Source organism: Squalius cephalus (genome assembly GCF_949319135.1).
Source record: "Squalius cephalus genome assembly, chromosome: 20".
NCBI lineage: Eukaryota > Metazoa > Chordata > Actinopteri > Cypriniformes > Leuciscidae > Squalius > Squalius cephalus.
Window position 1 is genome coordinate 29,755,073 of NC_137141.1, and position 71,639 is coordinate 29,826,711.

At 38.3% G+C, this 71,639-nt stretch overlaps 5 protein-coding genes across 5 annotated transcripts in view; 3 read left to right on the top strand and 2 right to left on the bottom strand.

Annotated features, from left to right (window-relative positions):
• The first annotated feature begins 1,516 nt into the window (after positions 1 to 1,516).
• On the top strand, positions 1,517 to 9,334 carry entpd5a (ectonucleoside triphosphate diphosphohydrolase 5a). Its single transcript, XM_079852457.1, has 13 exons — positions 1,517 to 2,032; positions 2,819 to 2,898; positions 3,417 to 3,560; positions 4,026 to 4,101; positions 4,688 to 4,723; positions 4,816 to 4,904; positions 4,990 to 5,069; positions 5,175 to 5,236; positions 5,328 to 5,429; positions 6,177 to 6,320; positions 6,427 to 6,483; positions 7,723 to 7,838; positions 8,035 to 9,334. The coding sequence occupies exons 1-13, from the start codon at positions 1,750 to 1,752 to the stop codon at positions 8,116 to 8,118; spliced, it is 1,353 nt and encodes a 450-aa protein (XP_079708583.1). The 5' UTR covers positions 1,517 to 1,749; the 3' UTR covers positions 8,119 to 9,334.
• A 1,363-nt stretch (positions 9,335 to 10,697) lies between these two features.
• coq6 (coenzyme Q6 monooxygenase) lies at positions 10,698 to 21,856 on the bottom strand. Its single transcript, XM_079852456.1, has 12 exons — positions 21,328 to 21,856; positions 20,766 to 20,900; positions 18,987 to 19,045; positions 17,098 to 17,224; positions 15,714 to 15,844; positions 15,501 to 15,608; positions 15,316 to 15,378; positions 15,064 to 15,171; positions 13,186 to 13,388; positions 12,461 to 12,576; positions 11,590 to 11,756; positions 10,698 to 10,823 (listed from the first exon to the last, which is right to left on the bottom strand). Exons 1-12 carry the CDS (start codon positions 21,521 to 21,523, stop codon positions 10,794 to 10,796), a joined length of 1,443 nt encoding a protein of 480 aa, XP_079708582.1. The 5' UTR covers positions 21,524 to 21,856; the 3' UTR covers positions 10,698 to 10,793.
• Positions 21,857 to 21,900: 44 nt separating this feature from the next.
• Positions 21,901 to 31,154, top strand: fam161b (FAM161 centrosomal protein B). The gene is made up of 9 exons (XM_079853763.1): positions 21,901 to 22,227; positions 23,905 to 24,209; positions 25,082 to 25,497; positions 26,272 to 26,603; positions 26,697 to 26,818; positions 28,624 to 28,791; positions 28,886 to 28,985; positions 29,074 to 29,240; positions 29,555 to 31,154. Exons 1-9 carry the CDS (start codon positions 22,210 to 22,212, stop codon positions 29,634 to 29,636), a joined length of 1,710 nt encoding a protein of 569 aa, XP_079709889.1. The 5' UTR covers positions 21,901 to 22,209; the 3' UTR covers positions 29,637 to 31,154.
• Positions 31,155 to 38,149: 6,995 nt separating this feature from the next.
• On the top strand, positions 38,150 to 44,170 carry ngb (neuroglobin). Its single transcript, XM_079853082.1, has 5 exons — positions 38,150 to 38,402; positions 38,645 to 38,880; positions 39,841 to 39,949; positions 41,669 to 41,788; positions 41,964 to 44,170. The coding sequence occupies exons 2-5, from the start codon at positions 38,783 to 38,785 to the stop codon at positions 42,114 to 42,116; spliced, it is 480 nt and encodes a 159-aa protein (XP_079709208.1). The 5' UTR covers positions 38,150 to 38,402; positions 38,645 to 38,782; the 3' UTR covers positions 42,117 to 44,170.
• A 14,732-nt stretch (positions 44,171 to 58,902) lies between these two features.
• Positions 58,903 to 71,639, bottom strand: part of tmem63c (transmembrane protein 63C) — a 50,259-nt gene continuing 37,522 nt past the window's right edge. Inside the window, exons 16-23 of the mRNA XM_079852897.1 lie at positions 68,638 to 68,724; positions 67,534 to 67,599; positions 67,277 to 67,439; positions 65,229 to 65,334; positions 64,379 to 64,546; positions 63,079 to 63,194; positions 60,438 to 60,512; positions 58,903 to 60,215 (exon numbers count right to left, since the gene is read on the bottom strand). Of these exons, the coding sequence (XP_079709023.1) occupies positions 59,991 to 60,215; positions 60,438 to 60,512; positions 63,079 to 63,194; positions 64,379 to 64,546; positions 65,229 to 65,334; positions 67,277 to 67,439; positions 67,534 to 67,599; positions 68,638 to 68,724 (1,006 nt within the window). The 3' untranslated portion in view covers positions 58,903 to 59,990. The remainder of the gene's footprint in view (positions 60,216 to 60,437; positions 60,513 to 63,078; positions 63,195 to 64,378; positions 64,547 to 65,228; positions 65,335 to 67,276; positions 67,440 to 67,533; positions 67,600 to 68,637; positions 68,725 to 71,639) is intronic.

Consider the following 71,639-nt stretch of genomic DNA (forward strand, 5'->3'; position numbering starts at 1 on the left):
ACTGCCAAACTCCACCCAGGTCCCCTCCCTCCTTCCCTCTGCCCTCTCTGTGCTTCTCATGTACCCTCGAGGCACTAAAATCGCAGACCTGGCTCCACCGCCCCTTATTTCTCCTTTTCCCTGTCCCTCAGCTGGGTCTCACCGGCAGTGGCAATGAAAGCCATTCTTAACTCGACGTGCGGTGAACCACTTTCATTAGTTGCAAGTGAAAGAGAAAAAGACATGTCATCGTAATGCAACCCTTCCATCGGGCCTGAATTTTTTAGGATTGCACAACAATTCATTAAAGCAACCCTCCTCGATGTGAGACCAAGGTTCACAGAGTCGAGAAAAGCCCTCTATAACCCTTCTGTTCAGTTCATTTGAGGTTTTCAATGGTGTCTGCTCCTGCACACAGGATTTGATCCCTACATGCTTTTTTTTCTGTCAAAACCAATAAAGAAGAAATAAAGAAGCTTTGCAAAACTTCCACCAAAGAAAATGCAATCACTCATACGCTTTCTCTCTGTATAATCCTAAAATATCTTCTTGCCTAGCTACAAGTCTTTGAAAGTAAATTGAAAAGAAAATAATTTAGCCAATTTAGTCATTTACCTCTGAAACTGTAAAGTGTTTTGTGTCTAAAATGTGACCCTACGTGTCCTGAGTACAGGATCTTCCACTACTCTGTGGGCACTGAAAGTACACAGACACTGAAGTTTACCATCTGCCGTGCCAAAATACCTGGCAACTGATGTGAAAACAACACAAGAATCATTTGTCTACCCTATGCTTGAGCTCTGAAGTTTAATGATAATAATGCCATTTTATATCCTTGCCACAAACTCCTTCAATAAATTAGATAATGTCTACATCTCTTTACACCTCTTTTAAAGCGAGCAACGGAGGGAAAAGCCCTATTTTAGAAATTACGAGACAAATAACTCAAATTAACTACATGTAACAAAGAATCTCAAGATCCCAGTTAAACGGTGGTTTAAGATTCTTTAGAAGCCAGTTCATGATATAACTACTATTCTTGGAAAGGAAACTGGCTTGCAGCAATTGGAAGCTTGCATGAGTAGGTTTTAATGCTTGTTAGGAGAAAGAAAAAGTGGTGAAGTAACAAGACTGGCCGTAAGTAGAAAGTAAAGCTGTAAGTTTTAATTAAGTACACCCATAAAATGTATTTTTAAACCAATGCATTTACTCCTAGCAATCCAACTGGTTTGAAGTCTTAATATATACTCTCTTTTGTTCTTCTGGAGACATTTTAGCAGCATCTAAGCCACTTCAGATGATGGGGGAGGGTATTGCCAATTTGAACGCCTTGCACGTAATTGACGAGAAAGAAACAACACACTTTAGCAGGTATTCCATGTCCATTTTTTATAAGTAAGGGGAGGGGATGGTGGAGGATGGATTTCAGAGGGCTTGCTATGAAGAGGCTCAGGATTGGTGGATGCCGTTGTTTGGCATGGCCCCCTGCCAAGAACTTATGTCTTTATATACTGTAAACAGATGACCGACCAGTCCCGAGTGTGTCTCTGTGTTCACCCTCTCTTTCTGGGCTCTCTCCATCTTCTCTTTCTTCCCTTCTTCATCTTTTCTGTAGACTTTCGCTGCATCTGCACACCCTTCAAGACTTTCAACAAGACCGGGCAAAAACAGCAAACACATCCTCCTCCATAAAAACTCTTGAGTCACTTTTCGACAAACCGCCAGTCAAGCCTTCAGCTGTTTGTAGTGTCGGCGTGGGAGAAAGAAACCATGTCTCAGCAGATGTTGCTCTTGACGGTGGTGTCCATGTGGCTTTTTGCCGGGTACTTTCTGGCAGAGGCAACATATTCCAACCACCATATGCACAACCGCTATCGTGCGTTCAATTACCATACCAACATGGACAATCAGCTTCCTCCAGAGGTACCTGTGGTGAAGGAAGCAATGGCCCCTCGTCCGGTCAACTTCAGTCGCACCTTTTATGGGATCATGTTTGATGCTGGCAGCACCGGCACCCGTATCCACATTTACAGGTTCATTCAAAAAGACCCAGGTAAGTCTCTCCATGTCCTTTCGCCATATCCCCTTTTTACGCACTAAATGAGCTCTGCAGATCCCCAGGTTACCTACTTGCTCCTCTTGTAGCTAGAGTTTCAATATTTTCCTCTCCAGATGTGTTGCTCTGATTGTCTTGACTCACATCCATGCTTCGGTGTAGCTTAGACCATGAACTCAGAATGATCTTGAAGAGTCCCGCCTTGCACACTCTGTGAACGGCTGCCCTCTTCATTTCTCTCTCTCTCTCTCTCTCTCTCTCTCTCTCTTGATTTCTTTCTTACTGCATCCCTCTCAGGAGCCTGGGGCTCATAGCACGTCTGCTTACTGTGTCTGTGTTTGCCGTGGTTCATTCACTGCATGGTGTGAAGGCAAACAGAAACACAGGGGTGGGAAGAGGAAAGAGGGATGGAGAACGATGGGTAATAAGCAGCTGCAGTTTCATTTAATAAATTGCAACCCTGAGCAATATGTTAAAGATTATGGGTTTGAGCTGATAATGCAGTAATCGGTTCCCTAAAATACCCATCAAATGGAGACATGGCATCACTCCTGATGAGGTAAACTCTGAGCCTTGAGAAACTCTTAATTTGCCTGTCTGGAAAAATCTTGGTGGTCGCCATTTGTGGTAAACATACAATAACCAAATGTCTCTGCTCATGCACAATAACCTTTTAAGAGATGGAGTCAAGTTGCCCACAGTCCATCGCTAATGTGCACCTTCTAATAGCATACGTCTTCAATTGTCCCCTCTGACATTTCTGTCTGTCTCTGTGTCCCACAGCGATGCTTCCAGTGCTTGACAATGAGATGTACCATGCCGTGAAGCCTGGATTGTCAGCGTATGCAGATATGCCTGAAGTGGTAAGTCACTAACTTTCTTATAACATCAGGGAACGTTATTTCTATTACATTCTAATGTCTTTGACTTTTTCCAGTCTTGTCTGTGCAGTGCAGATGGAGAAAGCATATATATATAATTTAAAAAATAATAATTATTTATATATTTCCACTGAAGATAACTCAGCACTATGGAATTATAGACTGTGCAATGATTCTTTACTTTAGTTTGTGACCACACAGTAATTTCTCTTTTTGCAGATGTACTTTTTGCAGATGTTATAATAAAAAAAACTGCTTTATGCCAGTATTCTACTGATGGGTTTTTCTCCCCATGCTCAACTATGAGCCAAGGACATTGAAATGGTTAATTATTCTGCTCTCCATTGAAAGACCTTGTTGCTGGTAGACAAACAAGATGCCAGTTCAACTGTTTATAGATCATATTATGTTACAGGACAGGGCTAGGATGGTTCCTTTGAGTTCTCTTTGAGGAACTGTGGTTTATTTGCAATAATACGTACATATTTTCCATTTGCTAGGGGGGAGAAACCCTTAGGCAACTGCTGAAGGTGGCAAAGAAGACGATTCCCAAAGAGGAATGGATACAAACACCTGTGGTTCTGAAAGCCACTGCTGGCTTGCGCCTGCTGCCTCAAGAAAAAGCCAAAGCCCTGTTGGATGAGGTAAGGCTTCCTCTCTTTCTCAGACAATTTGGTAGAGACCAACCATCCCAAAGGGATGCAAACCACGTTGTGTGCAAGACAGAGAGAGAAAGAAAGACAGGAAACGTAAGAGAGAAGAGAAACCAATACTGTGCAAAAGCAGCTGTTCTGAGGCTGTCTGGAGTTAAAGGAACCCAAATGCCTTTTGAATTATCGTATTCAATGCCACCACACCAGCCGCACTTGTGGTTTCTAGCTTGCCCAGTTTCAGACAATTTTGCCCAAGATTGATTCAGTGCACTTCCCGTTGACTCCAGATAAAAAGAGCCGGCTTGAATATTTATGTTGTAACAACCAAATGTTTTTTTTTTTATGGTGTACACTACAGAGGAACACATGAGTCATGAACTCTTAGATTTCATTACATTGTAGAGTTGTAATTGTACACTATGGTAAATACATGTAAGTTCTGGTTTGTGTCCTTAGGTCAAAGAAGTTTTTGACGACTCTCCTTTCTTTGTGCCAAACAACAGTATCACCATAATGAATGGCACTAATGAAGGTACTATAACTTTTCTCTCTTTAACATATCCAAGATAATGAAGCACAAATGTAAATTAAACCCATGATGCAATGCACAGACTTTGAAACATCCCTTTTACCCCAGCTTTCCTGTGTCTGTTATTGTGATAGCGACCTGAGTATTTAATATAGCTGTCTGGATTAAACCTTGTCTGGAAGCCTCCCACGCGCAATATAAAATAATCCTCCACATTTTTTAATTTAAGTTGACATTCGTTTCACGCAAACCCAGACATTCGCATACTTGTCCGGTGGTTTTATGAGGTGTGACTAATTTCACATCTCAGACATGTTTAATTACCTGGGCTGTTCTTTGATGGCCCCAACATAAGATGTATACTTTCTATGAAGACATTAGTAACAAAAACCTTAATAATAAACATGCAGTACTGTATTTACCGAATATGTCTATAAAAAAAACACTTGCAGGTGTCAGATATCAAACTGTTTCAAATGTTAAATAATGTCTGACTGGTGACTGGTGTTTACCATATTATTTAGAGTTAAAACTTGATTTTTAGTATTCAAATTATGCATCTCAGTAACATGGATTCTCTATTTTACAGGGGTATTGGCATGGGTTACAGTAAACTTCCTCACAGGTAAAGTATTGCTAAAAATATGTTTTTCATGGATTTGGATGACTGATATTAAAGTTAATTTTACACAAGTTTATTATACTTTTGTATTGCAGGTCATTTGTATGCTAAAACAAAGAGAACTGTTGGGATCCTGGATTTGGGTGGAGGTTCAACTCAGATTACGTTCCTTCCTAAATTAAAGGTATAAAGATAAGACAAAAGTTGGCATACTGGCTAATATGTTTCAGTATTACACTGCCTTACATTGACACTATTTTCTTTCACAGAAAACTGTGCTGTCTGCTCCTCCAGACTACATTGCCAAAATCAATATGTTCAACAAGACTTATGAGCTGTATACTCACAGGTCAGATAACTCAATGAAACAATAGTTATTTTGTCCCTTTTCAGACAAAGACAAACAATATGCAACAATTTGCCATCATCATTTTTACTCTTTTCCCATTTGCAGTTACCTTGGAAATGGATTAATGGCTGGCAGACTGGCAACTCTTGGTGCTCTTGGTGCTGATGGTAAATATTAATGTTTTTTTTTTGTTTGTTTGTTTACTTTATGTTTTATAATTGATAATTCATATATTTTCTCACAATGTTCAACCCTCAGGACTTGACTGGAAAGTTTTCAGAAGTTCTTGTTTGCCAAAAAAATTCAGAGAAGACTGGAGCTTTGGTGACAACACCTACAAAGTCAGTGGAACCCCAGATGGTGAGTGACCTCAGATTAAGAATTGAATAAAGTTAAAATGAATCAATGTACTTTTTTTGCATACTACAAGTATTATTGTGGTCAATTCATTGTCATACTCCAAAGTTGAACACTGCTTTTCACAATTCAATACATTTTCAATAGATAAAGTCTTACAATACATATCTAGTCCTTTTTTTATTTTCTATATCCTGTTACACAAAAATGTCACACTCACATTGAATTCAAGCTTCCATTTATGAGTCAGAATATAACAGAATTTAAAATCAATTTGATTTTACCCTAGTTAACTTCTCTGGGTTTTTTTCTATATATTTACTATAATTTCTGGCTCCACAGAAATACTAAAATTAACATTGTATCTAAGCAGAGAGAAAATAGTTCACTCAACACTCTTGATTCAACACTGTCATAGGAATATAAAAATTAAACTAGTTCAGTTACGGGCTTGACATTTAGCCTGCCCCTTTCTCCCTTCAGCAATGTTGTAGTGCAGATTTACCAGTTATGATGGGTCTTGTTAAGCAGTCCATATGGTTTCCAACTGGTAGAAATGACCAACCAGTTAGCTCCAGGTCATATGAAAGCTGCCTATTTGGAGCTTCCTGTGAGGAAATCTTTCCCTGGAGAATTTGAGAGAAAGGACAAAGTTAGGTTTACGATAAAAGGCAGTGAGGTAAACCTGCAACTGCAATTTACGAGATCTCAATAACAGGAGTATAAAAACATTTGGTCCTTTATTTCCAGGTTATGCAGGGTACAAGTTGTGCTACCAAGAGGTGACGCGAGTGGTGAAAGGAATTGTGCACCAGCCCTTTGAGGTCAAGGGAAGCAGCGTCTTCTATGCCTTTTCCCATTACTATGACAGAGCTGTGGATACCGGTCTCATTGGTGAGTAGGATTGCATTAGGGATAAGGGTCAATGTTACGGAATGTCTACACGTGCATCATCTTTAAAAATTATGCTGAACAAACATGTATTGTCTCAATCCTTTAGACGGATCTCGTGGTGGTACTGTGGAAGTCAGGGATTTCAAAAAAAAAGCCAAAGAAGGTAAGACCTTGGACATTCTCCCAATCTCCAATGAACACTCGGGTCAAAGTCCTGCCGCACACATTGCACAAACATAAACCCTTGGTGCTTATTTGCATTTGAGGTTCTCGACAATCACACTGGCTTCACAAAATGATAGCTCTGCCACCACATAAACATAGGTTGCGCCTCTCCCACACAAATACTTCTACCTTCTTTTGTAACTCTCCAACCCGCTATCTCAGCTTTTCCATGCCCTTTGCGTAGAAGATTATGTTATGAGTTCTTGTACAGAATGTGACGCATACGTCAGTTTGAGGCCTGAAACTGATTCATAGAATATGGCTCACGTGGTAGATTGTGTCAAACAGTAAATGTCCACAGAGAAGATTTATCACTAGGGGGAATGAGTTGGCGCCTTATGTAAGGCATTTATTTGTACACTGACACTGTCGCATGGTCCCGATGAACCACATTTGGCACGTTGGTTATCCCAATGGCAGCAGCCCTGTGGGTACTCCCTCCTCCTTGACCGTGAGACAACACCTAATGCCCAATATCTAACTGGAGGCAGGCAGGACTTAATGTCTCACTCTGTGTGGGAACACTTGCTTGGCATGTCTCATGGTTTGGAGCACGATCAGCACACGTGTATAAAGTTATTCTTTTGTACTTTTCTCCGGTTCTTCCCCTCTTCCCAAACTTTCACAAGTCACCTTGTCAGCTGGAGGAAAAACAAAACATTGGGAAGACCTGTTTCACAAAGATGTGCTAGACGGTTGTAGCAAACACAGTGCTGGTGCCTCAATGTCTTACGTAATTTTCCCCAGACTCTGACACACAGTAGCCTGACAATCAACAGTCTGTCCTCACTAGATAGTGTATACACTATGCTTATCTCATGTGGGAGTCTTTTAGTCTTTTAATCCTGTCTTTATGTATTTTTATTGCCCAATTCTACACTCACAGAGTTACAAAATGTTTACATTGTCTGTGCAAAACTCATTGTCATGTGGTTGCAAAGGTTTTCAAAGTAGTTCTTAGTACTAGGGTGTTCTGGGTACTGGGTAGTACCTTTTACTCAATAAGCCACCCAATTTGAGGAATAACTCATACAAACCGTGTGGGAGGATAAATGCGTCAAGGTTTAATACCAAGGCTTAAGCGTTTTTTCTTAAAATCCTTAACTGTATGAGCAATCGTTGCAGTTTCCCATAGCAAGCACAGCTAATTATAGTTCTTTTCTTTTTCTTAATCAAGTGTGCAACAAGATGACTAAATACCGCCCAATCAGCCCCTTTTTGTGCATGGACATGACCTACATCACATGCCTACTGAAAGAGGGATTCGGCTTCAAGGATAGCACTGTTCTGCAGGTGAGGCTGAAATATTAAAACAATTTAAAAATGGGAAACTCCTGTGAAGCTTGAACAAATTTACAGGAAATACACTATGCAGGAGATCTCAAACCTGTTTTCTGTACATTTTTGATAGTGCTTAATTAAAGTGCCAAGAGCATTCCTTGGCGGCACAATTTTAGTCATAGATTAATTATCTTCTTTTTCTTCACAGCTTACCAAAAAAGTGAATAACGTGGAGACAAGCTGGGCACTCGGCGCCATCTTTGATCATTTCCACAATCTCAACATTCATTAAATCCTGCAGTCTTGTGGATCCCAGCATGAAGGGGAGCACAGGGGGCAAGCAGGGTCAAAATCTCACCTGGTCAAGAAGTCTCCCCCCTTCCTCCTCCCCTAAAACTCTTAAGTGGGTTTCAGATCTGTCCTGCACTGCAGCCCTGTATCTCAACACTCTCCTTCCTCACCAACTAAACACCCAAAGAACTGTTCACAAAGAAATCACTATATTTTTGTAAAGATGGCCAGGCCAGTCTGCTATTTCTACTGTATGTTTACATTTTTTTTCAGCTGTCGTCTTAGACCAATTCAAAGCTCTTGATTCATGCTGTTTGTGCAGGGTATTGTGCAGTGTGATGCATGTAAAACTATTGCGTTGAGTAGTGTAGCTTCTGTAGCTTCTTCTACAGTTATCTGTTATTAGTAGTGCTTGCACAGTAGTGTAGTGCTGTTTTAGGTTATGGTGAATTATATTGAGATTTCCATGTAGTGGCACGTAACACTTTAACGTAGCTGTAGGAGTTACAGCCATCGGTCAATGTTTTAGTTTGGGATCTAAACTTAAACTGGGGATGATTGGACAGGTGCGGATCAGAACAAATCAAATATAGTCACTTTACATGGGCACATGAATGCTGTTTTACATATTAATGAATAATGCATGTATTTACACGTATCTGTTTGAATGGTAAAGAGGTTTCCATAGCTGAGTTGTAGAGTTGAGGTGGAAGCTTTTCAGATAGATATCACTTTTGGTGAAATTCTATAGGTGCTTTTTTTTAACCAAGGTCTAACCAACCATGGTTTTTAACACTGAATGGCATGCAGTTTAATACACTTGCACTGCAGCCATCATCAAATTCAAAAGGCATACAAATGCTTACATGGCTAAGTCCTAGTATAAATGGTCTACTAAAATATAACTCAAATGACTACAGGTCAGAGGTTATTAAAGTAGATATTATTCATTACTGTATTTAAACAGTTATTTTTACAACATGCAAACCGTTTAGAGAACCTTCAACCTCTTTTATGTCTTTAAACTTGGGTTAGTTAGTGTGGATGGTTTTAGGTAGTTTTAAGGGGTCATAATGTGGAACAATGTTAAAAAGTTGCTGCTGTGTGTATGCACAGATGCTCAGTTGTAATTGGGCAAAATTAGGTCAGATTTTGTTAAACGTGACAGGTGCATACTGCTGACAGATTTAGGACCAGTGTCAGAAAGTAAGTCTTTGCTCACTTGGCAGTATCATGTTAAGTGCGTTTTGTGAATTATTGTACAAATATTTATTACATGGATACTTGCTGAATATGCTGTGTGGCGTTGTTGCATTTCTTAATCCATCAGCTTCAGTATACCTTTATATGTCGGTTTTCTACGACTGTATATATCAGTAATTTACTTTTTTTTTTTTTTTTTTACCAATTGTGTGTCATAGTTCAACATATGACATGAGATTATCATGTATGCTTCACCATTATAAGTGGTATTCTCTACAGCAAATGCTATAAATATGCTTTCCAAATCAGTGTTGTGTATATTGTACATGTATGAATAAAACATGAATAAAACTCTTTTGTTGAATACATTTAACCAACAAACTTGATCTTTTGGATCATCAAGTAACTTATATAAATTCAACTTGAGGTATTCTTGAACTACTGATATTTCTCTTTATTATTCTCTCAGTGTATAATGATAATGAATGTAATGAAAATAAAAACTTGATGTTCGTGTGTATCAGAAACTAAACACGAATCATCTCATAGACGATTATTGTTGCTTACCTACTACTAGTGAGTTGAATGGGTCTCCTTGTTTAATAAAATTCAAAGTTCCCATAATTTAAACTTCCAAAAACAGTTCAGTAGTGTAGGCGATTCAAATTCGCGCCATTTCTGAAAATACCCCCGTGTGTGACAATCATCGCGAGTGTTCGTGAATTGTCGCGAGTTAAAGGGTTAACTTAGTTAAATAAACGGTTGCTGATACGATCTGAAATGCGAACATTTATTCGTCGATATTACTTTATAACTTAGGACATTAGAACCCCAGTCAAATCAAAAGGTAAGTTTATGATGAGATACATTTTTCATCAGCTTGTAAATAGCCTACTTCCCACCAGAGTTCTGTTGTACAAGAAAAGAGGCCTTACAAATACATCGTTTTGTGCGTGTGTGAAAATCTTTTAATATGTCATGGCTCTAAAATCTATTAACAACCAAGAAGAGTGACATTGTATATAGAAAATATTTATCGAAAATTGATGTTCCTGTTCCTAATCATAAATTAGCATTTTGGCATTTTCTTTTAAGTTTTTGACAAGCCTAAACATTCTTAGGGATGACATATGTTTCCTATACAAGGAAAGCATGATTTTCCTTGAAATTACATAATTATTTTAAAAACATGCCTTTATTTATCCTTCACAACTTTCAATGGGCCATTTTTATAGTATGAAAGTAACAGTCTGATAAATTTGGTAGAACATGTTTACATGTTCTATTAGCAAAGAAGGCAGAGCAGTAGAGTTATATCTTATATAACATTTTCATATGGGTAATTGGAAACAATGGCATAGAAATGTTTCCCACATAGACAGAGGAATAAAATATAATTTATTAATTTACACTTATGAACAGAATCTTCATAATAACAGAGATCCAGCAAATATCCAGTGTGCACCGAGTGCTTTACTTGCTGGCGTAAGCCATGATCTGCTCCTGTGGGTACAAGAAAAAAATATAATACAGGTAAGTGACATTCAGGAAAGCAATATTTATAAGCAACAAGTGATGTTTCATCGTCTAAATGAGGGAAATGCAGATCTTCCCGTTTTTGAACATGAAGGGTGACACACAAGTCCTCCTTACATTATGAGCCACACACACACTAGGCTGTAACGTTTATAATAGAATCACAGAATGTGGGAGATATCCCTCAAGGCTTAAGACAAGTTCCAACCTCTGGTTGGAATCGCTTAGTAAAGGAATGAAGCCATTTCATAAGAGTGGCCTGTAATAAAAGGAGTGTGAAAACACAAGCCAACACCACCATGCACAGCCCTGCAACCCCACCCACACACTTTGGGTAACAGTAAATTTAGGGCTAAACATAGCCATAGTAGTAGCTCCTGACCATGTAAATTACAGGCACGGATAAGAGTAGAAAGGCATGTAATCAGAGGACAAGTTGGGGGGAGGGGGGAGGTGGGGTTAGAAAGGGGAAGAAGTCAGAGGAAGAGTGAAAGAGGGAGCAAAAGTTGGAGAGGTGAAAAAAGGCTGGAAGTACAACAAAGCGAAGAGAGAGGCACGGATGACAGAAAGGAACGAGAACACGAGAGGAACGCCACAGAGCTGAAGAAAAGAACAAGATCCTAAGTAAAGGAATACGATGGAGGAAGGGAACAAATTGTACAATAATTTCAGAGCAAGAAATAAAAATAACATTTTGAAGAATTTGTGGGAAGAAAAAGAGATGTGATCATACTTTAAGTGGTGGCAGTGCATTGGTAGCCTGAAGGCCGAAGGTTCTCAGTAGAACCATTGGGGCAGCATTAGAGGAATACATCCTCTTCATGAGGTCAATGGCTGCCATCATGGGAAGATTGTGTCGCTGACGTTCAGTCTCATACTCCAACAGATGCTGCATGGCTCCTAGAGGTCAAGGATCAGCGGTTAAACCATTTGCATTTGAAGTACAACTTTTAGTTTTTCTGAAGAAGTTGACCTTTCTGTGATCAACTTGGTACTTGTTGCCATTCTGGAGATTTTCCTGATTAAAATCCAATGTTTACCATTTGGATGAATATAGAAAATATCAGTTACTGCTCTTTTTACATATTTGATTTTCTGAGAAACTGATGTCAACAATTCCTCATAAGATTTCCATTTGTGGCTACAAAGACATTTATTAGCAGTTCTTGGCAGGAGTGACTAGCAAAACACTGTACACTGCTCCAGGACAACCAGTTTTTTTTTTTTACTAAAGACCACCCCCAATACAAGGAAATGGAAAAGAGCTTATGGAAACCCACAGATAGCTCCACTGGGCTCTTCTGAACCAAAAGTATGATACTTCAGGTATGAAATAAGACCTAAATATACATAGAGCAGAATTCCAAACCAACAAAAGGTCTTCATGTTTCTTTGTCACGTTTCCTCAACGTGAGTTAGTTCTTCACAATATAGCTGATATAATTTATGAGTTTTTGATTATGCTTTTCGAAAAAGCACATTAGATGATTTTATCTAATCCTTATTAGATGAAAATATTTGATGTGTATATTTGAAAATTGTCACACAAGTGCAAATCCGGTGTGCACATACATTCAACTTGCTTCTGATGTTGGAACACTTACCAAGGTCTTTTCCATTATACGCTGCTTGGCTAAGTATTTGTGTGAGATAGGCCACATCGCCAAAGCCTAGATTGGCACCTTGGCCTGCTAATGGATGGACTCTATGTGCAGCATCTCTGAAATTAGAAAGATCAGGAAATATAGAGAAGAAACCTCAAGAGTCAGTAGCCATATTTAACAGGACTGGCCAAAGCTGCTGAAATTTCCTCCATGTGGCCTCTACATTACCTTAGATCCAATGGAATACCTCCAATAAAAGCAAACCTAAATACATCATCACATAGGTTTAACGTCTCAGACAACCACATAAAGATTATGGCTAAACTATAAACCTAACATATGGAACGCATTTACATGCACTTTCTTAACCCGATTATGCTTAATAAGGCGACAATGCATGTGGTAATGCAAATGTGTTAATCCAGTTTCCTTTATCGTAGTAAGGTCAGAGTAGAATAGTCAGATACACGAATTAGTACATTTTGTTGCCACTAGTGGGGAATAAGCTGATTATTTAATAAAGTCTTCTAAATGTGGCTGGGTTATTAGTTTGTATGTATTTCAATGAACTGATTTTTGAAGGCTATCAGCGTATTGGTATACATGTAAACATGCTCATTGAGAGATATCTCCTTTACCTATAAATAGGACTGCACTTACGGATAAATCCAAAGACAAATACTCAAAACCTAAAGTCAGTTAATGCACTAACTTTGCAAACATACCCAATGAGTGCCACTCGGTGGCGGATGTATTCTGTGGCATGACCCATGCCTAGCGGGAACATAACCCGGCTCTTTGGGCCAATGCCTGCAACGCTAGGTGGAAGCTGACGTGCAGAGCCGCTGTCAGGCATCAGGACAGATAGAGCCGTCCGGAACACAGAGCCGGCAGTCTCCACCAGCTCAGAATGGTTCTCATTACTCCACTGAACAGAGTGAAACAGAGAACAGAACCGCAGTCAATGGCAACAGAGGAAAGATATGTGCAAGAATCTCTATTCATAATATATTTGTTAAGCTCAAACTTAATGGAAAGATGAGCCAAAGTACAAAGTGAAGAGTGAAGAGAAGTGGGGAGGCCAATTAAAGGAAAATAGAAAATCATTGACTTTTGCTAATGTCATTTAAAATCCAAATCATGACTTTGTTTCTTCTATCTAACATGTAAAAGGATGGATTTTGAAGCATTTCTGAATGCTGGAAGTGGAACTTCTCAAAAAAGGACTAAAGATAGCACCATAAAAGTAGTCCATACGAGTCATGTGCTCTAATCCAAGCAGGTTTGAGAAATTATTCAGAGTCCTATATTATAAAAAACGCAGCCAATTGATTTGCAGTTAATTTTTTATTTATTTTTACTGTCCCACTGAAATCTGAAGTTATCTCATCTCATTATTTGACAGGCTGCAGTAAATGACAGTAGGAATTGTTTTCCAAAAATCTGCCCAAATTCTGCCTTAAAATGAACATTTGTTAATAAAACTGTAAAAGAACCAGAAATGAATTTGGAATCAGAATATTTACATTCCATACGATTTACATCAAAATTCGTATGAGCGCCACAGAAGGGGAAGATTTTCACATAAAAAAGCAGAAAAATTCTTAAAACGCTTTAGAGCAGTATTTTGTAACTAGGGAGCTGAAAACTGTAATCACTCAATTAATTGTTAATTACTATATCAACACTCCCAGTTTCACACTCCTGTCATAATTACAGCAAAAATAGTGATAGAAATATCTTACCCTATATTAGGAGGTCTTTGAATATGACTTTGGACAATGGGAGGCCTTCGGGTCAAAAAGGTTGAGAACTACTGCTTTAGAGGACTTGGAATAGAGTACATGATTTGTATGGACTACATTTCTTGACACTTTTATAGTCTGTTTTTTTCTTGGATCCTGACAGACCCTGGTCACTGTTGCTTTTTATTGTATGGGAAAGAGCTGTGTAAAGATCCTTCAGTGGAACACCGCAATTTTGAAAATAGTCATTGGGTTTAGAATAACATGAAGGCAAGTAAATTATGACATAATTTTCATTTAACGCTATCTTCATCTTGACATCTAGAGGTAAACTATACCTTCTTCCTTTTGTGCATTCAAAGCAGTCTTAAAAGACAAGGTATTTTAACAGAGATGCAAAAAGCATGCCTAATTAAAGTAAAATGCCAACCAGGCCACAAATTTGAGTTTGGTCTGCAGAAAAAACATTCTGTGGAGTAATGACCAACACTGGCAAACCTTGGGCTTAATTAGCAAACCAGTTCTGATGGCAAGCGTGACTCAGATGCAAAGGCCTGTGACCAGTAAGGCCAGTAAAAATAGCCAGCTTGGGAAAAGAGGAGTTTCTTTGATGGAAACACAAACAAAAAGAAAAAAAAAAGGGTGTGAGGGTCAATTTGAGGGCATTCAGCCGAAATGAAGAGAATGCAGAGCAATGATATGACATGACATTTCAATCAAAAACCACTGCTTTATTACGTTATCCTACATACGGAAATGAACTTTTGTCGAGAAATCTTGCAATAGCACAGCACTCGTAAGCTGTTCGGTTTAAGGAGGTGAACCGCAAGTGTGACAACAGGGTTAATGTTTACTTACAAATGCAGAGTTAATGGCATCCACGAAGCTCTCCTCATCCAGCTGTAGAAGTTCTTCAGCATGCTGATGACTGGTGGACCAGACCAGCGAGCTCTCACTGTCTGACAACTGCACAGCAGACACATATACACCACGTCTGGGCATGAAATGCATTTTCCATTTGACCACTAAGCGATATCATGACGAGCCAATAAAACAAATCAAGCATAACTGACATCATTTACAAGTAAAATAAACACAAGTTTAGCTCACAGGAAGCATCGCAATGGGGCCAGTTGGGAGGAACCTCTGCCAGGCCACGTTATTTTCTGTAGGCTGAAAAACAACAATGCAAATACATTTTTCTTCCGTAATGTGGCATGTGAATTCAAATATTCACAATAAGTACACAATAAGACGCAATATGATTTGAACTTCAAACTGGAGGATCATCATACTTCAGACAAATGCAGAACAGCGACGACTGCTGACTGATCGTAATTCCATTTGACCGTGGGGATGCCCGCCTCTCTCCGCACCATTGAATTCGGCCCGTCGGCACCAATCTGAAAGAGCCAATCACACCTACCTTCAGAAATTCTGAGGTTTTGCTTATGTAGCTGTGCACTGGTTTCTTATACCAAATGAAACACCAGACATATTCTACATACCAACAGTTTGGTGTGGATGGTCTTTCCATTCGCTAGAGTCACCTGAACCCAAGGGATGGACTCAGAGACTTGGTACGGACGGGGCCAGGTGTATTTCACCACTTTTGTTCGGTACTGCACTTCAACATGGTCTAAAAAAAGCCAAAACATCATAACACATTAACAAAAGGAGCATTAGTCCAAATCTTGTTCAGTTCCACTTGAGAAATGGGAAAAAATCCAAATATACATGGTTTGGCTGTGACAAAGTCAAAAATGAAGGCTCGTCAAGCCTCCTCATAAAAAACAAAGTTGTTTTCCTTCCTCTGGCTGAGGCTTGCTAACATTGACAATTTTCTTGATGGCTTTGGCTAGTCACTCACAGCTTACTAATGGTGTTTATCTACAAGCAGGCCATGCAATACATCAGCTGCCAATATCCTGCACACAACATCGAACAAAAGTAAAGGAAGCAGAAAATCCACTTTACTTACAATCACTGGCGGTCTAGCACATGAAAAGATCCAGAATTACGCCTACGTTTCGGACTTGGAGTCCCTTTCTGTCCACAAAATTGAACACTAGTTCTTGCACACAACACGGGTGAGAAATATTGGCTTCTTGCTGATTTGAAAGCAGAGTAACGGGAGAAAACAGTTGGCTAATGCATGTACTTTTCATCTAGTACTTCAGCAGAAATAGAAGACCGTTAAAAAACACTAACTTGACAAACACGTGAACACGCACGTGCTACCGCACATCTGTTAAACGTAAGATGCGTTTTAAAAAAGGCCTGTTTTTAAAAATATGCAGTTTTACAGAGCATGGCATGGAAAAGCCAAATGCGGAGCCTTGGAACAGTTTAGTTAATTACAACAAAACGTTACAGTAAAACGCTGTCCGTGCTCGGGCACCCCGAGCGAGCGAGATGCTACGGCTGGAAAGGAATGTGGTTTCTTTAAATGGGTCAATAGACCACTGCACGTGTCCGAACAGGGTGGCAATTCTCGTGGAGCTTCTAACTCCCATTAAAAAAAAATGTGCTGGATGATCGAAATAGCAGGAAAAACACGCATATGTCCAAAGAAGTGGAATCTTTAGGAAAAAAACAAGAGAAGAAAGATGTTCAAAAGGAGTACAAATAAACATTTTGCCAAGACAGGAAGGAATGGCTTGTGGTGACATCATTTGCCAAGCCATCCCTAAAACTAATTAACGGGGAGCCCACTCAGAGCTCGACAGTGCAAGCCACTTCTGGGAGAAACATGGGAGGAGCACAGCAAAAGCAACGATCAAGGATATATCATCATGTAATGATCAAAGTTCAGTGAGCAAAGCAATGATTATAAAAACAAACACATAAATAAATGGATCCATATATCAAACATCGAAATGTGTCTGTCACCAGAGAGAGTGTGCAGCTGTTTGGTGAGGGCGGCCACAATGATGTCGTTCTCAACGATGTACGCCATCTCGTCCTGCAGATTCTCCTTATCAAATGTAATCAGGGCATCTGAACAAGCATCCCAAACCTAAAGCAAAGAGACAAATTATTTCTGTGGTTTACAACTCTATCCTTAAGTGACCACTCGGGCTCTATTTATGGATTTCCAGAAAGCACGTGCTTCACTGAACTTGAACACATCAAAGCTGTTCGACTGAGCCAAGAGTTTTGCCAGATACTCTAACCAAACATCAAACTAGATTCAACAAAAGCCACCAACGGCCCTTGAGGTTGCACGCCTGACTTTGTAAACGCACTGGGGTGAGGAAGAAATGTAAAATGCCATTCTTTGTGGCGATTTATGCTTGTATTTATAGTTAAGCCAATAATAAATAACAAATATGCTAACATTACTGTCGAGCTAAGTTTGTTTCATCCAAGTTGCCTTGCAACTTTGTTAATAAAACATGCAGCTGGTTTTAAATGCAAAAAAGTCTTGGTGATTGACGCAGCTATTTTTTAAAAACCTAAAATGACTTGTAACTAAGGTGACTAGCAAACAATTAAATACATGTGTAACATGGATTCAGAAGGACTGTTCTATCCTTGTTATACAGCCATGCTAAAACCACTAATAGTAGTGGTTTTGCAATTTTTGATACATGGTTACGTGGAAGATTTAAAACGTGACCAACCCACAATTATGAGGATTTTACACATTGGAAAAACACAGCTGTTGATAAGTTTTGGAGTTGCTATGCACTTCAGGTCATTGCCAAATTAAAGCACCCCTTGCCAAAATAACCCATTTAACAAGATCATTTCTGCAACAAAGATACCAGAAAAGGTTCAGACCACTATGGAGGAAAGAAAGTCTAGCTGATAACACTTTAGGGAACCTCCACACTCCACAAAAAAACACCTTTTTCTAGTACATGGCACTTCCCAAACCCGCTTTAGTTGCTTTCCTCTAACCGCTTGAGTTTAATTGGAGAGCAAGAGGGAACCTAGCTCATTTCCCTCGCAATTTCATCCTTGCTTGGCACTCACAAACAAACAAACAAAAAAAAATCTTACAGGAGAGGTATAATGGGTGAGGTATATCACTATAAAGCGCACTCTGATGACATCCCTTAGTTTGCCCAGAAACCACAGGATTTCATTCTGGCAGTGAAAAATCCACATCTTACAGTTGAAACCCCACCACAGCATAGAAAACGAAGGGTCCTTTTACTTGTGATCTCCACACTCTCCGCAGATTTGAATCCTATCCCTGCATCGCACATGAATCTTCGTAATTAGTAGATGCACACAGGGCTAGATTTATGTAATCTCGCTAAATAAGACTCTAATAGATAAACTGTGGCCGCAAGCAAAACCGAGCTTAACTGTCACGTTGCGATGTGGAGTTTGAGGTTCTGCATCTCTAATGTATGTTTTGTATTCGAAGGCTGTGGTTCTGTAGCATTAATTTATGGGTGGCTGCTTACAGTGTGATGATAGGCAAACAACGATGAGCAAAGCACGATACAGCTGTTTTTAATGGAGTGGCTTCCTGCCCTCAGGAAAATAAGCAGGTAAGGTCATAGTAAATGACTGTGTTGGTTACTCAATGTTTTGCTTAAGTGTTTACTTGTTTTTAAATGATGCACGTTTCATTTAGTGTGATATCTAATTACTTCATTTATATATTTACTTATAAAAAGTATTAAAAAGGTGTTTTGGTTGACATTCTATGAAGTAGCAGGTAATACTGTGGTGCGTGAATATGATGATCATTTAGTAGCATATCATTGCATATTGGTACACCACTAGTAATCATTGTGTTACAACATACTGGTTTTACTGACCTGCATTTTATTATATGGCTTGCATCTCATATTTACAATATGGTCCCAAGCACCAAGACCTGAAACACAATAGGATACAATTACAAAGGCACCACATTTGTTCCTACTCATTCAATGCCAAAGATAAATGAATATAGCAATGGAAAAAAGTACACCGCACGTCAGAGAGAGCTACCTACTGACCTACTTCCTGGTGAATCTTTCATATACAAACATTATACTGTAAATAGGTATAATGACAGGAGTGCAGATTCAGAGCTTTGAATGGAACAGATGTACTTATCCTCGCCACAGGCCTTTTGATTGGATTGTGCCCCCACATTACCCAAAGTACTGGTTCTAAATGATGCCCAACATTGCCCATTATGCAAACATGCATTCTGTGGACACAATCAAAAGCATATGTTTCATCCAACATAACACACTGTGTAGCCAGGCAACCGAGGGCAGTTCAATGTCCTCAGCATCACATCTACTGTGCCACTAAAATCTATTGTTTTCTTGTCAACCGCATTCTGTAAGTGTTTATTTCAGACTCTGAGATAAAGAACTATATTAACTATATTAAAGGTAAGAGATTTGATAGGCAGTTAATGTTTAAGGTAAATGCTAAACAATTATGAAAGGGTAAAATCACTAAGGGCAAAAGTGATATATATAAACTTTATTTTCCTAAATTTTCTCCAGGGAATAAATAAAGTGCTACCTTATCACATCCTAAATGTCAGTCCTCACTAGTGTTATTTTAGTATCATTTCTTATTACAGTAGTGAATCTTTTATTATATTTTCATTTTTGTTTTTAATTTAATATTAGTTTAAGTTTTAGTACTTTTGTCGTTTTTTTATATTTCTATTTAGCTTTATTTTATTTATTTTAGTTTTAGTAATATAATTCTTCAACTTATTTAATTCAGTTAATTGCAAGGACAACATTTCTCATTTTCATTGACGTGCCATGTATTATTTATATTCTATTTTATTTCAGCTAAATTTCAATGAACTATTCAAATGGTTAACAATAACAACACTGTTCATCACACAAAGATATGGTTTCAGTAGACTCTGAATCAGTGTCGGGTGTAATGCATTACTAAGAAATTAATTACTGTAATTTAATTATTTTTCCCATAAAAAGTTAAATAAGGAATTACTCTTACTACAGAAAAAGTTTAGGTAACACAATAATGGATTTAACATCAAAATGTAACGACTAATGTTAAAATGTCTCCCTTTAAATACTTTGGTCTATTCAAGAATATTTTACATTATTTATTTGAAAGAATTTAGAGAGCAGTTTCATGTCTATCCTTGCATTGTTCAACTGGTCAAGGTTGATGGGATTTAGAAAGTAATATAATTACACTGCTAAGGATGTAAATAGCTCTAGTAATTAATTACTTCTTACAGTAACTTACCCAACACTGCTCTGAATATAGTGCGGCAGCTGTATGGACTACTTCTATGATGTAGGCTATTTAATGATGCTCTTTGTTCATTTTTGGAAGACAGAATAAATGAAGACAGAATATCATTTTTGGAAGACAGAATAAATGAAGACAGAATATCATTTTTGGAAGACAGAATAAATGAAGACAGAATATCATATTTGGATGAACTATCCCTTCAAAGCCACACTAAATGGAAGTTGTGAAAGTCTTCTTCCCTACTGTGACGTATATCAAAGTGATTTAGAGATCTCTGATAGGTGTTCCTCTATAGATTCATATTAATGTTATATGAATCACACTCTATGAAAAAAACATAAAAAGGTCCATACCACTAAGAAGTGTTGCTGAGCCTGGACTGATGGAGCTGACCCTTGTACTGAAGGTCTCAGGAACCTTGTCCATCTCTTTTCTGTGACCAGCTTCCAGCAGAAGAATCTTCTTCCCTGTTAAATTAGGATCTAAACCTGAAAGAAGAACAGGGATAAAAATACAGGATGATTTATTTGCTTTGCAATATCACCGTGGGGTTGATTCTCGCATTTTGCATGATTTTCCCAACACATTTGCATATGAACTCGTTCAAGTTCATCTAAAATCTGTGCGTTGATTGCACACTGCTTACTTTAGCATCCTACGGCATGAGAACGTCACATTGCAGTGCCACCGCAATTGCACCCTTCACCTCCAGCTAAAACACTTTCATCACACAAAATAACAACTTCTCCTTTGCGTGAAAAAAAAAACAAGGGGTGAAGGAAAGCAGCGGGAGACTTTATTACAGCTGGGAAGTTTGCAAACACTGTGCTTATGATGAAGCGTGGGAGAGTGCAGAGTGAAGCTGAGGGGCAAAAGCGGGTGCACCGTGCATGCATGTCTCTCTCTCTCACTCACCCAACGAACATGCCATAGCGGTGCCCACCATTCCCCCGCCAGATATTATAATGTCAAAGAGCTCGTTTTCAGATGTGCTGGATTTCTCATCGCACGCGGAGGACGCGAAGCCTCTGCGCGCCGCTCGCGCTCCATTGAGTGCCCTCACTGAAACACACCGCCGTCCTATCCCGAACACACCGAGTCTAGTCAACATTCTAGCGGAAAAACAGACGTGAAACAACTTGTTGCAACTAACAAGCCTGAAAAGAAATATCTAACAGCCCCCGTTAAACCTGTCCTGTTATTGACAATAAGGGCGAACTCTTATCTGTCATCCAGCCATGTTGTTGTAACCCGTTCTGTTTGCTACAGTTCTTCCGGGTGCTAAAAGCCACTGAAATAATGCAAATGGAGCATGGGCATTCACAAAACATTTTAATTTTGACTCCTGTCCACAAGTGAGATGTATGTCAAATAGCACTAGCACTAAAGTGTAACACATGTGTCTTTTTAAATACTTTCACTTCTTTCTCAGAATCGTTTGAGAACGTACTGTAGCATGATGGAAACATGTTCCCTTTAGCGCCATCTGCCGTCGTGGAGGAAAAACAAGCGCGTTCGGTTTATTTAAATAATGTACTACTGTCTAACAGTCAACATGTATGCGTGTTTTGTTGCTGCATAAAATATTTGCTGTGAAAAGATGGTATTTTGTATCTAACATTCCTGAAGGACATGCTGTTTAGGATTCTGTGTGCGTGTTCAGCCGCTGGTGGGTGGAGATTGTCATCGGCGCATAGATCATATATTTGCCGATTCCAAGGAAATGGAGTGTCTTGATCTTTAACAGTAAATGGATGAGTGTTTGAATGATTTCCTCATAGCGGGCCTGATCACACCATGGATCAGATGACGATGGTGAGAATAAAGCAATGATGTCGGAAGAGGTTATAATACGATACCAGAGTGTGCGTTGAAACGAGAATCAAGTGTCTGATATATTTCCAGTGCATTTATAGATTTAACAGTGATTAATCCGCTTGTTTTATTATTGTGTACGTTAGTTATTTTGAATCGCTTCTAACCGCGGCGAACAACAATAACAGAGCGTAACTATGAGTGTTTGGGGTTGCCATAGTAACAACAACATGCTGTTGACATTCATTTCAGCAGGGCTCCTCTAGCTAAGAAAATCAACAACAGACAACTCAATATTTTGATGACATTTTTTACAGTGCTGCTGGGTAGTAACTGATTACATGTAATATAGATTATGTAATCAGATTCCAAAAAATAAGTAATTGTAATTACATGTACTTTTGTCTTTTAAACACGTTAAAATGTACAAATTCACATCATTTCATATTTACATGCAGACGTGCAGGGATTCCCCAACCTTTTTGTCAGCTGAACCTCTTTGACCTAATATATTTACTTGAAGTACCCCTGAGATTTTAAGTTAAAGGGATAGTTCAACCCCAAAAAAATGAAAATTCTGTCATTATTTACTCACCCTCATGTCGTTCCAAACCTGTTAGACTTTTATCTTCATTCATCCAGTCCAATAGGTCTAACAATATGTAATGCTGTACAATGTTCCGTGTAGAGTAGACTATAAAAAATTGTTTACAGTAGTTTTAGTTATATTGCATGCCATAATGCACATTTAGGGGTGTTTTTACATGCTAAATTACATATCTTCATGGCTGACTGTGTCATTTACATTTACCCATTTAGTAGACACTTATTCAAAGCAACTTACAAATGAGGAGTGATTCATCTTAAAGGGATAGTTCACTTTGAAATTCAATTTTGGTATGTTTTAGCTTACCTCAAGGGCATCCAAGATGTAGGTGTCTTTGTTTCTGCAGTAGTTTCAATTTTGATATTTTTAAGTCAAACCGTTCTTGTCTGTCAGTCATATAATGCAGGTCTATGGTCACTATCTGAAAGAGCATGCACACAGAGAAGTCCTAATTAAACCATTCCCCATCGTAAGTACACATTGATGGCCTAAGACACGAAACGAGCGGTTTGTGTGAGAAAACGAACAGTATTTATATAATTTTTACCTCTTGTACACTTTCCGGCGCTTGCGCAGACTAAGCCAGAACGCGCGCACATGTCACACACCAGGAAGCGCGCGCGCCCTCAGATCACTTGGACGTGGTTGTGTAGAGGTAAAAAACTATATAAATACTGTTCGTTTTCTCACACAAACCGCTCGTTTCGTGTCTTAGGCCATCAATGTGTACTTACGATGGGGAATTGTTTAATTTGGACTTCTCTGTGCATGCTCTTTCAGATAGTGACCATAGACCTGCATTATATGACTGACAGACAAGAACGGTTTGACTTAAAAATATAAAAATTGAAGCTACTGCGGAAACAAAGACACCTACATCTTGGATGCCCTTGAGGTAAGCTAAAACATACCAACATTTTATTTCAAAGTGAACTATCCCTTTAAAGGCCATAAACATGATAAGTGCTAGTCATACAAATTTTCAGAAATCGCTCTTTTATCTCCTTTAGTTCATCATTTAATCAATCAATCAATCCAACAAACAAACTAAATACATATTGTCCGTCCAGATCTCTTCTACTTTAGCTATCTCTAGATCTGAAGAGGGAGACAATGTGCACGTTCCGGAAAGCCTGCTGTCCGAGGATCGGAAGAAGTCTGAACTATCTCTTGAGGTGCATTTGGAGGCTCTGAAGGCCAAACGCAAGCAGCAGCTGGAGAATTTGGAGCTTCAGCATCAGACCGGGCTGGAGAAGCGGGTCCTGCAGAACTCACTGCTCGCCAGCAGCACTGAGTGGATGCTTAAAGCCAATATACTGCAGCCGAGCATCAGAGATCATGGTGGCCGAAACTCTGAGAAACGCAAACACCACAGGTAATTCCAATCTTAAAGGGTTAGTTCACCCAAATATGAAAATTCACCCTCAGGTTGTTCCAAACCCGTAAAACTTTTGTTCATCTTTGGAACACAAATTTTTTATTTAATACTTTTAATAATTTAATCAAATCTGAGATCTTTATGTCCCGCGGTTGACAGTCTACGCCACTACCACTTTGACGCTTCAAAAAGTTCATAAAGAGATTGCAAAACTAATCCATATGAATTGAGCGGTTTAGACCAAATGTTCTGAAGAGACTCGATTTATATGATGAACAGATTGAATTTAGACTTTTATTCACATTTAAACATTGATCAGCGAACATAAACAATAGCTTAACCGTACATGCTTGGCGCGTGAGAAGAAACCTCATTGGTTCTTGCTGAAGCTCAAACGTGCTGCGTAACACGAGAATGAACCTCATACGTCACTGAACAATACAATGAACCTCGTTCTCACGTCAAGCAAGCATGCTTGATCTTCTGTTTACCACAACTGATGTGTGCGTTGATGAATGTTTAAATTATGAATCTGTTCATCATATAAAGCAATCAAGTCTCTTCAGAAAATTTGGACTTAACTGCTCAATTCATATAGTTTTATGATCTCTTGATGAACTTTTTGAAGCATCAAAGTGGTAGTTGTGTAGCTGTCCATGGAGAGACAGAAAGCTCTCAGATTTCATCAAAAAGATCTTCATTTGTGTTCCGAAGATGAACGAAAGTAGAAGAAGAAGAAAGAAAACCATATGGGTTTGGAACGACATGAAGGTGAGTAAATGATGACAGATATTTTATGGGTGAATTAATCCTTTAAATGTGATAACAGTGTTTGGCTTGAAACATACATCTTAAACTCTTGTTTTCAGCTCAAAGGTGATTCTGCAGAATTTTACCCCAAGTGGAATCAAGGCACCAAGAACTTCTCAGGGAACGGTGACAGAGAGACAGAGTAAGCCTCTCCCTCAAGATTCACAAAAAGCCAAAGAGGAGGCAGACCTGGTTGAGTGTCAGAAACAGTTTTGCGTTGCTCCGGTCCCTGAGCACATCTCTAAGCCTCTCTATGATAACCTCATCCATGAACAAGAGCGCTTGAGGAAGGAAGGTCGTGAGCAGAGGAGAGATTTCCTCTTGACCATGCAGAAGCCCTTCAGGTTCCACAAGAGGGAGGAGAAGAAGAAGGAGATGGGCTCTACCAATAAAAGTGAAAAAACACAACCAGTTTGTGTGAGGAAACCTATACCCAAAGCAGCCTCAGACCCCAGGTTTCCTGAACAGTTGAAAGGTGCCATTTATATGAACATTTAATCATAATAATGTAGAACATAGTTTTTTATACTATTATACTATATACTTGCACTATGGTTCAAAAGCATATTAGAATGATTACTGAAGGATCATGTGACACTGAAGACTGGAGAAATGATGCTGAAAATTAAGCTTTGCCATCAAAGTAATAAATAACATTTGAAAATATATTCAAAATTTAAAGTATATTCAGTTATTTTATATATAACTATTTTTACTTAATGTTTGACCAAATAAATGCAGCCTTGGTGAGCATAAGAGACTTCTTTCAAAGCATTAAAACATCTTAATTATTCCAAACCACAATAAATCAGCCACAATTTCGGTACATGTTCATTTTAATGTTATCGTTATCGGCCCAATAAAAAAAATGTGGCCGATATATTAAAGCTAGGGACATGGATTTGAATGGTGAGACTTTTGTTTATGTAATCAGGCTCTCAAAAATTATATAAAAACTTGGATTTAGATTTATCGGACAATATATCGGTTTTCAAATATAAAGAATTATCGGTTATCGTATCGGCCATAATTTTCATATCGTCGCATCCCTAATATATGCATGTACGAAACACCATATGTAACATATTTAATTGATAATTAAACATATTTAAATGAAAACAAAAATACAAAAAACTAAATTCAAGTTTAATTTGAAGAATGTACATTTATTTTCAATTTAATTCAAATAAGCCATAATGCACTCACCCTCATTTTACTCTGAAACTGTGTTCATGTGATGGTGGCTCAGAACAGGAGCAGCAAAGGAAGATTCGCATTCATCTGAGAGCCCAGGAGACTCTGAAAGCTTCCTCAGCACCCATTCAAAGGAATGAAGCCAGTGCAGATAGCCAGGCCCGCAGTGCTCAGAAGAGCAAAAACAAGATGCTGGGTTACTTGGACCAGAAGCTGTCCTTCAGACCTAAAACAAACGCCGCCGTGCCTGACTTTGACAAGCTCTACCAGGCCTTTCAGCAGAAGGCAATGGAGACAGCGGAGAGGAGAGATGTCACTCAGTGTAAACCCTTCCAGCTGCGCACATCTGCACTACAGCCTCGCCACAGGAGTCCGGAAAACCCACAGGTCGCCATTTTCATGAGTAGAATTGATTTTAGTGGCTTGATGAACTTTTGAAGATTCCTTTAACATAATTTTTTTGTAACTTTTCAAAGCTAGAAATCTACAGACAAAACGAGTCTAAAGAGAAGCAGTTCATTTGGTGGCCTGACATCACTGTCTATGGATACTCTTCCGACTTACATAACAGATGCTGCCAGGAAAAGATCCATGGCTGTAAGGTGAGCCTGTTGCTGCTTACATTTTCTCAATTTTATGAATGACTAATTTTCAATCAAATCTGACTTTAAAAAAGTTTTTTTTCCTGTATAATACACTCAATCATAGTCTCTTTTTTTTAGCACAATTCATGACTTCACTGTATTTCAAAGAAAGAAAACGTATTCGTATTTTTTCAAATCTTATTCCACCTCTTTACAATTATAAACTTTTTTTTATATGTTTAAGGGAATAATTGATAAAGCAATAATCAAAAATAAAATTAATTATTTAAAGCAATAAACAATAATATTTATAATAATGGGAAATTTGAAAAATATGTAGCTTAGAATATTAAAATTAATTATTACAGACATAAAATGTGTTCACTTTAAAAAATCTTTTACAATTTTGTACCATGTTTGCACCATATTCTGGCTTGTTATATGACTATTATTTTGTGAACTTAATGTATGTACCATAGATGTTACTGTATGTATGCACAAATCATTTTATTAATTCCATTAAAAAAGTGTTGATTTATTTAAAATGCCTCATAATATTTTTGAGTTGAGTAAAAGTTCTGCAAAGTTTCAGAAATCAAAGTGCATGTTAAATGGAGTTATTATCCCCTAAAAGAAAGAACCGATTCTGAACTGCCTGAAACGAGTCGTCAGTAATTCCAGTCTTACTTCCTGCATGACCCTATATAGGTTTGTAATACATTTGCATAATGCCAGCCTATGATCTTCATTGGCTGCCCGTGAACAATGTCTACTTTGCCCCGTCCTCAAACGCTGTAGTTGTAGCTGAGACTGGAAGAGTTTGGTTCGTGTTGCCGAAATGTCGAGAAGATGCTTTTTTCTCCATGGCAAAAGCAAATCCACTTTGCATGCACTTCCAAAGGATGAGGACTCGGGCTCGGAATTGATACAGTAAAACCGACTGAAATTCAGATTTGGTAATGGACGTTTCTTTTCTGACACACACTGTAAGCGGTAGGCCAATCACAACAGACTGGGCCGTCTGACCAATCAGAGCAAAGTAGACGCTCGAAAAGGAGGGGTTTAGAGAGAATGAATTCTTGATTGAACCATTTCAGACACAGTGTAATGCTGCAGTAGCCTGGAAATCCAGACCTAAATCTGAAAGATTAATGGTCTGGCATCGAGTAATGAAAATCGCCCAGCTCGAGGGGCGGCACCAAGCATTTGGATAACACTATGACCAATCACAACAAGCCCCATAGGCTTAGCTACCAGCGGAGCTAACTGGTAGATTAGACTCTTGAAGTATCCGGTCGGCAAAGCAGCAAAAACGTCCTTCTTTCAAAGGAACGATTCAAGCGCCGTCTTCTGTTCCTCTTTTAGATAAAAAGCCAAGTCTAGCTCGTTCATTGTAGTGGTTAAAGCCGTTTCAAACAACTGGTGTTCATCCATAGCCATCTTGCAATGTTTACCAATGACTTCGACGTCACAGCGCTGTCGTCTTCTGTTTAGCTAGCCTCTGGCCCGCCTATATCAGATAACCCGATGTGATTGGTGCAGCTCGGATACAAGGGCATATTTAATGAGAATCATTACTCGACTCCAGAGTAATTGAACTTGTGCTCTCGCGAGAACTCTGGATTTCCAGTGTAATGCTTCAGTGTACAATATGAGAAAATTAAAAGTGTTATTTGACCTTGAATGCGTGTAAACCTGTTGTAGGGGACCTCCAAAACAAAATCAGTAACATTTAAAATAGCATAATAGGGGCACTTTAATAAAATGTGCTTTTTTTTATTATCCTAAAAAAAAAGGTGATGTTTAATCTGCCTGTCATACAGGAGATCTCTGGAGCTGAAGGACCTCAAGGAGCAGGAGAACGCAGAGTGGATGAAGCAGCACAGAATCAGATCTCAAGCCATGAGCAGGGCAGTGGCAATGAGAGCCAAAGCAATGGACCCCCATAAGAGTCTTAAAGAGGTCTACCAGGACAAACTCAAATTGCATCGGTGAGCACTTAACAAAAAAAAAAGTCAGACGACTGTGATAAATGAAAAAGCCATAAGGAATGTAATAACTGATTATGGGTCCTTCTGAATGTAGACAAGCTGATCTGGAGAGAATGAAAGATTATCAAAAAGAGCTGAAGGAAATCAAATCACGAGTGACAGCTCGCCCGTACCTCTTTGAGCAGGTGTCGCAGGTACACTAACTGAAATTCAAAATCTATTATTTTCTAAATAATTCAACATATTTCAATTTTACCGTATGCGTATATCTAATGCTTTCAGGAAAATGCCAAGAATAATGTTGAACGCAGATATAGGAACACTTTGGAACAAGCAGGTTTGGATGAAAATTTCGTGAGATCAAAGGGAGAAACAAGTAAGACAAACCATGTGGACAATGAGTCTGTGGATGAGGATCATAACAGCACTGAAAGCGAAACCCAGAAGAGGTATGGAGACAAATGAATGGCGGGGGTTTAAAATAAGTGTGGCCAATGCAAAGATTTAACAGTGTGTTAAAGCATTTATAGTTTTGATGAAAGGTCTGACATTACTTCCTCTCTTGTGACCCATTCAAACTAAAATCATCTTGCTCAATGGAAAAATAATAGATGTGGTTTTCTTTTGACATATGAGAAGATCTATTTATCAAAGATCTTTCTTTTTAAGATTTTAAGTCATCCATGAATAAGCTTTATTGTCACTGGCATAGTGAAAAAGTAACCATGCAAATATTACGGTTCTACTATCGTTTTATTTACAGTGCAGGAAGTGGGGAAGACAGTGTCACAAATGAGGAGGAAAAAGAAGGGAATGTGGAAACCAAAGAGGAAGAGTTGTGCTGACAGAAGACATGTTTGGAGGCCAGTGTATTCCCTCAATATTCCATATATGCAGGGGAGACTGTGGTCAGACAAAAAAATCGCTGGTAGATCATTTCAGTTTTGAAATATTATGTTGTGTATGTATTTTTTTTAACTTGATTGTAGATTTGTTTTATACATATTGTGCTAATGAAGCAGTGTGGGTCCTTAAACAGCTGAGACCTCTTGTATTTTAATGGATTTACAGTACAGAGGGGATTATGAATATTCAAGAAATTCCATATGGGCATCATAAGATTTTTAATAAAACAGAAATCAAAAGCAAGTTTAATTTTATGATTCTAAGTATGTTGGGGGCTACCGACCCAACAAAGAAAGAAATAACCACAAAAAACCATTGGCAACCATATTAAAAGCTGTATATTTGCCTTAGTTCTGCTTACTGCATATTAAATCATCTTATGAACCACAGAAACAGCTCTTGGGTCTGGTGTTGGGCTCCTTAAAAGTTTGCAAACGGTAAATTGGGGAATCCTTGTCTTAGCACAAACACATCTTCCACCTAGAGTCTGTCAAATGCGGCTTTGAATGTCTGCTATAATTATAAACTATAACTGTCACAGAGCATAGCTTTATTCATGAAACTCCATCTGAAATTCTCATTCCTGAAGTCAGGCTATTTTGAGAGAGTCAGCACTGGTTGAGTAAACAGTCCTGTGTATTTATCCGCTATTGGAAAAAGAGTTTGTGCTAGTGCATTTGGCCACATAAACATCTTTTTACTCCAACCGGCCTTCTTTAGGGACATTTTCTTCAGTCCTAGTTGAATTTTTAGTGTTCATTTTAAGGAATTTGTGTTTGGAATGGGACGTTTTTGCTTATTTTAAAGATTTTAAGGCATCATTTCTGCTTTTGCTTTGACTTATAATAATCTTTAGATGGAATTACTTGAAACGAGCTGTGTAGCATGCAGTGCATTGTATGGGTAAAAGCCGGCTTTTGGAGAAAATATGATAGCCAGCCCTGTCAATTTCAGAATAAAGTTGTTTATTTTATGGTTAAAGGAGTGATAACACTGAAAAATCCTTGTGCTCATAGGGCTGAAATCTAAATAATTACTGGTCTGAGGCAAATGAGCGAACTTCACATTTAAAAATGGCCTCCCAGTTTCACCTAATGATACCCATTCATTTTGTTTTGGAAATACTTTTTTTTGTCTTGGTTAAATGAGCTACAGTAGGGCTTAGAGTATACATAGAAGTGTGTACTTCACTGGTAATGGGAATGTCAGGGGGTCAAGATTTGTTAAAGTCATGTCAATTTTTTTTTAATAAAAACAGCAAGTGTACAAGTGATAAACAGTAGATTTTCTTTTAGCCCCGAGTTGGTGTTGGTGTGACACTAGCTATGTTCCCTTCCACCAACATGGTATGGAAACGCTGCTTTATTTGCATGTTTTATGCGATATTCAAATATTGTGATATTCTAATTTATGCGATATTCCAATTTTAACTTAAGCATTTAAAACAACAACAACAATAACAATAACAACAACAACAATAAATGCAAAAATGTCTCAAAACTCATTTCCAGGGTTTTAGGACTCATTCCTGTAGCACTTTATGGATGTGTAACAGGTTCAAAATAATGTTGGAAGGAAGAAGACGGGGTTTGGCTTGACTGAGACTCGTGTTTTATTTCACAACCAGTAGATCACACAAAAACATAAATCTGCGCTGCGGACGCTTTCAGTAACTCAGTCCACCAGTGCTCGCCAGAGCTTTCTCAGTCCTTCAAATACTCAGTCCACCAGAGCTCTCCAGAGCTTTCTCACACTGGCTGCTACCGAGTCTCAGTCAGTCCCTCTCTGCCGCTTCTCATCTCTCAGGTTGCTTTTTATGGTCTCTTCACGCCAATTACTGACACAAGACACAGGTGTTTGTCATTTGCATTTGATCCACTTACACCGCGCTTGTCTCGTGATTCTCTCTTCCATCACAGACCTCACTGAACCACGCCCCCTTGCTACATAACCCCACGTCCGGCCTGCAGCCTCACCCCCCCCGGAGAGGGAGTCAGCCACAGCCATCTGTGCCCCCGGCCTGTGGACCACCTGCAACTTAAAGGGCTGTAAAGCCAGATACCAACGGGTGATCCGCGCATTGGTATCTTTCATGCGGTGGAGCCACTGGAGGGGCGTGTGGTCTGAACAGAGGGCGAATTCCCGTCCCAGGAGATAATATCGGAGGGTGAGGACGGCCCACCTGATGGCTAAACACTCCTTTTCAATGGTGCTGTACTTACTCTCTCTCTTAGAGAGCTTGCGACTAATATACAGCACCGGCCGCTCCTCTCCCTCTATCTCCTGGGACAGGACCGCTCCCAGCCCCCTGTCCGATGTGTCAGTCTGCAAAAAGAAGGGGAGAGAAAAATCAGGAGAAAGTAAGAGCGCCCCACCACATAGACCAGCTTTTACCTGGGTGAAAGCCTGCTGACACTGCTCCGTCCACTGATCTGGTGCTTCCTTTTTAGTGAGATCAGTCATCGGGCTGGCAAGGTCCGAATAATTAGGCACAAACCTTCTATAATATCCTGCCAGCCCCAGGAACTGTCTCACCTCCTTTTTGGTCTTGGGTCTCGGGCAAGTTGCAACTGCTGCGGTCTTATCAATTTGGGGACGCACCTGCTTGTGACTCAAGTGGAAACCCAGATACCTGACCTCCACACGCCCAACCGCACACTTCTTTGGGTTGGCCGCAAAAACCCAGCCAGTCTCAGCCACTCTCAGGACAGCGCGCACATGCTCCATATGACGCTGCCAGTCATTACTATATGTCATCTAGGTAGGCAGCGGCATATGCAGCATGCGGCCGGAGAATTCGGTCCATGAGGCGCTGAAAGTGGCTGGAGCCCCGAACAACCCGAAAGGAAGTGTAACGAATTGGTATAATCCAAATGCTGTTGTAAAGGCTGTCTTTTCTTTGGATAGAGGCGATAAGGGGATCTGCCAGTACCCTTTAGTTAAATCCAGTGTCGAATAAAAAACGAGCGGTGCCCAGCCGATCAAGCAGTTTGTCAATCCGCGGCATTGGATATGCGTTGAACTTCGACACAGCATTAACTTTGCGGTAATCCACACAGAAACTAACAGAGCCGTCGGTTTTAGGTACTAAAACTATCCCCTGGAGGATGTGATCTGGGAAGAGGGACAGGTCGAGAGGAAGAAAAAGGGGAAAAGGGGAAAAAAAAGTGTGAGAGAGAGAGACTGCTGGAAGGGGTTTGCTGACCCCTGGGCACGCCACCATATGGTCCACCGCCAGTTGAATGGCTGAGTCTAGCGACGTCGGGCGGTGGCACTGGACCCACTCTGCCGTCTTCCTGGGCAGGCGAGTGACGAACTTCTCCAGTATCACATGGTTGATGATCTGTTCAACGTCGCTTCCCTCAGCCAACACCCATTTGCGGCAGGAGTCCCAGAGCTGTTGGGCCATCACAAAGGGTCAGGCACTCTCGCCCAGATCCAGCAATTGAAACCGCTGGCGATGTTGTTCTGGGCTCCGGCCGACCCGCTGTAAGATGGCCCTTTTAAGGCTGTTGGGGCTGGACTATCGCCTGGAAACAACGCTCCTGGTTGTTTCTCATGTCCAGCAACACCTGGTGTTGTTCCTGATGGAGGACCGCGAGGGATGAGATGACATCCGCAAACGGCGTTCCTGACGGAGATTGAATGGCGGCGGCTGCTTCTTTCTTCCCAGGTTTCAGGACCACAGTAACAGGTTCAAAATAATGTTGGAAGAAAGAAGACGGGGTCGGCTTGACTTTGACTCGTGTTTTATTTCACAACCAGGAGATCACACAAAAACATAAATCCGCGCTGCGGACGCTTTCAATAACTCAGTCCACCAGAGCTCTCCAGAGCTTTCTCAGTCCTTCAAATACTCAGTCCACCAGTGCTCGCCAGAGCTTTCTCACACTGGCTGCTAACGAGTCTCGGTCAGTCCCTCTCTGCCGCCTCTCATCTCCCAGGTGGCTTTTTATGGTTTCTCTGAAACAAGACACAGGTGTTTGCCATTTGCTCTTGATCCACTTACACCACACTTGTCTCCCGATTCTATCTCCTGTCATAGACCTCACTGAACCAACCCCCCTTGCCACAGGATGTTTTGGATTAACTAAATGGTAACTGATTAAAAGAAGGTGCATAGTCATCTAGCTCAACCAAAGTGTTTTGAACAACCTGACAATAGGTGTGTTCTACTCTGTTGGACATCAAAGTACAGCGAGAGCGATTAGAGAGCAGACGGCTCCGTGTATGCTTTCGAATCGCTCTTGTGGGTCTCTGGCTATGTTCAGACTACCAGCAAAAATTAGATTTTTTGCATATCCAGATTTTTTTATCCAGATGGGTTTTGAAAATGTGGACAGCAAAAAATGCATGAAATCTGATTTTTTAAAATCAGATTCAAACCACATATGGAGGTGGTTCAATGTGATTCCAATCAGATTTTTACAGATGCGTCTCAAATCAGATTCCACTCTTAATGCGACACAGCAATAACTTCAAAACTGGTGACGGAAATGGTGTTCAAATGATATGTCCAAAGATTTCATTTTCCTGTGCGACAGAGGAGTTCTGCACCGAAACTCAACAGGACGATTATTTGGAGAGCGAGATGATGCACCTCCATTTTTCCTGCATCCGTTTTGAAAGCCTCATCACATACAGGTACATGTATATTCCTACATTATTAGCTACCAAAGAAATCCATGCAGATAGATTGTTTATGTCTGGACTCACAAATCGTATTTGATTACTTGCAATTAATAGTGTGGACAGTCTGCCTGAAAAGATCTGATTAGGGTAAGTTCACACTTGTAGTTTGGTTCACTTGGTTTGCTTGGTTCGCTTGGTCCGGACCAAAAAAAATAAAAAAATTGTCCTAGGCTGCGTTTCCCAAAAGCATAGTAAGCCTAAGTAGATCGTAAAAACGATAGTACGACTGATCTTAATATTACGGTCTGTTTCGCAAAAGCATCGTAACTTAAGTAGCACTTGAAAATCATGGAGCATAGATCTACGAGTGCTCTGGAGTAATCGTAAATCCCCAAGTGCATCGCAAGAAGTTATGAGGTCACCTCCAGGACAACCGGCAGATTACACCTTTAACTTTATTCAAATGCAATGTGATTATAATAAGGTTTTGATTGTACTTTATTGTACACCTTGTGACTAGTTTTGGTTAAATGAATTATGTAAATGAAGTAATTAAAAAAGGGCAGAAAACAAAACAAAAAATATATAAATAAATCAAAATCAAAATTAATCAAAATTTAATGAATGAACAAAAAAACTAAAAAAAGATGTAATATGCTTCAAAGACTGGGAAAAATAGGGATGAACTAAAAAAAATATGTCAATGATTTGCGGACATGCATGAAAACCAGCCATGTATTGGGCATTTCTTGGTTGGCCATCATGTGGTTCCATGCCATCTTTGTCCTCCTCCTCCTCCTCCACCACCTCTTCATCTTCCTCCCTGTTAAGTAAGGACACTCTCATATGCCCTGACTACAACTACAAACATTCTCAAACTGGTGTGAGGTGTGTGGCTGCAGTCTGGACAACAGAAGATGGAGGCTGAGGCCTGAGAGGCTTGTTTGGAGGACTAGGAGATGGTAGGGGTGGGAGATGGCAGATGAAACTGATCAGGCTGTCCTACCCCTACTCCTCCATGGATGTCAGTACTACCAGAAATGCCATCTGAAGCACTTGTGCCAAGCATTGACAAGGCCTTTTCATCCTCTGCTGTGAGAAGGGGGGACTCATTGGTCCCACCACCTGTTTTATTAAATGTTGTCCTCTGCAGAGCCCTTTTCCTTTTAGCAAGGCTGGCAAAGTCCGGCCAGTTCTTCTTGACCTCCTTCCCTGATCTTTTAATGCCCCATAGTTGCAGTCAGTTTTCTAGCAAAATCCTCCCAGATTTTCCAGTGATGACCATTCAAAAGTAGACATATATTCTGATGAAATGTATATTTTTGCGATTTTATGAAACATTTACACTACCATGTCATAAAGTAGTGGCTTGATACAACTGCATTCCTGGTTGCAAGTTTTTTTCAAACTTTTTGGGTATATAAATTTGACAAAAAACTGCCCTGGCAGCTCCAGCCTCACATTCTGAAAATGGTGCAAATCTAAGGATACCATCCTAAGAAATTCATTTAATTTTGTCATGTGTCAGTGGAGATTTCTGTTAAATTTGTAGCTAGATTTAATAAAGTTGACTGGCAAACTCTATGTCTATCTATGTTTCATGCACACACCCAAAATGACTTAACTGATGTGTCAGTTTCAGAGGACAGAACGCTGCGTTTGAGTGACAGCTAACTGAAAGTTCAAGTGCTCCTGCGAGGTCACCATGGCAACTGTGCTCTCTCCTGTGCTTTGGGTCTTGCTGTCACAACTGAATGTCCCTTACATTGACAACACGTTAGATATAGCTCTGAATCAAGTGGGACATAATGTGCAAATTATTTAGGGAATCCCTGAAAAACATATTTGTTCACCTTCTACATGTGATCAAGAAGAAAATATAATAAAACAAAACAAACATTAACTGATTGACTAATATCTTGAACTCAGTCTTTGTCTATTTTAAATGTTTTTGAAAGTCCATTATGCTCACCAAGTCTGCATTTTTTGATGAAAAATTACTAATATTGTGAAATATTACTACAGTTTAAAAGAATGACTTTCTATTTTATATATATTTTAAAATGTACTTTATTCCTGTGATGCAAAGCTGAATTTTCAGCATCATTACTCCAGTATTCAGTGTCACATGATCCTTCAGAAATCATTCTGATATGCTGATTTAATGCTCAAGAAACATTCCTTTTAGAGAACAGAAAAGATCGAAATAGAAAGCTCAAATAGAAAGTTCAAAAGAACATCATAGATTTTTTCTTTGTAACATTTGATTAATGCATCCATGCTGAATAAAAGTATTAATTTCTATAAAAAATTAAACTTAAACTTAAAACGGTAGTGAATGTTCAACAAAGACAGACATTTTTTCAAAGTATAGGGCTCTATGGGGAAAAGTTAATGATGTTATATTGTACATATATATATATAGAGAGAGAGAGAGAGAGAGAGAGAGAGAGAGAGAGAGATGCATTTATAGATTCTTCAGATGGTTTGGGTTCTGTAGCGCATAAATTATTTTCTAAAGAACTTTTTCATGTTTTTCTGATGGGCCGAAGCTCTACAATTCTAATTGGTTAATTGGAATCTTTATTTAAGTAAAGAAGAGATGCTTTTAAGAAGAGATGCAGCGATGAAATAGCATTTTGACGCTCTTAAATGTGACGTGACAGATCCTCAGTTCAAGCAGCAGCGTGAAGCATGAATCTTTTCTTTCACTTTAAATTAAAGTGTTAGAAAAATCTTTAATACAAGCTCGAAAAAAAAAAAAACATGCATGAACATCAGAAGGTATGCTGAAAGATAAAGTAGGCTACAACTTACAGAAATGAATCGTGTCTCATGTAATCGCTCAATTAGTGCTAAAATTTCACTTGTATTTACCTCAGGAAAGTTGTTAAAATGTTGTTAGTTAGCTATATATAAACACTAGAGAGGAGTTTATACTGTAATGATATATGAATGTTTGAATAGCCTAAATTTGACAATGAATTTAAGTGTTTATGAAAACTACCTTATATGCAACTAAATTGCAAACATAAAAACATTTCAGTTTTTATTTGAGAGTAATTATTATATCTGATAATAAAGAGCAGTTGAATATAATAGCTCTATTGTTTATTTTAACCTCTAATATTATAGTAATGTACCAAACGAGAGGGTTCCCTGTATACTTTGCAGCATTATTTGGGAGAGTTTTTTTTTTTTCCTTAAGAAAATCAAACTATCGGGATGTCTATTTGGCAGATATTTTTCTGAATAATCAGCTATCGTATCGGCTGAGGAATTTAGTATCGGTGCATCTCTACTTCTAAGCACTAAGAATGCAGTGATGCAGTTAATTTAACTAATTGTGTGCAAGAATACCACCTCATGCAAGCCAAGGAGAATATTTATTTGATGCTTTACAGTTAGGCTATTCGAAAACAAAGTACTTTGAGTCTTTATCTTCTTTCACTTATTCATATCAGATCTCCTTAAATGTTTTCTTTGATTATATGCATACGGAGTGCACGAAGGTGTTGTTATTTTGTTGACGGCCAGACTCTCACCTGTAGGAGGAGCTATGGCTCGTAACATGGTGCTATTACTAGGATCAGTGGAGACATTTCCATTCTGTCCTTATTTACTGTCCATATGAACACAATATCACAAGGATGAGAGCATTTAGGACAGTTACAGTGTGATCGATTAAAAATAGATCTATACGTTGTTGTTTTTTATGCAGAAAATGCAGAAGATTGCCAACACGGTCTCTTCATCTTAGTTTGAATGCACATCAAGCAGCATCTATGAGGTTACATGCAGCAGAAAGGGGAGAGGGAGCAGATAGAGGGAGAGATAAAGAGAGAGAAAGTGAGTGAGTGTTTGCATGTGTGTGAGAGAGCGGGGGGAGCAAAGAGGAAAAGAGAGAGGAAGAGAGTGAGACAAAGAAAGAGAGAGAAAGAGAGAGAGCAAACACAAGGATAGCAGGCTTGACATATACATATTCGCAGTGAACAAACAGACGTCCTAATGCCAGAGAAAGACAGACGAAGCCAGTGAGAGAAGAAGGTCACCTCTAGAGCAGTGAAGGAACGGTACGTCGGCTTCACACACTGTTTATTGTGACCATAAAGTCAGGGCTAAGTTAGGTTTCTTCTCTTCTAGATGTTGAGTGCATGAAGCATTTGTCGGAAAGCGTTGGCAGTAAAATTGATTACAATGCATTAATGAAATGTATTTGAAAGGCTTTTTGATCCTATAATCCCTCATGCACGCTTCTCTGAGAAGTCTTATTTGTCCTGGGCGAATGATATCTGCAAATATATGCACTTCACAGGGGGGGTCATACCTGAAGACTGAACTCTGGAAGTCTGGAAATGGGAATTCAGGAGGTCCTGCTTTAAACTGAAGAACACATTTTGATGCCACGACGCTGAAAGACAACCAGGAATCACAGCATTACCCGAGGGTCACAATGGAGAAACTCTCTGAAAAAGAAAAGGGTCTGATCCGGGACAGCTGGGAGAGTCTGGGGAAGAACAAGGTGCCACATGGAATTGTTATGTTCACGAGGTAATGTATTTGTCGCACTGCACGCTGGCTGAAACTCTTTTGCAGTCAGGGATAATGCTATTTGACTTAGTCTGCATGTTTATTTAGAAAGTTGCAAATAGAGTTGTGTGGCGCACTTCATTTACATCTACAGTACCTTGTTTTTTTTTGAGACAGAAGCATTTGTCAAAATAATGTAATAAATATAATAAAATTCATTTACAATAATTAACTATTTTTAAAATGATTTAATGGTTTGTTTTTTATGTAAAGCACAATGCATACAGTACAGTAATTGGCAATCAAAATGCAGGATTGTTGCTTTCCATAACTCAAAGATTGTACTAATCATGTAGGTATAGCAAATTAACCAACAAACTAAAGCGTAATCTCTTTAAATCCATCAAAAATTCCCCATCAGTCTCCCGCTGTCTGTTCCTCTAACCGCAGCTCAGTAAGAGGCTTGACTTGTTGCTTGGCGACAGGGAGCAGCAAAATCATTTTCATCAGAATCACCTTGTCGGAGGAAAGATGCTACCAAGTATCACTTTCCTGAGTATTTCTCTTCAAACTCACCATAAAGTCTAAAAATGACTTTCTTTGGGGAAAAAGTGAAGGGACTTAAAGCTACAAAGAAAAAAAGAATACACATTTTTCTTTTTTCTATTAGTCAAGGTTAAATGACTTAAATTACCTAATTTAATTTTATGTGAAGTAGTGCGATTAATCGTATCTAAGATACAAGTTTGTAAATATATGTGTGTTTGTATGTATATGTATATGTATGTATATACTGTTTATATATATATACACACACACACACACACACATACACGCATATATTTACAAACTTTTATTTTAAATATGATTCATCACGATTAATCGATTTGACAGCACTAGAAATAGACACCTGTGGTTGAAGATCCATGTCAGTGTTCTGCTCTGTAATGTTGACTGATTAAGTGTAACATTTCTTGATAGGTTATTTGAGCTGGATCCAGCGCTACTTACTCTCTTCAGCTACAGCACAAACTGTGGGGTCGCACCTGAATGCCTCTCCAGCCCAGAGTTCCTCGATCATGTCACCAAGGTGAGCTCAAAGGTCAAATCTGTAACAATTGTTAAAAAAGTAAAAGTGCAGGAACCTACTTTTGGGCCATTTCTCAATATGCATTCTTATGCGATCTTGCATCCTTGTGTTCTCGTTCAACATTATCATCAACTTGGAGAAGTTCAATTCCAATGCTCAAAGAATGCACGAAATTACCCGGATGTGTTCTTGATATCGAGGATGAATTAAATGTAGAATCAAACAGTTGGAAATCCCAGAACTCATTGTGCGTGGACGATAAATGGAAGGCTGTGTGTGCTCAAACAATACAAAACACAAACGTGCGGTGACTCATGAAAGTAAACATTTGTCGTTTTGTTTTGTGACAATGACATATAGAAAGCCTTCAGTACATTTTATTAGCATATTTAAAAGAATATTAGATTACAATTTATTTTAAGGTGTCTTTGTTACAGTGTTATTATACATGTAAGTACTAAGTAATAATAAGTAACTACAAGTACTTACTATAGGATTAGGGTTTGGTTTGGTTTAGGGTTAGTTGCAGGTAATTATGCATAATTTATAGTGCATGTAACATATATAACAATGGCACTGTAAAATAAAGCATTACCAAATCTTAATATTGGCAAAGCATAGGCAATATTTAATATACACACTCCTTTACAAATAATCTAAAAAAATAATCTAAAAAGATAACGTAAGTAATTAAAGAGGATCACAGCACATCTCAGTTCTCACAAAGATGCGTTCCGTGTCCTCGTGTCCTTCCGAGCTCTTTCAAAGTAGCCTGGAAAGACCAGTCTTTGCATTCAGATAGAACTGAGAAAAAGCTTTGCTGTGGCGTCGTTGCTAAAGTGGAGATGCTAGACTGGTAAAGGTTTGCTAGTTCGATCCTCAAGGAGCAAGGGTTTTGTCAAGATGGACAGATTAATCCTAACCCTACACCTGTGGTACGAAATGCACTTTTAAGAGTTTCCATAGGATGAGTGTTACTACTGTATCTACAGAAGTAAGCCATGACCATGATGCATTTCAGCAAAGCTTGCACTCTGAGATTGCTTCAGGGTTATTGTAATAAATTCACGGCACCACTCTTTAGCAAATTTGGCCGCTAATTTGTCGAAATCTGTCGAAAGATCATTGATATGTTTAGTTGTTGTTTATTGCACCATAGAGCCACATTGATCATTTAGGGCCAGGGAGTTTGATCCTGCTCCTGGAGGGCCTGCAGAGTTTAGCTTCAACCCAAAATAAACACACCTGAACTAGCTAATCATAATCTTCAGGATTACTCGAGACATACAAGCAGGTGTATTGGCACAGGTGGAAGCTAAACTCTGCAGGATGTTGACCTTCCAGGATTGGACACCACTGATTTTGGCAAATGAACACTCCTACAGACCTTATGCACCAGAGAGATTTTGTGTTTGAACTTAGCTTAAGTGGATTTACTTATTGTAGAGTTAGCAACAGTTATCATGAGCATTGTCATTTTTGAGGCGGATGTCATAATAAATAGACCGGGAAGATTTTAAAACGAGCGGTTCATTCATAAATCCGTAAGATCTTACTGTCGGAAATACAAACCGGAAGGCAGAACACAACGAGCGCAGCGCTGAAAAGGGGTGGGGCTACATAAAGTCTACAATGTTTATTTTTATACTAATTTTGGCCCAACTCCTGAGTTTACAGAAATGTTAAACCCAGCTCAAGAGTGGTTGTATATCTTCCCAGGTCATGTTAGTGATCGATGCAGCCGTGAGCCATCTTGATGACCTGCATACATTGGAGGACTTCTTGTTGAACCTGGGCAGGAAGCATCAGGCAGTTGGGGTGAAGCCCCAGTCCTTCGCTGTGAGTACACTTCAAGGTCTAGTCATCACTTACTAGTGATCTATGATGACAGAAATTAGAAATTGCAGCCGTAACGCGCAAATGTCAAAGAAGACCTTGAGATTGACATTGACACAGTCATTGTGATTTTTCAGACCATTGGTTGATTGATTGGATTCTTTCATGTGTTCATTAGTTGGTTGGAGAGTCCCTGCTCTATATGCTTCAGTCCAGCCTGGGTCCAGCCTACACAACACCACTGCGCCAGGCCTGGCTCAATATGTACAGCATCGTGGTATCAGCCATGACCAGAGGCTGGGCCAAGAACGGTGAACATAAGTCCAACTGAGAAGGAGGTTACTATAGAGGTCACCAGATGTATCTTCTCAAAAATCTTTTTTAAAGAGTGAGGGGCTTGGATATGGGACCACCAAAAGGGAAAGTAAGTTCAGCTGAGTTGTGTTTTGGCTCCCTGAAAAGTCCTAACTTTTGGTAGCTTGGTCTAACTGTAGACTGAGATTGTAGTTAGCGATGACAAAGCCTGTAAGGTTAAAGTATGCTTTTCAAGAGTCCAGGACATAGATAGTTTATGGTTGAAACTTCAAAAGCAAAATTTGCTTTGTACATATAGTAATGACTAAATGTATTTCCTCAAACTATCTTAAATGACTGTCTTGATGTATTGATGTTTTAATGTATTGAGGTTTGACTATGCACATGTGAGCTTGGTCAACTTGAAAAAGTTGTTTTATTCTGTCGCCTCTTGGAATCAGTTTAGATAAAGGCATTTGGAGTCACTACAATTTCACTTTAACCTTAAATTACACCGAATTAATTCAATAGTCTTGCCTGTGCTAGTTTAAGTTTAGTGATGTTCAGTAAATTATCTGAGCATAGTAGTATTTGGCAATATGGTCCAAATGATAGTGTCAAAGACAATAAGCAATCAGTAGCCATAATGTTTTGATGCCATCCAAATGTTCATGTGAAATTTTGTTCGCCACATTCATCAACCATTATCAGTCTTTCTGGCGATGAAAGTAAATGACGAGAACTGTTACATCCGAAATAGCTTTTGGAATTTTCAGACTGTTAATTTATGAACCTGTGCCATGTCATAAATTTACATTTCCATTGTATGGGATTATAATCGAAGCACTCTACTCCAAGGCTTACTTACGAAAGACTTGTGTAGACTGTTACTTAACATAAAGTGACTGTTATATCATAACCAGATGATTTGTTCACTTATTTAGAATTGTAGATAGTCAAAGAGTGTTTATGATAAACGATCCGCTCCAGTGGGCGTTAGCTATATATAAGAATCTTTATTTCAGAGTTTTTGTTAGCAAACTTTCTGAATAATATTTTTTAAAAATAGTAAATTGCATTAGTTGGCTTATTACAACCTTGTAAGTTAAGAACATACACACTCTTATCTAAGATAAGAATATTTGTTGCCATAATTATGAGCTATAGAAAAACGTTAAAAGCGATGACAACCGTTTTGCTGCTATCATTGAAACATTAAATAGCTTTGTAGAAAAGTTGTCCTCTTTATATGAGAGATATTTCTACATTTTAAATGGTTCAGGCCAAGTACAACTGTCACAGATATTGAAACTGCTGGTACATTTTACATGTTACTTTATATGACAAAACCTACTTTAGGTATATAGACTTTTCTGTATATTTAGGTGTATGTGGATTGATTATTTAATTTCATGTATTGCTCAATGGTGCACTGATACTTTTTTTTGTGTAAAAGGTATGATTTTTTTTCTCTTTCAAAGACTGTTCTCTTTTTCTGAATATGTACCACCTAATGGCTTTTCTATAACCCGTCTTAATGGAATGATCCGCTTATTAGTATTGAAAATCTTTTACAAAGATGCAATGGTTATAACATTTTCAAGTGAAAGTGTTCCTTTGTGATAATCTATGTTTATTGACCATTGAAGTATTGTGTGTTTGTGTGTAGTGTTTGCTTTTGTGCTTTTTCTCTTGATATTCTGTGACTAAATTGTCTCCATGTCTACCTCACTGAAGCAGCTGATATTAAACAGCGATGTTATGACCTGGCTACTCAGTAACCAAAAAAGTTATATTTCACTTATACTGTACATCCTGTTTCTTTGGCCAGTCACCAATCTAACTAGAATCAGGATCAGTCAAGGCTCTATGTAAACATGTGTTTGAAGCTTATTTGTAATAAACGACAGAAATAAAGAATAACTTGGTTATAGGTCTCTGCTGGAAATCAATGAATTGAGTTTCCACTTCAGCATGTTTGAACTCTCGAGATATCCTTTTAATAGGCTATTTATAATATTTATCGATCAGTTGATCAGCAAACAGTGGATAACTGCTGAACTTAATAAACTTAAAGGGACGTATAGTGACATTTGTCCATGGTTATTTCTTAAAGGGATGGTTGAAAATTTACTTAATTTACTCACCCTCATGTCGTTCCAAACCCATAAGACTTTCGTTCAACTTTGGAACACAAATTAAGTTATTTTTAATAAAATCTGAGAGATTTTTGTCCCTCCATTGACAGACTACGCAACCACCGAATCAACACTGAATCCCAAATAAGTTCCAGCCTTGCTGTGGCTAAAATTATTTATTATAATTATTTATTTATTAATTATTATTAACCTTAAAACAGTATTTCAACATTATTTCAACCCTGTTAATAAATTAATATTCTTATAATCAGAATAAACCTAATGCCTAGTTCTGTCATAAAACTCTAGATAGCTTAGGTTGATGGGCGGCCCTTATCGCAGCTGATGATATTTACAGCGTTAACTACTGGGCACAAGCTGATTGGTAGTGGTGGGCAGAGCGAGGCTTCGAGGAACACTAAAACAGTTGAAGCAAATGTGCCGAATTGTGTCGAGGCTTCGAAACAATCCGACACCGGTCTCCACGGCGGTGACCCCTATTTGTCAGTACAGTGGAAATGCAACAAAACTCTGGCCAAACATGCAAAAAAAACCACATTGTACAAACCCATTGCAAATGTTTAATTGAAAGTAAAATCTATCAAATGCAATTAACTAAATCTAATACGATTAAATATCAAGTAGGCCTATATGTGTTATGTTCTTTTATCAATTTTCAGGGTTTGTTTTGTTTGTTCCATGGATGGCTCAGCTAAACAGGGCAATAAGACACTATTAACTAGTATTATTCCTTTTAATTATACTAATGTCTAATTAAAATGTGTACAAATGTATAAAACTGATCAGAGATCAGGTAAAACCCATAAAACCTCATGATTCATGGGTTTACAGAGATTGGCCACCAGCGGTGAACCATTGAAAGTTCTAAACGCTTTGAAACTGTTATGACGTTACGAAACCATGTTTACTGAAATCACATGACTTTGATAGTTTTGATACACGCTCTGAACCACTGATTTGAAACAAAAGATTCGTAAAGGTTTTGAAGCTTCATGAAGCATGTTTTGAAAGCGCCCATCACTATTGGTTCATGTCAGCCAATGAGCTTGCTGCTCAACATTGAAATGGCTGGTTAGCATTCACTATAGCAGTTTACAGCGCGCTTTCAGAGTTTGTCTAAAACCCTCCACCTTCCCCAGCTCCACCTGTATAGATCTGTATTGGCAGTAACATGTTCCTGTACTTGCTCTCCAGCCACAACAGCAATAATAACAGCAGCAGCAGTTGATTATCTATTCCGCCAAGACCAAATACATTAACATTGTCATATCCATTACCATGCTAAAAATATCCAGAGAGTTGTCATGCTAGAACTACATTTCTTGCATTTCTTGGTGTTGAATGTTTTAGGGTTAAGTGCAAAAAATGTCTAATAATGGGCGTATGCACATATCACTGCACCACACAACATTATTTGCAGTCAGTACATACAACTGTGTCAATATGCAGTGCTGGGTAGATTACTTACAAATATTGTTGAAAAAAAGTTGCGTTCAGTTAAAACAGCTCAAACATGCATTTTAGTCTGGAACTGTAGGCTTAAGCTTTGTTTGCAAATCCGTGAGTAAAGACTTTTAATCAAGTCGTATTGGAATTGGTGACTTGTAACTGCCAATAGAGTCATTTTTGCTGTAAGGTATTTGTCCTTTTACTCAAGTATGGTTTTCAGGTACTCTTTACACCGCTGTTTATTCTAAAATAGGAATAACTCCACTAAAAACTTAAAGTTCTGCCAAATATGGTGCATGAAGACACATCATGCCAGGTTTGACATCAGTGACACCAACACCCCAACATTTTCATGCTAGGACCCACATTAAATAAATCACACATGGAACTTACAATTCACTTGATGGATTCGAAGAGTTCGTTCAGTGAAGGATTTGTCAGAAAGATTCTGCAGACTTAAGTTTGAGAGTCTTTTTGAACGACTGATTGAAAAAAGTGGCTCATAAGAATCATTTGTTCATGAATCGGACTACATAGTTGACTCTTAAAAGTAAAAGTGCCAAAAGGGGGATTCAGCAGCGATGCCATAGAAGAACCTTTTTTTATTAGTGTTAAGAACATTATAATAATCGGAAGAACCATTTTCCATAAGAACCTTTTGCCCAATGCAAAGGTTCCATGAATGTTAAGGGTTCATCATTGAACCGTAGATGCAAATAAAAAACTGTACATGCAAACAAAGTTGTTACAAACAGTGCGTGAGGAGCGCTGCGATGGAAAGCAATGCAGCTTTTCCCAACACACTGGTGTATCATGGCAGAAATATGTAAATACCCAAATATGTGAATGCCCTGCAGCAAAACTGAAATAAAAATGTTTCTGATGTGGCATGAAAGCATCAACATTCTCACACTTTGCACGACTCGAGATTACTTACAAATATTGTTGTCCGTTATACTGATTCCAAATTTCATGACAAAAATTGTAGTTAGTAACGTAATCCATTACATTACTCATTTTTGGTAATATAATCAGACTACTTTTTGATTACTTTTAGATAATAATAAAAAAGTGATAAAAAAAAGTGCTCCCTTATTACCCATTATTTTTAAAACAGGAAATTTTACAGCATAACAGGGTTTAACAAAAGGTATTTCTCAGAAAATGCATAAATAAATAAACTAGACAGTCCATAGAATTCCAGTGATTTGTCTTAATATATAAATAAAATGTCTTTTGCAGCATTTTTTTTTGCTAATTATATCAATTGTAAATCATGGGGACGTTGTTTAATGAGGGTGATCCCTTATATAACGCTGGCACACTGGCTTGAAGTATAAAGAAATAGCATTTGACTTATGTTATTCTTCACAATGTCCCAGTTCCAACAATCAGATGGTTATAAAAGAAAAGAAACACTGTTCACACCTTTGCACTCTCTGATGTGACATTGTCAGAGTGGATGAGATGGAGGAAAACTCCAGAAGCGAGAGCTACTCACTGGGTTTGTGGATTCAATTACACTGCATTATTGTAAATGTCTTGAAGGCTGACTGTCAAGTCTAGGCACATTCTGCCTCGCAAAATCTGCCTCCGCAAATACCAGCGTCTATCCAACACTGCTATATAACACCATTATTTTAGTTTTTTTTTTTTTTATAATTTATGAGATTCCTATTTGGAATTTATATGATACCAGATTTATAATTAAGAATATTTCTGACAATACAGAAGAATAGAAGCCACAAACACTTGAGCTATATCTGTCCTAAAAGCTAAATAAAGTGTAAAATTGAAAGACAATCAGACAGCAGGGGAGAGACGGCGATAAAAAGGCGTAATAAGTATAATAATAATAATAAAAACATAACAGACTAAAAAAAATCATTATTTTTAGAAAGTCTGCAATGTGTTGGAAGCAGGGCATTGGAAATTACCATGACAACCATGACAAGCACAGTGAGAGAGTGTGTGGAGTGTTTGTATTTTAAGACTCAGACAGTAGAGAAGAGTTGTTGAGGACAGGAGTGTGCTGGAGTGTGACTTTGGGATCTTTTTAAGCGCTGACTGCATTCAGTTCACATTTACTTGTCACAGTGTTCTGGTTTACCATCAAAGTATAAAGCATTTCATAATGACAAATCTACAATATCTTCACAATTCCTGGCTAATTTAAATGGCTATTTATTCTCAGTGAAGTACAGTATTTAAGTAAATATAATTAGTTACTGTTTTTAAGTAGCCTATCTTTTAGGCTACTTTGTCATTTTACTGAGTATCAAAGATATTAGAAACTTTTACTCTCAACCTGACTACATACTCTTTACTCTAATAAATTGGTGATGAGTAATGTAATTATTTGTTACATTTTACATGCCACCTAACTTTTTCTGCAGCAGTTTATTTCTGCTTTAAAAGAAGCGATATCGCCATCTACAGGATATTGAAGGTACTATATCTTGTGCGTTTTGCCCTTACGCACCCAAACTTTTCAACAAGGCTACTTTAAGTGAATGTGATTGCATTAGCAGGTAGTTGTGAATCACAGGGGTTTCATTTATGAGATGAGGACAAGACTGCAGCTGAAACCAGCACGTCCAGTGCAAGTACAGTAGGCTTTGACTATTTCATTTTAATTAAAATAATTTTTTTATCCGTTATATGGAAGAGACTTCAATAAACATGCTTTGGAAAAAAAACATTACCGGTGTGCATCTTGAGACAAAAACAATGGCAGTGAGATGTTTTAAGATATGTCAGTGCAAGTTGTGTTCAGTTAAAACAGCTCAAACATGCATTTTATTCTGGGAATAGACTTAAGCCTCGTCTGTAAAACCGCATTGGAATTGGTGACTTGTAACTGCCAATAGAGTCATTTTTGCTGTAAGGTATTTGTACTTTAACTCAAGTATGGTTTTCAGGTTCTCTTTACACCTCTGTTTATTCTAAAACAGGAATAACTCCACTAAAAACTTAAAGTTCTGCCAAATATGGTGCATGAAGACACATCATGCCAGGTTTGACATCAGTGACACCAACACCCCAACATTTTCATGCTAGGACCCACATTAAATAAAACACACATGGAACTTACAATTCACTTGATGGATTCGAAGAGTAAATTCAGTGAAGGATTTGTCAGAAAGATTCTGCAGACTTAAGTTTGAGAGTCTTTTTAATAGACTGATTGAAAAAAGTGGCTCATAAGAATCATTTGTTCATGAATCGGACTACATAGTTGACTCTTAAAAGTAGAAGTGCCAAAAGGGGGATTCAGCAGCGATGCCATAGAAGAACCTTTTTTGGTTCCTCAAAAAACCTTTCAGTGAACAGTTCTAAAAAATAAAAAGAACATTATAATAATCGGAAGAACCATTTTCCATAAGAACCTTTTGCCCAATGCAAAGGTTCCATGAATGTTAAGGGTTCATCATTGAACCGTAGATGCAAATAAAAAACTGTACATGCAAACAAAGTTGTTACAAACAGCGCATGAGGAGCGCTGCGATGGAAAGCAATGCAGCTTTTCCCAACACACTGGTGTATCATGTAAATGAAATATGTAAATACGCAAATATGTAAATGCCCTGCAGTAAAACTGAAATTAAAATTTTTCTGATGTGGCATGAAAGCATCAACATTCTCACACGACTCGCTTATCCCCGCTCTGCGAATCACCAGTGGGTTGTGAAAACCGCTGGTATGATCTGCATGATGAGACTTTTAATGGTGTTTTTTTTTTTTTTTTTTTGCCGTTTATGGAGCTTGACAGAATTGTAATCTTTGGATGAATAAGCCAATCATTGCTGTGTGGTAAACAAGATCAAAGTCTGAACATGAGATTGTACAGTCAAACTTTCACAAGAGAACCGTAATCGTAAAAGTTGTGGATTAGCTACAGTAGGATCAGTAACTAATGTGGCACTTTACTGTACATGGTGTTGATGTTCCCTCTTCTAATGAGAGTCCTTCTGTGACACAGCCTCTGCCAAAGTCTTCACACCTCTCCTCGACATCTCCACTAGTTTCCCTCAGGATCCTACTAATGACAGGAAATACAAGACTGTACACAGTAAGCGGTCACATGGTTATCAGATACTCTCTGCACATTTAAAGTTGTCATAGTGTGTTTGCCAAGAAAACTGCAGCAGACTGTAACTGTAAATCCAAGAAAGAGTTCTGACACTACACATTTATGCCAAAATTCAAAAAGCAGTGCGTCGCGACATATCTGGAAGAAGATGAAAATTAAATTACTTTAAAATCATAGATTTTTCCTGCTCTTTTAAAATAAAAGAGCTTTGTAATTCACAAGGCAAGGCTTTCTTCCCAGTCCACTCGAACCATTTGTGGAAATAATGCTGCTAAAATGGGTCATTCATAATAAATCACCACAATTATGAAGTCAACCATCCATATTTACATAACACATATATTCAGTATTCACTGACTTGGCCTGCACAGTTAAAAGATTAAAGTTAGTCAATTATGGTCACGTATGGTTGAAGTAAAGCACATGAAGAAGGAGTACACAAAAAATTATAATTCCAAGAAGATACACGTAAGAGAACAGGATAACACAAACAAGCAAAACTAAGACGATGCCGAGCAAGGGAACTTAGGAAACACAGGGATTAAATACATGGAGAGGGTAATCAAACTGAACAGAAAAGTGTGAGGGATTAATTAACAATAAACAATCAGGGAAACTAACTAGGAACTCAGGCAGGTAAAACAGGAACACAGTGGCTGCATCCGAAATCTATGGAAGCTGGTTTCCGCCACAGAACATTTTAAAAGATAATTGCGACTTTTTATCTCGCAATTGCAAGTCTCGCAATTCTTACTTTAGTTCTCAGGACTGCGAGATACTGTATAAAGTTGCACTTGCGTGTTATAAAGTCAGAATTGCGAGATATGAACTCACAGTTGCATGTTATAAAGTCAGAATTGCAAGATATAAACTTTTTTCCTCAGAATTGCGACTTTATATCACGCAATTCTAAGAAATGTAAACTCGCAATTGTGAGGAAAAAAAGTCAGAATTGTGAGATAAAAAGTCGCAATTACTTTATTTTTTTATTCTTTGGCAAAAACAATGAGGCCACAGGAGAAGATTTGTGAATGAGGTGAAGCGACGCAACTGACAGTGGCATCATGTAGGTCACATGATAATGACAACATGGCGAATGTGGTACATTCATATTACATACACTCATACTATATAGAACCATACTTTAGCGGCCGTGAAGTCATCATTTACTCGCCCTCATGTCATTCCAAACCTGTAAGACTTTCTTTCTTTTGTGGAACATTAAATAGAATATTTTGAGAAATCTCATTGTTGTTGTTTTTATGTCCATACAACGGCAGCCAATGGAAACTAAAATCACAAAATGTAAAATTGGTAGCGAATGCCATTTAATGTTTGACTATAAATGGTCAAGCATATAGTCAAAGAAAGATTAACTTGATCAAAATTCCTGTGCAAATGAAATGCAAGTATTCCAACATAACAGCTTGGTTTATAACAAATCAAGCTGTTCAGATGCACATGCACAGCAGGGGAGACAAACACAGGTAGCAGTCAAATAGGGAAAACAGAAGCAGTTCTATTCCAAGCATATGGCACAGAGGAGGAGAAAGCAGCGTGTTCTGTTCCCAGGGGTATTCACCTTCTGAAGACTGCCTGCTCAGGAAGGTTGCTTAGGAGACAGAAGGAAAATGTCAAACTGATTTCTTTTTTTCCTCCTGTGTTGACACTTGTGGCAGATGTATGAAAAATTGCTTTCTCCACCACTCCCATGAGTGCAGCACATTACTGATGAAACGTACCTGTGCTTGGTCTTATTTTGCTTTCATTTATACAACAAGGACATTTTTTTTCATTGAGAAAGGAGGCATTTTGTAACTATACATTGAAGGGGGAGGATTGGAATCCACTGCTACTTCAATGTATAATGAGTAATTATAATCAAGGTATTAATCAATATTTTTCCTTCTAAATATCACGAGTTGAATGACTTCTCTAAGCTTGTGAGATTTTACTTTGTTATAGAAGTTACCAGAAATGTTCTTTTCATGTATTCTCCAATGTCTGTATTTGATATGAATGCAGTAACAGTGCTTGCTCATTTAGCCGGCTTCCAGAAATTAAATATGGAAAGATGTTTTGTTTGAGAAAGGTCTTCAACATGTGTCAATACATACAGTACATCTGTTTTTCTAGGGTACTCTTACAACTATGGTCACAGTCAATGAAGTCTATAGTTTAAGAGACCATCTCTTTGTTAAAACCTTACTTTCCAGTTAGACTAAAGTGTAGCTCTCCTTGAGAGAAAGAACGCATTATCTTGATGTTTTGAGACGATTTTCCTGTTTATAGTTAGAGCCAAGCCAAATCCAACCTTGGAAATATCTTAGCCAATCAGAAACTGCAACCTGAAGCAATGACGTAGCTTAGACCTTGGTGAAGGGTATAACTGCTGTGATCTTTGTAAATGTAAGCGGGACGGCCTACAAACTCCTGTGTGAGTCTTGAAGCTGACTTCTGCTGATGAAACTGCAAACTATCTTCAGTAAAACTTTTCTTCAATTTATTATAATTCTGACTTCTGACTGACTCTTTCAAACATCTGGTCCTTGGGTCCTAAAATGTTACCCCCTAACAAAAATACTAACTTAAAATATCTACCACTGTCTATACATTGATGAGTTTAGGCAACTCTTAGACTCAGTGTCAACTTTTCCAAAGTGTTCAACTGTTTAAGAAAACAGATCACATGACCTCCACTATTAGAAAGTCCATTGGTACTCACTACTCATTTGCATAAAGCTAAGAGCCGTTCACACTGGACCGGAATTTTCAAGTGACCGGAAGATCTTAGTTTTCAATGGAAGTTAAATGACTACAGTTGATAATGGATCAAAGTTAGGCAGAGATTAACGGTGATGCTAGGTGGCAACAATTAGCTTTTGTGTATGAGAATCGACAAGAAACATTCCAGAACGGGAAACATTGTGATTCCTTAGTTAATACATTAATGCTACTTCAATGTTGCATTATACCTTTTGTATACTTTTATGCCACTTCAAGGTGGTGTTTATGTGCCACATTTTCAGTGTGAAATATAATATTTAGATTCATGCAATAGTGCAAAACCATGACACTATCATTTAAACCTGCCAACCGTCCATCTCTCTATAGAAATACACACTCACACACATTAATAATTAGGTTGACTTTATGCAGGGCCAGCCCAAACTGCAGTAATTAGTATGCAGACTCACTGCTCTTCACAGCCTGTCATTAGAGAGGTGAGCTGTGGCATATACTCAGCCACATTTGATGCTTCCAACATATTAATCACTACAACCATCAGGGAATTCTCACCCTGCTGAGGGTAAACATCAGTGTAATTAATCCCGAAAAGCCCTGGCAAAGACAAGTTGTGCTACTATGTCCACAGTGGATTATTTTAATCGGAACATTTGAACTTTCCCACTAAAATCAGTTAAATTAGTGATTTATCTATATCCATCCATCCATGCTCGGGTCAATGTCCTCACATAAGAACATCTCAGCACATGCATACAGACCAGCGGTGGCACAAACAAACATACTAGTATAGAATTATAGAATGTTTCTGGGTTGTTACTTCTGGAAAAATGTTTAGAGATTTAGATGTATCCACATTTTGGCCTTCTGTCAGATATTCCTGCCAGTTCTGCAAAAGAAAGGAAAATAATAGCCGAGACAAAAACCGCTGAATACCCTAAATAAACCAAAGACTGCTTGTGGATGGACATTCACAACGATTAAATGGGCAAATCAATTAAATATATCAAAATATCTTCCATTTTTATGGGTTTATTTCTTATTTCCACAATCATCTGATGGTGGGACACATGGAATTCCATTTATCAGCGCTACTCAAAAACTATGGAACTTTCCATATAGAAATGGAAACTTCCATAATTGAGATCCTGGAATATACGGTAACTTGATTCCTTTCTAGTAATCTACAATTGTGGTCTTTGTAAAAAGTCTAAAGAACAGATATTTACAGGAGAAGAAATAACGAATTTTAAAAGGCAGTGTAGAAGAAGCGCATTGAATAAGAACATCAGAGTACACATTTTATTTGGCCATATTATGAGTAAGTGCACGTCCTACATTTTGGAAATATTTCTCATGTGCGGCTTCAGTTGTTGTGCTGCTGTGGTGTCCCATAACACTCAGATGGTAATGACATCTAGTGTGCAGGAAAAACATAATTGGCAGTTTTCAAGCATTGACCAGTCAAGTGACCACTGGCTGTCTTCTGGCACGGCAGGAGATTTAATTTAAGGGCCGACATTTCATTTTCAGAGACAGAATCTTAAGAACACTTACAGGAAAATGCAGAATCTTAAGAACACTTACAGGAAAATGTTTTTGAGACTGCAGCATGGAACAATTAAAAAAAAAAAAATTCTGAAAAAAAAAAAAAAAAACTGCTTTCCCATTGCAAAGTTGCCACCAAGATGCAATATTGTGGAAGGGCTACCTTGGTTGCTGGGTGTTCTGGGTGGTTTCTAGTTGGTTATACTTACTGGCCCAAGTCAAAAGATACCGTCACGTTTATTTATATAGCACTTTATACAATAGATTGCTTTAAAGCAAGCAGCTTTACAATATTAAACATGAAACACAATGCCAGTGTCACTTTCAAATTTCTACTATAAATCAGCTCTCCAGTGTTCATGTTTACACTTGCGTCCGATTTTGACGGACTTAACAGAAGAAATTAACGAAGATTTCCATATCAAAGAAGGAGGAGCCACAAAGCACACAAACATATTATGTAATCGCCATGAACCTGGTAGTTCGAAGGTGTTTACCAGCCAGAGCGAACTACTCCAGAAAGTTCGCTTCAGCAAGCTGTTGCAAACTCTCCAAACGAACTTCGCATTGGCCTGATTTTGCTCGAAATGTTTGCTCGATTATGCTTTAAGTATATTGGGGCCCTTAGGGTTAGGAATTGTTTAAAGTATATGTATAAAAAAAAAAAAATAAAGACAACTTGACAGCATTGATTTTTTGTAAATTTAGTTGTATACCCTTACGAGCTATGTTGCAGCAATTTAACAAGGTGCAGCAATTTACTTTGTCATAAGCACCCCATCACATGACAGTGGCACCTCAAGCCACATTTCATAAACCGAGGGTACGTTTACACGACAACTATGTGCCTAAAAACATAAAAGTCTTTCCATTTTCCGTGCACACGGTTCCACAAAAACGACTAAAAACGCTGTTTTATTCATGCCAGGCCAGTAGTTGGCGATGTCACTTTGTAAAGAAACACTCCATGCCTTTAGACTGAACATGTAATATGCATGTGCATGATGTCACCATTTTCACAAATTCCCCTTTTTGTAGTTTACACAGGGAAGATAACGATCAAGCGTAGCTTCAGTTCTGGCAGGTCACGTTAGTCAAGCTCGCATCAGCTGACTCTCAGCTGATCCACGTCTACTTATAGGAATACGACGCCTATCACCGTTAACATACACTCACCTAAAGGATTATTAGGAACACCTGTTCAATTTCTCATTAATGCAATTATCTAATCAACCAATCACATGGCAGTTGCTTCAATGCATTTAGGGGTGTGGTCCTTGTCAAGACAATCTCCTGAACTCCAAACTGAATGTCAGAATGGGAAAGAAAGGTGATTTAAGCAATTTTGAGCGTGGCATGGTTGTTGGTGCCAGACGGGCCAGTCTGAGTATTTCACAATCTGCTCAGTTACTGGGATTTTCACGCACAACCATTTCTAGGGTTACAAAGAATGGTGTGAAAAGGGAAAAACATCCAGTATGCGGCAGTCCTGTGGGCGAAAATGCCTTGTTGATGCTAGAGGTCAGAAGAGAATGGGCCGACTGAGTCAAGCTGATAGAAGAGCAACTTTGACTGAAATAACCACTCGTTACAACCGAGGTATGCAGCAAAGCATTTGTGAAGCCACAACACGCACATCCTTGAGGCGGATGGGCTACAACAGCAGAAGACCCCACCGGGTACCACTCATCTCCACTACAAATAGGAAAAAGAGGCTACAATTTGCACGAGCTCACCAAAATTGGACAGTTGAAGACTGGAAAAATGTTGCCTGGTCTGATGAGTCTCGATTTCTGTTGAGACATTCAGATGGTAGAGTCAGAATTTGGCGTAAACAGAATGAGAACATGGATCCATCATGCCTTGTTACCACTGTGCAGGCTGGTGGTGGTGGTGTAATGGTGTGGGGGATGTTTTCTTGGCACACTTTAGGCCCCTTAGTGCCAATTGGGCATCGTTTAAATGCCACGGCCTACCTGAGCATTGTTTCTGACCATGTCCATGCCTTTATGACCACCATGTACCCATCCTCTGATGGCTACTTCCAGCAGGATAATGCACCATGTCACAAAGCTCGAATCATTTCAAATTGGTTTCTTGAACATGACAATGAGTTCACTGTACTAAAATGGCCCCCAAAGTCACCAGATCTCAACCCAATAGAGCATCTTTGGGATGTGGTGGAACGGGAGCTTCGAGCCCTGGATGTGCATCCCACAAATCTCCATCAACTGCAAGATGCTATCCTATCAATATAGGCCAACATTTCTAAAGAATGCTTTCAGCACCTTGTTGAATCAATGCCACATAGAATTAAGGCAGTTCTGAAGGCGAAAGGGGGTCAAACACAGTATTAGTATGGTGTTCCTAATAATCCTTTAGGTGAGTGTATATAAGCTCCTTCAGTATTATCAGCAGCTATTGCGTTTCCCAGGAGCGAATTACCCTCCTCCGTCCCCAGCTCCTCCTCTTGTCAGTCAGGATTTGGCATTCTGATTCCCCTTGAATAAGAATAAATTCTCGAATTATGTTGTACTTTAAAATCATGAATTAATGATATCTTGAATACATTCATGTTGGTTCTGTTCTGTTAACCCTAATGGGGGTTATCGCTGCTCTCCCTGCTCTTATCTATGCTAGACTGCATGGATCCGCAGGGAGTTCTTGCCCAGAACAGAACCACACCGCCAATCCAAACTGTATGCTAATTGTCAATCGTATTTGACGATAGTGGTCCTGACAGAAATATAGTTTTCAAAAACTTGAAACCATTTTCAAAAGTTGAGTTTTCAGGCAGTCAAAGCGCCATTGTCCTGTAAATGAACAGCCAAAGCACATAAAAAGTTTTACGATTTTAGTTGAAAATGGTGTCGTGTAAACGGCCCCAAACACTGAATAACACAGTAGTACACATCAACAGCTTGAGAATACAAACAGAAAAGTAAATATCAAAAAGTATCTCACAATAGCAGTTTGTCAGGTACCTAGATATAGAAGACATTGACGTAAGAGTGTTTGCATATGTTTGTATATTACTTACCTGTTTTTATAGATACTGTGATTGACCATACCAGTGAAAATTGGTATGAATTAGATGCGATTGGGATGCAATGGTTTTGAGTTGCTGTTAAACAGTAAGGCCAGAAACATACTTTTACACAAGTACACAGACGCAAATATTTGGTCAGCGCATTTGCCCTATTGAATATGCTTAGCGTGCTAACAATAAACATGTAAAACCGCTTACAAAATGTAACTTGCTCAACAAGATTCTCTTCAAACTGTTGCTCTGCCATCAAAGTAATGGGCACGAAGGCAACATTTTTGCAACAAAAAATGTTTTACAACATTTAGCCTATTCATAGAGGTATTTAGAACGCAATGGATTTTTAGCGTTGTTATCAGTAGTGCTCTGACACATTCCAGAAATCACTTCGCTGCTTAGCAAGAATCATTTGCATACTTGCAAAGAGTATGTTTCAGGGCAAAGTCAGTTTTACACATGTTAGGAATCTCTAGTGAGTCATTGGTGGAATGCGCTTTAGAATTTAGCTCCTTTGTCTTATCTTGCTCTGTAGTCCATGCAGCATATTGCAGGTCATGCTGGATTGTCAGACATAACATGTTTTTTTCTATTTTCTTCATAAGATCTGTTTCTTCAAGGCACAGCAAGAGAGCACGGTACAAATCACAACTCATTTACATTCAGCTTGGCAAGAAAACCCTCCACCCACCCCTTCCCTTCCAGTCCTAGAACCACTAGCAGCAAAGACCAAGAATACAAAATTTACTAAGAAAATTGGTGTTACAGAAGCCAGAGCAACGCTAGACAAATCTAAAGAGAGCTGCAGGCTGGTTTGAGTGTGTGACAGAGTAGAAGAACATGCAGTTGGAGACTATGATTTGAGTAGCAGGATCAACCAATGTGCCATTTTCAGTTTGTGTTATCATAAATATTTGATAATCTTTAAAGAATGTTCTGATTTTAATACGTTTAGCTCCATTGATAATTATAACTTTAACTTGTCTGCTAGTTTGTAAAAAAAAAAAAAAAAAAAAATCAAAAGCATGGCACCAGAATACATGTTAAAATACACATGGTTTCAAATGTATAGCCACAAAATGTAATAGCCTATGTTATCATGAAACTATTGTGACAAAATAGCTTACCTTTTTTCATCTGTCATGACCATGTAAATGTATTTACAGCTCAAATAACACAATTTAGGGCTCCAGACTGTGAATAAAATGCGCAACGATAATTTTAAATCAAACGCCTTTTTCCCGCTCAAATGCAGTTTTGTCAGACATCATCTGGTTGGAATGCGCGCCAATGTTTCATGCACGTGACGGAACACAGAGCGTGATGTCTGATTCGCGGCTAAATGACTCTTTTGAACCGATTCTTTCTTTTAAAAAGATTCATCAAAAAGCCACGATTTAGCTGTTTAAATCAGACTCGTTCAGGAAATTGTTCGTTTTCCAAAAACATCGTGGAGACCATTGCCACTCTCACTGAACGCCATTTTTAAGTATGCTTACACAATGGAGTGTTTTTATGGCAAAAACAGAGTGAGAACAACTGAAACGAATTTGTGCTATAAAAAAATCAGTTTATAACTTAAATCGTTAATCTGTAGGCCTATACTATTTTCCTCACTGCATGCAGTAGTGGCAATATTAAATCTCAAAAATGATATTAACTCAATGACTGAACAATCATCTTTATCTAGCGATTCTAAAGACAATATTTAATTGCTTCAGAGCCAGTGGCTCTCTCATCATTTTATTTTGTCTGGAGCTCTAATATTAGTGATTTTTTTTTTTTTAGCTTCACAATGCTTTAAACCCTCTGTATTGCTCAATAGACTTTAATTATAAGTGCATTACTGTAGAAATTCGGAGTCAAAATTATGCTGCCGAGAGCTTTCTTTTCGACCATTGATTTAACAGATCTAATTTCTTGTTTATCTTTTTTTCCTTCAAATTGATTGTTTTGCACATTTTTCAGTTCATTATGCGAGTCTGCTAAATTAGACTGTATATTAGTCAGTAAAAAGCTTCACTTTCTAATGTCCTCTCACATCTTCTCCTTAGACCACATTACTGATTTAGCAGCACAGAAATAAAATATAAATTACGCAATAAGTGTCTCTGACTTTGAAATACAAATGTAGTGCCAATTGACTGCAGTATGTACAACACAACTGCTATTGTCACTGAAAAACAAACAATAACTGGGAGCGATTGACTCTGGCGCACACTGCAAAAAAGGTTGAGGGTGTTAATAACAGTAATAATAATCTACTAATAGAAAACACATGAAAACAGCCTCTCAGCATAATGTTGCACAATTATGTACCATTGCTAAAATACAAGTACTGAATAAAAATAACAATAGTAAGCACACACTGTAACAACAGCAAAAGAAGTATTAAGCAAATCGGATTTGCAGATCTGGAGCATTGCCTAAACTCTTTAAAGCTATACGATGTGACTATGCATAAAAAAGTACATCAAAAAAATCAGTCAAAATGCAATGTTCCAAGCTTCAGTCAACCAAACCGCCAGACACCCATTAACATCATTAGAGTGAAAAGAAAAATAGAAGAAAGTAGAAAGCATAGTCTGAGCAAGAGAAGTGGACTGGTCTCATTTTTTGACAGATCTTTGCTTTTATCCACTTCAGATATTTCTTTGAAAGCTCAAGTCCTCAGAACTAAAACCGCCATGTCAGTGAATTCCCAACAAGCTTTTAAGCAGTTTGCTTGGATAGACGCATTTTGTTGTCTTTTACACTTAAATGGAGGTTCTAGAGGAAAGATTTTGCAGCATAGTGCCTCTTTATCAGCCACTAGCTAAGATGCGGCATGGGGCTCGAGCGTTAGTTAGGGAGTAGGAATGTTGGGCAGGTTGGTCACTGGAAACCCACAGGACTGTCCATGAGAGGGCACGGGCAACTGGGATCTGTGTCATCCTTGAGTTCAGTCTCCAAAGTTTCCTCCAGATCCTTTTCCTCCACTTCTTCAGCGTCACACACTGAACTCTGGCTGTTCCTCATGGTGCCGTAGCTCTGGTGGGCCGGAGAGGGCATGGGAGTCAGGCCCAGCTCTGGCTCCAGCAGGACAGAGGCTATAAAAAGCTGAGGAGGGAAAGAATGAGAGGTGAGTAGGTGGAAAGCAAGAGTGCCATTATTTTAAGAGCTTCTTTTTTATGTTTATGCAACATGCTACATGTGAAGTGCCTTTGACATGGTGAGTGGAAGCCTTAGAGGAGATGAGTGGAAAGAGAGAAATTAATTTCATAAGAGGGACTTGAAATGAGTGTGATGAATTAATTGAGCTGTGACGGGATAAGCAGGTACATTAGCTGTGGTTGTGGTGGAAACAGTGCTTCTCTCCGCATCATTGAAGCCTTCTTCTGTCGTCTGATCGGACATCTGAAACAAATCAGGATAGCAATCACTTTTTACTGCCTGAAGATATTATTCTGCTAAAAGCATCTTTAAGAGCTTATTCTCAAAGCCCATCTTGTGTTGACAAATGCATCTAGTTGTAAAGGTCACAAGCATAAATGTTACTGTTTTCCAACCATAACTGTCAATATATACTACAGGTATATGGACAAAAGTTCTGGGACACTTGACCATACAGGGACAGGGACTGTAATTACATCACATTCTAAGTACATAGACATTCATATGGAGTTGATCCCCTTTTTGCAACAATAACAACTCTTCTAGGAAGGCTTTCCAAAAGAAAGCTTCTGTTTGTTTCTGCGTGAATCTTTGCCCATTCATCCAGTAGACCATTTGTGAGGTCAGGAACTGACGAGAAGACATGGCTCGAATTTCTGTTCCAGTTCATCCCAAAGGTCTTAGATGGGGTTGAGTTCAGGAATCTGTGTGGGCCAGTCTAGTTCTTTCACACCAAACTCATCCAATCATATCTTTATGGACCAAACAGAGAAGCGGGTTTCATCACTCCACATAACACGTTTCCACTGCTCCAAAGTCCAGTAACGGTGTGCTTCACACCACACCATCCGACGCTTGGCATTGGACTTGGTGATGTGAGGCTTGCATGCAGCGGCTCGGTCACGAAAACCCATTCCACGAAACTCCTGCTGCAGTTTTTGTGCCAATATTAAATGCCGGTGGAAGTTTGGAGCTCGACTTTTACGAATTTTACTCAGTGACCACGCTCTGTGACGACTTCCGCTTTGTGGCTGAGTTGCTGCTGTTCCTAAATGCTTCAAATTTCCAATAATACAATTTACAGTTGACCTTGGAATATTTAGCAGGGATGACATCTCACAGACTGACTTATTGCAAAGGTGGCATCCTATCACAGTACCAATCTTGACTTAACTGAGCTCTTTAGAACAATACATTTTTTTCACAAATGTTTGTAAATGCAGAATGCACGGCTAGGTGCCTGATTTTATACACCTGTGGTGATGGGTCTGATTGGAACACCTGAAATCAATAATTAAGAGGTGTGTCCCAATACTTTTGTCCATATAGTGTATGTACATTTGGGATCATGCAATCCACACATGAGCGAGCAATCATGGTTGAGACGTGGATGGGGCAACTGCAAACACAAAATGACATTGCATTCAAGGAACATTTTTGTCATTTTTAGATTGTGCACTACCCTGGGACTCAAACCCATGACCTTGGGTGACATTTGCCCCATTAAATTTGCAACAGGGTAATTTTTTCTAAACTTAAAATTGCCCCTTTTCAACCGAACTGAATTGACACTGAACTGACTTTAGCTGAACAATGACACTATTAGCTGCTGTACAGCTGAAACTAGCCGCGTTTCCACCGCAGGAACTTTCCCCAGGATCTAGGAACTTTGGGGTGGTGGTACTCGGTGTGTTTCGAGCACAGGAACCAGGGTCTAAATGAAGTTCCAGGTAAAAATTTCCCCCTCAGAAAGTCCCTGCTTGCGAGGTAGTACTTTTCAGGAACTTTCGGGGGTAGGACTTGGGCACTAAACATGCTGATTGGTTGAGTTCATGACGCATTTTGATTGGTTGACTCCACGCAGCATTTCATTTCAACCACCATTTTTAAAAATCTGTTGCGGTACGTGCAGTCCTACTTCACCGGACTAATTCGCCTAATCTTCATGGTACTTTAGACCGCGGTGGAAACGCAGAAAGCAATGGGTCTGGGGGAAAAAAGTTCCGGGGACAAATTGTTCCGGGTAATTTCGGTGGAAACACGGCTTCTGTTGAATAATTTTCCTGTTATCACTGTAAAGCTGCATTGAAACAAGCTGCGCTATATAAATTTAGGTGACTTGACTTGACTTACTATATGGTCATTTAGGAATGAAGCATGTGACGTCTTTATGAATGAGTCATTGAATCATTCAGTCAATCGATTCTTTTAAAAATGGCGATTCATTCAGTAAGGAAACACCACTTTATGCTGCTCGGAGATGCACAACGGTAATGCAGTGGCAATATTGTGTCTAAAATGTAAGTAACTTAATATTAACTTCCTGTTTATTTGACTGTTGTATAAAATCAATATAAAAGTATTTGGGGAAAAACACTCTGCTTGTGTGATATTGCTTAACTATACAAATATAAAAAAATAAGGGGCATTTTTTGTCTCCATATCTTGAAGTTTTGAAGCAATTTTTTATTAATTTTGGTGGAATTTTTGCCCCAAGCCCTCATTAATTTCCACTCCTGTCATAAAGAAATGCCAGGTTCATATTTCACCTTAAAATCAAAAGTAAAAATAAAAAAAAGATTTACATTTAAAAAGAATTGCATTTAAGTATTTTTGCATTTCATAATTTTGGGGGGAAATGTGCTTCATTGTCAAAATGCTAAAACATAATAGCTTATTCTTTTTCTTATGATTTTGGCTGAATTATAACCTTGATGTTCACTCATTAACTAATGGCCATTACTATTTTACAAGCATATGCATCATGTTTCTACAAAACATCAAGATCAAGGTTTTTTACATGGCTGACCTGATAGCTTGTTGATCTGTCATGTCGTAGTTTTTTCAGACAAAAGCCAAAGCAGGAGAAGACAATACAGCACAGGAGAGTTATGAGGGTGAACAGAGTGATGGGCTGCATTGGACCTGTACAAGAGATAAAACATGAGGTAATGCTTTAATATGGAACAGAGTTGGAGACATGATTTTGTGGTCTTGGTCTTAAGATCTCTCAAAACCACATACAGTAAACATGGCTTTGGGTCTGGGTCTCATTACTAGTCTCTTGGTTTGGTTCTGGTTCAGGAAATGCAGTTAATAATATCCTTAGACAAAACCACAGTCTTGCCTGCAATTTCCAAAAAACTGAATTTACCCCAGGCAAAGGTCAGCAAAGTATCTTAACCATTAAGAAGAATTTGCAAGGATTGTCATGTTCTAATTGGCTACTGTCAAAGTGGCTCAGCATTTGAAATTAATGCTTTAAAGAATTAAACATTTTCTCCACTTCAGTTTATTGAAATGGACAGTCTAGTTCTTGGTCTGAGTATTGGGGATTATATCTTGGTCTGGATCTAGGCCTTGAGTGGTCTAGTCTTGATCTGAGTTGGGGTCTTATGGGGTCTGGTATTGGTCTGGGTCTTGGAGTGTCTGGTCTTGACTCAAAGTGAACACATGTTTAGTTCTACAGTGACAGATAAACACACCCTAATGTCAGATCATTCAGGTTTCCATTTTAAGTTACACAGTTATTATAGCAAGACTTTTTTTTTTTTTTAACTTAAGACAGTATTGTATTTGACAGATTTGTTTTTTTATGTGGTTTGGTTCTATTTAAAATAATAATAATGCAAGTATTGTGTTAATGCAATGTGGCACAATCACAGCTGATCAGAACATATTGAGTTTAGTACACATTTATGTGGAACATTGTGGACCAATTTGGGAGGGGCAACCCAGTTCCAATGTGACAGAAATTGAAACCAAAAGCGAATGACAAAATGTCCTGTTGCTCATTGATTGCCACAGCCATTGTACATAATTAAAGATACTCTATGTAATACTACTTCTGATTTATCTTCCAAATACCTAGTGTTCTTGGTAGTACCCCAGACTATACAGTATGAATAATATAATACAAATTGTACATAAACCCAGGAAAACTGCAACTGACCTTGATAGACAGCAGTCACCTGGCACTTTTATAGTTTTATAGAAAACAACAGCTTTTACATGTTGATAGCTGTTTTGTACAAATATTGTTGGATTCAATATCCACTTCCAAAATCTGAGGGGGTACAACTGGGAATTTCGTTTCTGTGTGAACCTACCCAGTCTGAGCACAGAGAAGAACAGCAACCAGAACATGCAGAGAATGGGCGCCACCACCACTTGACTGATGGCGGCCGAATGGATCCTCTGGCTGAGCTTTGTGGGTATATAGGCGTAGTAGATGTTATACCGATCTACCATATGCTTCAGCACAAGGTAAAGCAAACCTGCAAAATGAATAGAGCTGGAGTTATCAAATAAACTTTAATCTTTCTAAATTACAGTGTCATTTTTAAAAGCACTTTCAGATGATCCAGCAGCAATGCTTTGTAGGTAAAGTCATCTTATAAGAAGTTTTCCTGTCCTTTTATGCTACTGAACATAATATTTATACATTTACCTGTTTACATAGACCACATGTGAGTGCAAGTTGCCAAATTAATTAAGAACTAAGTGAAAAATCATGATGATGGATGTCAGCGTATAGTAAATAAACAGTCATGGTGTGTATTGGTGGCAGAACAGGCGTGGAGTGGGCGTCTGGATCTCGGCTAGACGGGTCGGAGCGTCTGGAAGACTACAGCGGGTTCGCACCTAGCGGCCATGTCACACCGCGATACTGAGATACTGTTGGAGATACGGCTCAGACGCCCACACAGACTGAGGACGGGAACGAGGTATTAGAACATGCACAGAGGTGGAAATGAAGAGTGACGGAAAGAAAAAAGAGAGCTGTGGGTAAAAAGGAACAGAGAGAATGAGAGGAAGAGAAAAATATGAAACAAATGGTGCAGTGATGCAGAGATGATACAAATTAGGAGGAAAGTTGAATAAGGGAGGGGAACAAGAAATCCTAAAAGAACAGTCTGTTTGTTGAAAAATAAAAACCCTGAAATTACGCAGACTCACCAAAAGGTACAATGATGGGGCAAGTGATGCTGTAGGTCATACTGACTGAAAATATGCACATGGTCCAGGCATACTCAAGACCGAACTGAAACTCATAGGCCTGACTCTGAGGGTGAGAATGGAGAAATAGGTTGTTAGTGTATTTTAATGGCATTTAATGTTAAGTTTTGGTGATTAACAGTCACTAAGAACAGCCGCTGTGTGGAAAATAGTTGTGTAAAGATTCTTTAGATTCTCCTTTAGTGTTACACAGTAAAAATAACAGTGAATGCGATTGGACATGAATGTGAATAAATGATCAAAAAATATTATTTTTTATAGGAGAACTTTTCCATTAGGGACAATTAAGCCACGTTTCTCCCAAAATTACCTGGAGAAATTTGTCCCAGGAACTTTTTCCCCTCAGACCTGTTGTGGTCTGTATTTCCATCGCGGCCTAAAGTACTGTGAAGATTAGACTAAATAGTTGGGTGATGTAGGACTGGGCACGACTTTCCAGTTCCCGCTGGATTTCGTCCTCCACATATAAGCTTAATAAAGCCTGAACCTCATCGCTGGTCCACCAGTCGTATTTTTTAAACTCCATTGTCGATTCGAATAGCCAACAACTATTACTGCACAGACCGCAACAGCCTTTTAAAAATGGTGGTTGAAATTAAGTGCTGCGTGGAGTCAACCAATCAGCATGTTCAGTGCCCAAGTCCCATCCCCGAAAGTTCCTGAACTTTGAAAAAGTACTACCTCGCGAGCAGGGACTTTCTGAGAGGGAAATCTTTACCCAGAACTTCATTTAGACCTTGGTTCCTGCAGTCAAATACCACCCCAAAGTTCCTAGTTCCTGGGGAAAGTTCCTGCGGTGGAAACGCGGCTACTATCAGAATAACTTTATTTCCGTCAGGACCACAATCGTCAAATACGATTGACAGTTATTATACAGTTTGGATTGGCGGTGTGGTTCTGTTCTGGGCAAGAACTCCCTGCGGATCCATGCAGTCTAGCATAGATAAGAGCAGGGAGAGCAGTGATAACCCCCATTAGGGTTAACAGAACAGAACCAACGTAAATGTATTGCAGATATCATTAATTCAAGATTTTAAAGTACAACATAATTCGAGAATTTAGTCTAATTCAAAGGGGAATCAGAATGCCAAATCCTGACTGACGAGAGCTGGGGACGGAGGAGGATAATTAGCTCCTGAGAAACTGATAATACTGAAGGAGCTTATATATGTATATGGTGAAAGGCGTCGTAATTCCTATAAGTAGACGTGGATCAGCTGAGAGTCAGCTGATGCGAGCTTGATTAACGTGACCTGCCAGAACTGATGCTACGCTTGATATGTTAACTTTTTAAATTAATACAAGGATGCATTAAATTGATAAAAAGTGACAGTCAAGACTTTTACATTAATACAAAATAAATGCTGTTCTTTTGAACTTTCCACTCATTAAAGAATCCTGAAAAAAATGCATCACTTATTCCACAACAGTTTACCAACATTGATAATAAACCTATTAAATTGATAATCAGCATATTAGCATGATTTTGTAAGGATCATGTAACACTAAACACTAAAGTAATGGCTGTTGAAAATTCAGCTTTTCCATCACAGGAATAAATTGTATTTTAAAATATATTAAAATAGAAACCAGTCTTTTTTAATTGAAGTAGTTTTTCATTATATCATTGTCACCCTTCACTGTGTCTCTGTGTTCCTGGACTTTTATTTTGATGTTATTTTGTCTTGTAGTGCCTGATTGTCAATTCCTGTATGTTTAGTTCCTGTTTCCTTAGTTTCCATAGGTATTCATTGATTCATTGATTAGTGTCTCACCTGTTTCTCATTATCTTGTGTATTTAAACCCTCAGTCTTTATCAGTTTTTTGGTCTTGTGTTAACGTTTCGTGCTGGTATGTATCTTTATAGGGTTCCTGGTGTTATAAATATTTACATCATTCAGCTGCATCAAGCATCTTTGTCAGGATTATCAAGTCAAGCCAGTCTGTGACAAGTATTGTTTTTGTTTTCACTGTACAGGTTCACTCACTCTTTTAACGTGGATACGCTCAGCTTTAGATTTGGCAAAGCAAAGGCGAAGAGAGTACACCAGTAGAGCAGGAATACGCAAAAGCTCCATGGCCGTTCCGATCAGACTGGACGTGATCACATAGTTCAAAAAAAAAGCTCCGTTATCAGGCAAAAACACACACCTGAGTGGACAAAACAAAGTGGGTCTCATCAAATTATGCATGTTCTACATAAATTAACCAACAGCTGTAGATGTAGGGAACAGTAAGAACTTACTGAAACTTTACATCCGTTTCATCCAGGAAGTGGATGTCAAAAAGCCACCTGAAGAACAAATCCAAGCTGGGGAGCAGACAAGAGAACACTGTATATAATATATAATCCTGAACATTATATGGACACTTTAAACTGTGAATGTCTCAGCCTTTTGTTTAGTTCGTTTTAACCAACTGGTCTAAAGGTGATTTTTAGTGGATGTGTGACGTCAGTTTAACCTTAAGGTCCTAGAGTAACCACCGGTGTAGTTTATCACATTAAAGGGATAGTTCACCAAAAAATTAAAATTCTGTCATTAATTACTTACCATCATGTTGTTCCAAACCCATAAGACATTCCTTTGGAACACAAATGAAGATCTTTTTAATGAAATCTGAGAGCTTTATCCCTCCATTGACAGCCTACGCAACTACCATTTTCAAGGCCCAGAAAGGTATACATTATTTAAGTAATCCATGTGACTCCAGTGATTTAATCTCAATTTTATGACGTGAGTGCTTTGTTTGTGCAAAAAAACATAATTTACCACTTTATTTACAAAACATGAATCTCCAACATGCGTTTACACAACAACAACAACATGGTGTTCTCGTGAATGCATGTTGAAGATTCATATTTTGTAAATAAAGTGGTCAATTTATAATAATTAATGACAGAATTTTCATTTTTGGGTGAAACATTCCTTTAACTATGAATATGATCCACTAATGTTTGGCAAACACAAGTTTCCGGATAGATAGCCTATATCTATTGTTTTATGTTGTGAGATTAAACAATTTAAAAACGAGGTTCATAAAAATGATTCTTCTTTTATTAACATTAAACATTTTTGAGGTTTTTTTTGAGAATTTTGATGGGCTTTAAAATCAAACATGTTCAGATGGCGTAACTGTCTGGGGATTGTGAAAAGGAAAATGTTGGCATAAGTAGGACATCCTTATTTATCACTGTAATTGACCCATATACATACTGTATAGTACTGTATATACAGAGACATTTTATTCTGATACAAAATGGCAGACCAAAAAGGTATTTTTTAAATGAAAACCTTGAAATGCTTTTATCAACGTGTTATTATACATACAATTATTGTAAGATGATTACCTGGATAGACCCAGTGATGGTAGAATGATTACCATGAAGACAAGCAGTAAATAGCATTTGTGCATAGTGACCTGATTCTCACCGGACCTGAGAGAGACACACATTACAAGAAGTTTCAACTGATTACAACTGAACCAAACAATTAGAATAAATATATTAAAGTCACCATGAAATCAAAATTGATAATACTTATACTTTTTTTAATGGAATATTGCAGTATTCTAAATGATTTATCCTTGCAAATCTTTTTTTTTTATTTAATTCATGTGCCCCAATAATCTTTAATCAAAATAACTTCCCCTCCATCTTGAAGCGACATATCTTCTCTTCTCTGATGATGTGTTTACTGGCGTGTGGGCGGGACAATCTGTCACTCACATGATATCAACCAATAGCAAACCACAACCATCCAATCAACTCCCGATGGACAAAATCAAATCCCGCCCTACATTTTTTCTTGTTCGAGAAGCCGTTTCACACAGATATACATCACAACAGGGAAGAAAAGATTATTGCTTAACTTCTGTTTCATGTCGACTTAAAATAAATAATAATAAATAAATAGATTTTCATCTTTTTACATGACATTACCATCCCATTCTTTTCCATTATCACACCAGTTCCTGGTTAAAGTCCACATAAAACCACGTTGGCAGCACAATCCTGACAGCCTAATGTGACTATTTCAGAGTCAAAATGTAAATTAATTTCGTAAATACTCAATTCTGATTTCATGTTGACATTCATGTCGAGTGTATATTAATCATTAAAAGTGTTTGCACTGTAAATACAACAGGTACACAAATGTTTTACTGCAGGTACTGCGGCTGCACAATTCAGAGTGTTTGATCCACGTGAACTATAATGTGACTCTGTGAAAGACGCCGCCAGTCTGCATATGATTATTCCCATGTTGTGATCACTATGACAACAAGCCTGGAGAGGCAAGCAGAGAGTACAAGAGAGAGGGACACCATGTAAACGTGTTGTGCATGGGTGGGTGGGAGACTGAGACTGGGTTGGGGGTTGTTCAGCAGTTATGCAATATGTTTGTGCGCTGATATGAACATGTTTATGCAATAGATTTAAGCTGCGTTGCAAACTACCAACAGCACAAACTTACCGTGGTCATTGGGACAACACCATATTTTTGTAACCATCATATGTGTGTATGAATGTATATGTGTATGATTGTGGTGTGTATAGGTTGATTAAAGGGATAGGTCACCCAAAAATATATATTTTATCATAATTTACTCACGATCATGCAGGTCCAAACCTGTATGACTTATATTCTACTGTGGAACATAAGGGAAGATATTTTGAGAAACCAACATTCTTTAAAATATCTTCTTTTGTGTTCAACAGAAGAAAGTAAGTCATATAGTTCTGGAACTGCATGAGCGTGAGTAAATTATGATAAAATATAAATTTTTTGGGGGGGCGGGGGATGAATTAAGCAACGCCTTATATCCATTTTTCATTACCATAATCTAGGAAAATTCCATTCTCACTAATAATATATTAGTTTTCTTAACCCTCTGGTGCTGTTCGGTTTCATGTTTTTTTTTTTCTTTTTAGAATTTGAAACTTGGTAAAGGTCACACACACACACACACACACACACACACACACACACACACACACACACACACACACACACACACACACACACACACACACACACACACACACACACACACACACACACACACACACACACACGTCTATATTACTAACAGGGGACTATCGCTCTATACTGACCAAGAGGGGACTAGTGTTTCTGGTCATTTTGAAGAAACAAAAATTACATATAAAATTTTCTTTTTTCATAATATAACTTGAAAAAGGTTTTTTTTTTCTTTTTTTTTAAAAACATGCCAAGAGGGGACCTGCAACTCTGACCGATGTCTAACTATCCAACAGGGGACCTCCATACCCTGCAATGGAACTGTGTGTGTGTGTGAACAGTGAAGTGAACTTGCGGTGAAGTCTGTCTTCATTATGTAACTTATATATATATATATATATATATATATATATACACACACACACAATCATCAACATGATTCGAAAAGGTTGAATGGTTCAGAAAAAAAGACCCACTTGTATTGTTCAAGGTCAGAAATGACCGCATTGGAAATGAATGAAAATCAAATTTCATCTAGTGGAAACTTTTGGTACTGCGCCCAAACAACATCTGAAAGCTCATTTTTTGATATATCAACCTCAAATTTGGAACACAACTTGTGTAGATTTATGATTTAGTTTTTCTCACAGAGTAAAACATGTTTTAGAAAATATATATTTCATATAAAATTTAAAATAGTTTTTTTTTTTGCATTTTCATAATAAACTTCTATATTTTTTCACATCAGCAATAATCTGCCAAGTGTTTTCTTTAAAAAGAGACCAAGAAAGATTTATTTATTATTTTTAAGGTCTATGCTCAAAAAGTGATAAATGGAGGTAATCAATGGAACATAACTATTCCATAAATATAATTTAGTACAATAAAATCCCCTAAAAATACAAAATATTAAATAAAAAAAAAACATTATTGAACTAAAATATTGTACATTGATTTCATTGAAATAAAACAAACATGTTAGCAGTACCAGAGGGTTAAATGTTTAAATATATTGTGGTAGAATTTGTTGTATATTATGGAAATTTAAATGATACAAATTAATATAAATATTTTTAGATTTAAAATATATATATATATAAAAAAAAAAATACAATATTATTCAAAAGTTTGGGATCAGTAAGATTTTTTTTAAATAGGCTAAATTAATACTTTTATTAAGCAGAAAATGCATTTAATTTATCAGATTGATTAAATAGACAGTAAATACATTTACAATGTTAACAATAAATGGCTGCAAGAAATTCATCTTTGTCGTCACAGGAATAAATTACATTTTAAAATATATTTTAAAAGGTCAGTTATTTAAAATTGTTGCAACATTTTACAATATTATTATTTTTTACTGTATTTT

Excerpts from the sequence above, each read along its gene's own strand:
- fam161b (XM_079853763.1), top strand. Across the intron at positions 25,498-26,271 it reads GTTTCCTGAACAGTTGAAAG|AACAGGAGCAGCAAAGGAAG; the intron begins GTGCCATTTATA and ends ATGGTGGCTCAG. Across the intron at positions 26,819-28,623 it reads AAAAGATCCATGGCTGTAAG|GAGATCTCTGGAGCTGAAGG; the intron begins GTGAGCCTGTTG and ends CCTGTCATACAG.
- ngb (XM_079853082.1), top strand. The coding sequence starts at position 38,783 with ATGGAGAAACTCTCTGAAAAAGAAAAGGGTCTGATCCGGGACAGCTGG. Across the intron at positions 38,881-39,840 it reads GGAATTGTTATGTTCACGAG|GTTATTTGAGCTGGATCCAG; the intron begins GTAATGTATTTG and ends ATTTCTTGATAG. Across the intron at positions 41,789-41,963 it reads TGAAGCCCCAGTCCTTCGCT|TTGGTTGGAGAGTCCCTGCT; the intron begins GTGAGTACACTT and ends TGTGTTCATTAG.
- coq6 (XM_079852456.1), bottom strand. The coding sequence starts at position 21,523 with ATGTTGACTAGACTCGGTGTGTTCGGGATAGGACGGCGGTGTGTTTCA. Across the intron at positions 15,609-15,713 it reads CCATCCACACCAAACTGTTG|ATTGGTGCCGACGGGCCGAA; the intron begins GTATGTAGAATA and ends TGGCTCTTTCAG. Across the intron at positions 15,172-15,315 it reads GCCCCATTGCGATGCTTCCT|TTGTCAGACAGTGAGAGCTC; the intron begins GTGAGCTAAACT and ends TCTGCTGTGCAG.
- entpd5a (XM_079852457.1), top strand. The coding sequence starts at position 1,750 with ATGTCTCAGCAGATGTTGCTCTTGACGGTGGTGTCCATGTGGCTTTTT. Across the intron at positions 4,724-4,815 it reads TACAGTAAACTTCCTCACAG|GTCATTTGTATGCTAAAACA; the intron begins GTAAAGTATTGC and ends TTTGTATTGCAG. Across the intron at positions 7,839-8,034 it reads AGGATAGCACTGTTCTGCAG|CTTACCAAAAAAGTGAATAA; the intron begins GTGAGGCTGAAA and ends TTTTCTTCACAG.